The sequence below is a fragment of the Urocampus carinirostris genome, chromosome 11 (assembly GCF_059441175.1).
Source record: "Urocampus carinirostris isolate Australia breed hairy pipefish chromosome 11, RoL_Ucar_1.0, whole genome shotgun sequence".
Classification (NCBI taxonomy): domain Eukaryota; kingdom Metazoa; phylum Chordata; class Actinopteri; order Syngnathiformes; family Syngnathidae; genus Urocampus; species Urocampus carinirostris.
This window is the reverse complement of record NC_142359.1, coordinates 9,675,895-9,747,983: the sequence shown is the minus strand read 5'-3', so window position 1 is coordinate 9,747,983 and position 72,089 is coordinate 9,675,895. Positions and strand designations below refer to the sequence as shown.

At 41.8% G+C, this 72,089-nt stretch overlaps 2 protein-coding genes and 1 pseudogene across 2 annotated transcripts in view; 2 read left to right on the top strand and 1 right to left on the bottom strand.

The window, feature by feature from the left end:
* Positions 1-13,837: 13,837 nt before the first annotated feature.
* On the bottom strand, positions 13,838-49,947 carry dhx15 (DEAH (Asp-Glu-Ala-His) box helicase 15). The gene is given in 10 exon segments (XM_088347371.1): positions 13,838-13,910; positions 15,201-15,288; positions 15,350-15,472; positions 16,962-17,030; positions 17,033-17,143; positions 23,406-23,497; positions 23,563-23,610; positions 23,612-23,660; positions 23,729-23,860; positions 49,830-49,947. Coding segments are annotated over 10 exon segments (903 nt in total).
* A 20,754-nt stretch (positions 49,948-70,701) lies between these two features.
* Positions 70,702-72,089, top strand: part of cnpy4 (canopy FGF signaling regulator 4) — a 9,567-nt gene continuing 8,179 nt past the window's right edge. Inside the window, exons 1-2 of the mRNA XM_088348008.1 lie at positions 70,702-70,863; positions 70,984-71,110. Of these exons, the coding sequence (XP_088204134.1) occupies positions 70,773-70,863; positions 70,984-71,110 (218 nt within the window). The 5' untranslated portion in view covers positions 70,702-70,772. The remainder of the gene's footprint in view (positions 70,864-70,983; positions 71,111-72,089) is intronic.
* LOC148356368 (U2 spliceosomal RNA) lies at positions 71,627-71,757 on the top strand (annotated as a pseudogene).

Sequence of the window (72,089 nt, the reverse complement as noted above, 5' to 3'; positions counted from 1 at the left end):
TGTTTCTCACGCTATCTCCCCCTCTCTCTTTTTCTTTCTTTGTCCCGCCCTCTCTCCTTTTCCCTCCCTCTTGCTCTTCTTTCTTTATCTCTCTTTCTTTCTCTTTAATCTACTAGTCCGGCCCCCGACAGAATGTTTGTTCTATCGTGTGGCCCGCGAGTTAAAACGAGTTTGACACCCCTGATTAATAGGATCCAGCCCTACTGTGGACATAATTTGTGTTAAAATTGACCCCAAACTTTGAACTCTACAATTTTACCTCCAAGTGTTTCTAAAGATTACACATTGATTGTTTGTAGTTGCATGAAGAATAGGATATACAGTGGTTCCCTCATCCACTGTTGAGAAGTTTATTTTGTTTTGAATATTTGACACCTGTAAAGAAGATTACAGAGGATGCCAGATCATTAAAATACCTCACTGTTGTTTGTTGTTGAGTCTTAGGTTCTATTTAAATCATTGTCACTATTACCCAATCATGTTGCTGTTTTTTGACACCCACACGCTTTAGGGTGGATGTACTGTTAGTAATGTAAAGTATTTAATAAAAAGAAAGGGCTATGGGAGGACCTACTAGAACAGGCTGGAATGAGGGCTGGGTCCTCTCCTGTTCAAAAGCCAATGAGGTCTTCTCTTTATTTTGAGTGTCAACGAAACTATAAACTTACCAACGGTGCGTTATGCAGATTTTTGAACACGAGAACTGCCTTTTTCCTGGGCATTGATTAGAGCAATTAAAATGACATGTTTACATGAACCTTGGTCTCATGACAAATAACCACAGTACAAAAAGTATTTATTTTTATTTATTATTTATTTATTTATTTTTATTTATTTATTTATTTATGACGCAAACCCAGAGCAAACCAGCAGTTTATATGATGTCAATCAATAGCAGACAGGAATAGCAGACAGGAATCTGTAACCAAGTTTGAATTCGATTTATCTTTTGACAATGTGATATAAACTTGTTAAAGTGGAATAGCTATGGAAAACAGTGTTAAGAGGGACTGAAGAAAAACGAGTAATCCTAGAGCAAAAACAAAGGAATGCGGGTATACAAGGTCAGAGTGTATTATTAAGTGCAACCTACTGGTCAAAAATGTCAATAATTTAAAAATGCATAAAAATACTATCATGTAAATGTGGCTTTTTATCAAATATTTGTATGTTGAGAAATTAGTTTTTACTAATTTACATAAAAACCTCAACTAAAAGGAGCAAACATAATTTTACCAATAATATATTAGACATAATGTTGCTGCTTACGGGTATTAGAAACCACCAAACAAACACTGGAGAAAATAATGAGAACTACAATGGTGAGTTTTGTCTACTTTAAGTCTTAGTAATAAGTATTCATCCATCGAGTCAAGTCATGTTTATTGGTATAGCCCTTATTCACAAGGAGTCTCAAATGGCTGCACAGACCACAGATTATTACACCATCCCCTGATCCAAAACCTGCATGAGAGCAAGGAAAAACTCAAAAACCTCAACATTAGGAAAATGAAGAAACCTTGAAAAGGAACCACACATGAGGTAATCCTTTCTAGCACACATTATCAGTTGCACTACCACAAAATGACATATAGTGGCCAATTAATACACACTGTCCCATTAAGGAGTTATCACTTTGGCTCCATTTGAAATGATCAATGCTTTCTACATTTTACCTTGTGGCTTGAATTATAACTTTAAAAGGGGGAAAGGTAAAAGTTAGTATTTGCGAAAAAGTAGCTAAAGTCAAATTATTTATTTGCAAAGCCCTTAATCACAGAGTGTCTTGGCGTTGAAGAGACCGCCATTATAACATCCCCTGATCTGAAAGCAACATAAGGGCAAGACAAAAACTCAAAACAACACAAAAACTTGAGACAAAAAGTCCAATTGTTGGCAACGACAAGCTTCCAATTTCAACTATATGAGTCTGATAATGTTAGGAGTCCTTTCGCCTTACCTCACTCACAGGGTTGGGTAGGGTTACTTTAACTGGATTACTTCCAATTACTTTTGGATTACTCCAATACCGAATATGCTAATAAAAGACAAAAGAAACTAAATATGAATAAAATGAGTAAATTTTGTGCAGGCTTGTGGAGTAGCGGAATACAATGAACGGCAAAAATGATGTTGGCAAGCTGTTTGGATTGATTTTCATTTTGTTTCTGTTGCATGTTCGTTTTGCTGGAGATCAAAGAGATCAAAGCCGGGAGAGAAAGCTTACCACGTGTTGTGAGTCATCATTTTATTCCTATTTAGTTTATTTTGTCTTTTATTAGCATATTTGGTATTGGAGTAATCCAAAAGTAATTGAAAGTAATCCAGTTAAAGTAACCCTACCCAACCCTGCTCACTCAGAGAAATTATTTGGAAAAAAAGTGGTAAAATAATAAGGCAAGTTGCAAGTTGACATTTTAAGAATATTGTGTGTACGAGAGCGAAGGTGGCAAAGTCTCATTAAGTCTCCTACCTCAACGGCTTCCCCTAGTGAAGCTATCCGAAGTAGCGTCGCTTCGACAACCGAGGCGGGTCCTTTCACCAGAGAGCCCGTCGAACTCCGGTTCCTTTCGGGCAAGAGATTCTTCAACCCTCGGTTCTGGCACGGTGCTGCCGAGCGGTACCGCGCGGATGACAGCTACTAGCCCTGCTAGCTTACTTTGTCACATGGTTTCCCTCTTTTTTAAAAAACGTCAAATGTAAATTTATTTGGGGGATTATTTTATTTATTTATTATGTGTTTTTTTTATTCCTGGTATATTTTAACCGGAATGTAAAAAAAGAAAACCTTTAAAAATGAAAAATATAAAATAAAACTTTAGGGATTGTTTTTGTGTATTTAAAACTTTCTTTCATTTAAGTTTTGTTTCGAGATTTTCTTATATTTACTCTATTTCCAGAACAGTTTAAATGTAATAATAATAGTAAGTTCATTTTATTTAAAAAAAAGTTTCAATTATTATTTTTCATATAACATTATTTCATATTGATTTGACTTTGATTGTTTTCTGAAGATTTCCAGTACATTTTAGATGTAATAGTAATAATAATCACAATAATCATAATAATAATCATCACATCCATCCATCCATTATCGTCAGTAGGGTCGCGGGGGTGCTGGAGCCCAGCCCAGCTATCTTCAGGCAGTGGGCAGGGGGACACCCTGAACTGGTTGCCAGCCAGTAGAAGGGCACACAGAGACAGACAAACCACTCGCTCATTCACACCTAAAGACAATTTAGACCGGCCAATGAACCTGACATGCATGTTTTTGGAATTTGGGAGAAAACCGTAGTACCTGGAGGAAACCCACGCAAGCAAGAGGAGAACATGCAAACCCTGCACAGGAAGGCTGATAGCTGGGTTTGATCCCATGACCTCAGAACCGTAATGCTGTACTCATATCTTAGATGAATTCGCATGTGTTTTGTTTGTATTTTTATTGCGTTTTGAGGATTTTTTAATTTAGTATATTCCCAGTATGTTCTAACTGTCATAATTATTTAGAGTTGAAAATCTATTTGTTTAAGGGCTATTTTTCATGGTTAAATTAAAATCATCCATCCGTCCATTTTGTGCACTGCTTTTATCCTCACTAGGATGTTCAAATGTTTTATACCAACTCATGTTGGGTTTATTTGTTTTATATTAGTTTTGTTTTGATTTTTCTTTTCAATGAACTCCGTTGCCAGTATATTTTAACAGAAGTAAAATTAATGAAATAATTCTAAGGACTATATTCATATTCAAATACATCATATTAATTCACGTTTGTTTTATTTTTTACATACATTTTGTTTTTATTATTATATTCTTCTTTAATTTACTCTATTTCAAGTATATTGAATTGGGGTAAAAAAAACTGTAAAAAAGAAAGAATAGTATCATTTTAAAAAGAAATGTAAAGGAGCTGTACGTAATTTGGAACTTTTTTACTCACTGCTGCCATCTCATGGGTCATGTCATCATTGCAACCTCAATAAGCTCTATTATGCATTTCTTGGACGCAATAGGATAAAATCTTCTTCTTTTATCTGAGCATTTGGACTGTGCTTAAAGCAGGCCTTCTCTTACTTTCACCACTTTTAAGCTAGAGCAACAAAACTGGGGGAAAAAACGTGGGGTCATCGATATCCAGCACTCTCCCTATGACCCATTCCTCCTACCAAATATGTTCCTCCCCGAACAGCTTTGCTAAAAGTAAGCTAAAAGCAGATAGGGGCAATGGAAAATAAAGCATAAAGGCTCTTTGAACTTAGTCAGGCATTGTTGAAATCTACTTAATAGAGTCGATATTTAAATTTCAACTTCGTTAAGCAGACTTCAAATGAGGCACCCTCTTTCAATGACTGCTTTTGTAGATCCAAATAAAGAGAAAAAATTCCCCCTTCTCTGTCATGATTACAGTACTGATTTGCATCACCTGTGCCCATTCATTTGGCGCTAGCCAATGCGGACTATCTGATTGGTTCCCTGTCCCTTTTTAAGCCCAGTCCTTTCACTCTCCGGTTGTCAGTCCGTCAGCGAACCTCTGTTGTTACAAGGCAAGCATTTTTGACCCTGACTACCGCCTGTCCCATTTTTTCACCCGTTTCTCCACCTATCCGTTCCTGATCTTCGCGTTTGTCTCCGGCTAGGACCCGTTTTTGATCCTGACCACGTCTGCTCTCCCGTCCCGGCTTACGACCCATTTTTGATCCCGACCACGTTTTTGCTCTCCTGTACCGGCTATCGACCTGGTTTTCCGTCCCTGACATTGCCATCTCCCGCCACTTCCGTATTCGGATCATGAGAGCAACTTGCTTCCCGCATCCAGCGAGCACCAGATCGCTGGCACTGCCATTCCTATTTCTATTCAATAAACGTGTGGTTATCGCTACGCATTCGGGTCCTGATTCCGTTCTGTTCTTGACATTCTCAAATGTATTCAATATTGAGAATGCATTCAGATTGTGCAGTTTAATGCAGAAATAGTACTGTATATTCAACTTTTTTTGTAAAAAACAAAACAAAAGAACAGCTAAACAGAAACAACTTGAAGTACTGTAACCCTACATGGCCTTTAAAATAGCCACATACCAGAAGAAATACATACCCAAAATATTAACAAAACATGTTTTTAAACAACTATATTTATGTGTTCATCATGTAGATGGTTAAGATTATTATACCAGTAAAAAACTGTTACAGTACCTTCAACCAGCGCTTTAATGGCAGACACATCATTTTAATATTTTGTAATGATTTCATTCTTTTACTCACAGGTGTCAAACAGGCAGCCCGCGGGCAAGATCCGGCCCGCTAAGGGAATGAATCCGGCCCGCGAGACAACACTCAGAGAAGCGCAAGAGAAAAACAAGCTGCAGGTTGAAATATGTCAACTTGATGTTGCCAAAGCCAGGTCTCTCTCTCTCTCTCTCTCTCTCTCTCTCTCTCTCTCTCTCTCTCTCACACCCCTTTTCTCCCACTCTGTCTCTGTCTGTCTCATTCACTTTCTGTGTCTCTCTTTTTCTCTTTCTTTGTTGCTCTTTGTCTCTTTCTCTCTCTGTGTCTTTTAACCTGTTTTTGCTCTAACTTCCTTTTTTCCTTTTCTCTCTTTTCTCTTTCTCTCTTCACACCCTTCGCTCGTTCTTTTCTCTTTTCTCTCCTTCTATCTTTCTATTTGTCTTTGGATTTCTTTCTTCCTCTCCCTTTCTTTTCCCCCTCTCTCATGACTTTTTATCTCTTGTTTCTCACGCTCTCTCCCTCTCTTTTTCTTTCTTTGTCCTGCCCTCTCTCCTTTTCCCTCCCTCTTTCTCTTATTTCTTTATCTCTTTTTCTTTATTTTTAATCTACTAGTCCGGCCCCCGACAGAATGTTTGTTCTATCGTGTGGCCCCCGAGTTAAAATGAGTTTGACACCCCTGCTTTAACTCGATTGTTGTTGTCACTGTTTCCTTTTCCTTACCCCTCATCAATTACTTTTTTGGACCGATTATAATGGGCACGAAAAGTAAATAAAACAGACAAAATCTCATTAAAACGTGATGTGGTCCCTCTAAAACACAATGAAAGGCAATGATTGACTGAACAGTAAGGAGAGATCGAGCAGGGCATTATCGCCACCTTCTGTTAAGGAGTGTAAATGATCCTCGGTTTATTTTGCCAAGGGCACAGAAAAAGGGTCTGCGGGTCCTGACCCACCAGTTGAGAAACAATGCTTTAAAGCGTAGTATCTTTGTATCGGTTTGAAAATGAGAAAATTGAGCATCTCTAAAATGCTACGCTACGGTCAGGCATGTCAGTTGTGAAGCAAGGGAAGCGTCACCTCCACCTGCCGCAGTGAAACCTTATCTTTCTCACCGCCGCAGAGATTAATTTAAAGATAGCCGAGTCATGCCGCACGCTTTTCCACCGCGTCAGGGGAAGGGCCAAGGTGGCGAGTCAACCACACGGCTCAGCTCATTTGTGTTCTTTTTCCCCGAGCCGCTTCGGTTTCTGCCCGGTCGCGTGCCGAAGCATCTCCCCGAATAAAATCAATGGCCGTTAGTTGAAGCTGGGATGTGGGGTCGGAGTTCATCAGGGGAAAAAAATGTCGGTTACCGCTCGCTAAAGAAATGGGACATTGTTAAAGGGGCTATTATTTCAAATTACCGTAATTCCTGGACTACAGAGCGCACATGGGCGAAACAAATTCCACCCAAGCAACCCCAAAAACTATAGCATTTCTAAAACTCATCTCATCTCATCTCATTAGCTGCACCGCTTATCCTCAGTAGGGTCGCGGGGGTGCTGGAGCCCATCCCAGCAATCATCGGGCAGTGGGCAGGGGACACCGTGAACTGGTTGCCAGCCAATCGCAGGGCACACAGGGACAGACAACTCGCTCGCTCATTCACACCTAGGGACAATTTGGACCGGCCAATCCACCTGAAATGCATGTCTTTGGAATGTGGGAGGAAACCGGAGTGCCCGGAGCAAACCCACGCAAGCACGGGGAGAACATACAAACTCCACACAGGAAGTCCGGTAGCTGGATTTGAACCCACACAGGAGGTTCCCAAGACCTTAGAACCTGCCCCATTTCTAAAACTGTCTTTTATTTAAGAGTTGAGTGCTATTTAAGAGTCTGTGGTATCTTTATAAAGTTTAAAATTAAATATTTTCTCTATTAACAATGCCCACAGCGCTTTTTTTTTTTCTTTTTTTTTCACCGCACCTATCTGCTCTGATTTTACTTTTAGCTTTGGTGTTCCGGCCACAAAGCGCAATACCCTGAAGTGAAGGAGGGGAGGGTGGAGATCTGGGGTAGCAGTCGCCCAGGAGGAAGAGCACTCGTCTTGGGACCAAGAGGTTGCAGGTTTGATTCCTGGCATCAAATGTTGGGCAATGGGTAGGTAGGTACCCTTGCTATCGGTGTGTAAGTGTGAGTGTGAACGGGTATGTGTGAAACACATTGGGAGGTCTTTAGTCACTTGAAAAGCACTATATAAACTCAGACCATTTATCATATACCGTATTACAAGTGTGGCCATGGTTCTCTTTAATTGAAGGATGAAAATGGTGAAAATAAGAAAAGGACTTTTTCAAATACAGTTCATATGGCAACTAAAACAACAACAAAAATGAAAGGAAGTCTTGAGCGCTTCTAAGAATTGTAAATGCTTGCACAGCCAACAAAAGGAGCTGCACTACTGATTTCAGCCAGAAGATGGCGTCAGCAAGTAGAATATTTGTCAAGGTTAAAACTTGATATTGTAGTAGAAAAAGGAAAAGAAAACACTCTGAGTAGGAAATTTAGGTTTTTGATAGCCCCTTCCATCGGAGGTCCGTGCTTCCAGGATCGGCTCAAGAAGGAACACACCCTTCCTCTAGCAGAAGGCTCATTTATTGGAAAACACAAGAATGAATGAATGAAAACCTTATTTCGAACGTTATAAAATAAAAACAAGACAAAAACAATGAATCAACGACAAAAAAAAATGTGAACATAACATGTTCGAAAAGGGGCAGCACGGCAGCGCGTGTTCAGCACAGTTCTGAGGTCATAAGATCGAACCGCCTGTGTGGAGTTTGCATGTTCTCCTCGTGCTTGCGTGGGTTTTCCTCCCACATTCTAAAGACATGCATGTCAGGTTATTTGGCCGGTCCAAATTGTCCCTAAGTGTGAATTAGTGAGCGAATTGTCTGTCCCTTTGTGCCCTGCGACTGTCTGATAACCAGTTCAGGGTGTCCCCTGCCCACTGCCCGAAGATTACTGGGATGGGCTCCAGCACCCCCGCGACTTTATTGATTATAAGCGGTGCAGATAATGGATGGATGTTCGAAAAGGGGTAGTAAGAAGCAAACACTTAAGAATGAAACTACCCATCTGATTGCTTTATATGAACTGTTGGCTTTTTTTTTATTGGCGGTTTCTGCGATGATGGACCAAATTGCATTCACTTGTCATCGTTCCTCGTGGATTCAAGTACAGGACAATTCTAAGGTATTAACTGAGGACTGGAGTTGTAGGTGCAATTGTCCAAATGTTGCGAGCACGTTGTAAATATTGAATGAACAGGGTTGGGTAGAGTTACTTTAACTTGATTACTTTCAATTACTTTTGGATTACTCCAATACCAAATATGCTAATAAAAGACAAAAGAAACTAAATATGGATAAAATTACTAAATTGTATGCAGGCTTGGGGAGTAACGGAATACATGGAACGGCACAAATGATGTTGGCAAGCTGTTTGGATTTATTTTCATTTTGTTTCTGTCGCATTTTATGTTCGTTTTGACGGAGATCAAAGAGATCAAAGCCAGGAGAGAAAGCTTACCACGTGTTGTGAGTCATAATTTTATTCACATTTAGTTTCTTTTGTCTTTTATTAGCATATTTGGTATTGGAGTAATCCAAAAGTAATTGAAAGTGATCAAGTTAAAGTAACCTTACCCAACCCTGTGAATGGAGTACCTACTGTTAAACCTCCTGTTTTGCTCCTGTAACGCATTACCATATATGGATAACGTTGGCCAAAACATGGGCTGATTTATCATTAAAGAAATATTTCAGAGGTCACTGCAGTCTTTTGTATGCTTGCTGGTTTTTTTTAAGTATTGCTTAGCTATTTACACAAAAAGATCTTTCTGGTCCGCACCAGTTCTTAGCCAGTTGCTAGGCACCGGCCAAAGAAACCGGCTCGGATGTCCGAAATCGCCACCGACACCCCAACAAACAAAAATAAAGAATAAGTCGCATTGTAATGTAAGCCGCAGTGTTCATAAGCAGTGCCTTGTAATCTGGAATAGACAGCATTTCAAATTACCATACAAATTCAAACATGGCAATATTGGGGAGAGGAAGAACAGCAGGTGGGCGGATGCATGGACTTCCCAGCCCGCTGAGGGGTTCTGCAATTAAAGTTCCCTGCCCTCAGTCATCAAATGATGATGAAGCGCCGACCCTCCTGGATGGAACCTGGGGGTGGTGGCGGATTGGGAGGCGCCGTTTTTAAACACTTTGCAGGTCCAGATGGAGTAAACATCACAGAGCTTGGGCTGGTGGATTTCGATGTTGGCTGATAATACGAAACAATACAGAATACAGGGCCTGCAAGGACTATAAAGCACTGTGGGAAACCCTGACTCGATGGTTTATTGCTAGGAAAGAATAATATACAGGGTGTCAATAAAGCTGTGGGGAACAGTACATTTCACACCTAGGCCTTATTTTTAGAACTGGAGTAAACCGTGAATATATAGTCTGTAGTTTGCAATAGTCTTTTATCTGTGCAGCCCTTTGAGACTCTTTGTGATTAAGGGCTATACAAATAAACATTTCTGGATCTGAACAATACCTGTGTAAACATTTTTAAAACAAATCTCTCCCCATATAAGTGTCGCGTAATATGTAACATATTTTCAGTTGCAGGAAGTTTACCACGTTTTCAGCATGGTTCATAACAATTGAGGCAATTGAGACAAAATCTTTGCACCAATAGACATTTCATACAGCTATTTTTAGGTGTAGCATGCACCTGTCCTGTTGGGTAAGGCCTGTAGAAGACGTCCATAGGACAATTCCATACAAACTAATGCCAGCTGCTGTTAATCATGAGGGAGGAAATCGAATGGCAACGCAAAGCCACCAGAGAGTATGGTCATATTCAAGCAGACTTCTTGTGTAACATCGCAACAATTTCAAGCATTTGCAATCACTTTACCTAAAAAAAATCAACCAGTTCTCAAACCTTGAAAACACAGCATTAAAATGCAAGTATTTTTAAGGATTTCAAGCACTTTTAAAACTAATGCCAGCTGCTGTTAATCATGAGGGAGGAAATTGAATGGCAAGGCAAAGCCACCAGAGAGCAGGGTCATATTCAAGCAGACTTCTTGTGAAAAATCGCAACAATTTCAAGCATTTGCAATCACTTCACCTAAAAAAAATCAAGCAGTTTTCAAACCTTGAAAACACAGCATTAAAATGCGAGTATTTTTAAGGATTTCAAGCACTTTTAAGAACCAAAAATTTCCCACGGGCCGTAATTAGCCCTCCGGCTGCGAGTTTGGGACCCCTGATCTTGAGGTTTTGTATGCTTTTTAATACACGGAGAAGGAAAAACCTTTTGTGTGCATGACTCAGTTCAAAACACAAGTTGGCTGGGCAACGATTTTCATTTATAATTATAGCAGCCAGAATCAATGGGAAGAATCGAGCCTGAAAAAGTGTTCTTACCTCAGGATCAATTCCATATAATTTCCAGATCAGTGCCGACTAATGGCCTTTCTATTGGCTTCTCCCGAGGAGAGGGTGGCGCTGACCCTTTTTTTCTTGCTTTGTTGCAGTCAAAGCACCATCCAATTTTTTGGAATAAAGCAAACATTTTAAAAAAGAGCACACACTAAGCTCCGTAATTTGCACATTGAAAGGCTTTCATATGGTCATTTTGAGTCATGGAAACGGTTTTAGTGTGGACCCAAATGCAGGAACAAACAAAAGACTTACAAAAATGTCAAAACCAGAAACAGGAAACAAAGACCAAATCTGGAAATGTCAGTGGAACGGAAATGAACCAACCCACTGTACTGCCTGATATTTGGGGACTGTTGTAGGGAAATTGAACGATTTCTAATCAGTCATAATCAGGGTTGGGTAGAGTTACTTTAACTTGATTACTTTCAATGACTTTTGGATTACTCCAATACCAAATATGCTAATAAAAGAGGAAAGAAACTAAATATGAATAAAATGATGACTCACAACACGTGGTAAGCTTTCTTTCCAGGATTTGATCTCTTTGATCTCCGGCAAAACTAACATAAAATGCGACAGAAACAAAATGAAAATAAATGCAAACAGCTTGCCAACATCATTTTTGCCGTTCCATGTATTCCGTTACTCCCCAAGCCTGCACAAAATTGAGTAATTTTATACATATTTAATTTATTTTTTCTTTTATTAGCATATTTGGTATTGGAGTAATTTAAAAGTAATTGAAAGTAATCAAGTTAAAGTAATCCTACCCAACCCTGGTCATAATACAATGGACAAATATTTGAATCCAAAACTGTGTATTTAAAATGCTGTAATTTAGTTGTGATATGTATGATTATAACTTGAATGAAGATTTTTGTTTATAGTAACATTTTGTACAAAATTACATACTTCTATTTGAATTCTTATATGATACTGCCTGTGTTCTGCCTTTGAGAAACATATAGAGTGGAGCGCTCGTCTTGGGATCAAGAGGTCGCAGGTTCGATTCCCGGCTCCTCAGTGTTATATGTCGAAGTGTCCTTGGGCAAGACACTGAATCCCTAATGCCTCCAATAAGCAGGTAGGCTGACTCCCTATTGGTGTGTGAGTGTGTGTGCGAATGGGTAAGTGTGAGGCACATTGTAAAGTGCTTTAGGAGGTCTTCATTGACTTGAAAAGCGCTATATAAATGCAGACCATTTACCATTTTACCATTTTCAAGTGCCATCAAGTGGGTAACGTGTTAATTCAGGGTTCCTACAGGTTAAGGCAAGCTAAATTTAAGACTTTTTAAGACCAAGTCAACATAAAACCCACAATTGAATCATACATAACAAAAAAACACAAACATTTCAATACTTCGCGCCTCATACATATAACTCGGCACAGCTTTTAGCGAGGGCGACAGCCACTTCTCGTTAAATGTACATTTTCCCATGGTCCAATGTAAACGTCTCTGTCAAAAGTTACCATGTGTATTGTGGGTAGACCTAAGACATGCATCTGCTCTGAAAGGTCCGACTGAAACCACATCACCGTTTTGATAGTTCCGTTATTGTGGTCATACTTCGAATTTAAATTTGTGAATTATTAAAATAAACAATTCAGAAATGTTAGCTAATCTTTTTTAGTTCAAACAAATATATGTAACCGCGGTGTACCTGTCCCACCAAAGATCCACATTCACGCTGGACTGGATGATGAGGTTTTTATTACAGTTGCTGCAAATTAATGAGTCACAACACAACACGTGGTAAGCTTCTCTGCTGGCTTTGATCTCTATAAGGGGAATTAACATTTTTAGAAAATCAACCATCACAACACATGTTTACATCCATTTTAACAAGATACTTTTAACAAGAGATCGTATAGGGGCTTTTTTAATGTTTACAATGAATTCAACATATTTTTCTCTAGTCTGAATTTTAACCGACATCATCCTTTTTATATATATGAGAAAATAGAAATAATAACAATAATGAGTATAAAACGGGTACAATTTACCTGCAAATTAATGAGTCACAAAACAACACGCGGTAAGCTTCTCTGCTGGCTTTGATCTCTATAAGGGGAATTAGCATTTTAGCACAACATGCAACGTTCGGCTAAACTAACATAAAAGGTGACGGAAACAAAATGAAAATAAATCCAAACAGCTTGACAACATCAATCACATTACTGTGCATGTTGAGAGATTTGTCAGCTATGGTTTTAATGTTTAAAATCAACTTTTTTTGCGGAGCACCAAAAGATCTTACTGTTGGCAGCTCTTTGTAGATGCCAAAAACCCCCACATTCCTGTCGCAAAGTCTAAAGCCAAACCAAACTTTACCACATACCAGCAGGTGGCACTGTTGGACTCATCATTGCAGGACACTTATACAGAAACTATACAACATATTTCAGCAGGAATTTCAATAAAACAAAAGTTATTATTACACCCGTTACATATATATCTTATTAATGTGTTCACCATATTTTAAGGCTTTCAAAAATTGGATTCAAGACATTTTAATGCCAATTAAGGTCTTATTTTTAGATTAATGAATTAAATGCCTTTTAAGACTTTTCAACGACCTGCGGAAAGCCTGTTATTGTTTGTTGCTAAGATTAATTTCAGTGGTGAAACCAGATGCGATGTTAACTTATGTCGATGAAATACCTTATTTCTCTTATTTCCATTTCTCTTACTGTAGTTTCAATTCTGTGCACTTCGTAGTCCACTGCACCTTGCATACGAAAATTATATCACAAAATAATATTTTTCCTTGGGTGCGCCTTATAATCCAGTGCGCCTTATAATGTGGAGAATACAGTAATAAAAATTATGGAGAGCAAGTTATATGGTCTTTTTGCCTTTTGTCATCAGTATGCGTGTTCCCTCGGAGTGCCTCGCGACGTCTCGCAATTGAAAATACCAACAGCTACTTTTGTTTGACACCAAAATTTCTCGTAAAAGAGGTGAAAAGAAAAACAGGGGCGATGGTTTGACAGTCCTGCTTGATAAGGTAAAAACAGTTCTGGATGAAAAGCCAATCTGGGCGATGGGTTTTCTTGACTGGCAAATAACGGGTCCGCTTTTCTTTTCTTTACAACCTCTTGCCGTTGATGCATTACAACTGTCTTTTGGCTTCACATGCCGGGAACTTGCTCATCTTGTAATACCGAGGGGCCATTTCCATTAGCCTTCAAAAGAACCATGGGGTTAGTCCTAAAAGTAATGTTCATTCCACCAAATAAACAGATGGAATTACTGTGATTCATTGTTCATCATGGTTAGTGGGGACCAGAAGCCCCACAATATGTGAAAAGTTGACCTACCCACCATTTTTAACTTGTGTTCTAGTGGATCTCGCTTACAACCGGGGATAATGGATTGCAGCAACACGGACACTGTTTATTTTAGACGTAGAATATGTAAAAAAGGAACCACAACACATGACAAAAATACCTTTCTCAGCCCCCTCTCTCAGCAATACTCGACTGGGGATAATGGATTATGACCAAAACAGTGCAACTGATTTTAGTCAGAAAACAATGGCAGGATTAAGTCGCCGAAACAGAAAATAAAAGGTACTCTGTCAGCCCCTGCTCTCAGCAATACTCATCTAGGAAAAACGGATCGCAGATAAAGTTCCACCCGCGATGCACTGAGGCCACGAACGAAGAAGCCCGACATGGCAAAATGTTAGAGTACTATGTTCACTCCAGATTTTGTTCTGTTAACTGATAATTTAGCCAATTTTAAGTATTATTTTAATGGCTTTGTTGGTGATAGGAAGGAGTGGAGAGGTGTTGTGAAAGGAGAGTGGGATTGTGGACGCGTTCTTAAGGATGGGTTGGGCTACCCGTATGATGCGGCAGGGGTAAACCAGTGAAAGCTGTCGGGCCCTGCTGTTAAACAAAAGAGTGTGTTGTGTCACCCTAACCCGAGTGACATGGCCGCTTTCTGGTGTCCCATTTTATCTGGAGGGACGAAAGCATCACCAACTTAGGTGCTGAGGTGCCTAACTTGTTTGGGTGTTTGGGCAATTGGTTTGGCCATGGTCCCAAAAATTGTGTGTGTTTTTTTTCCCCCGTTTATTTTGTTTGTTATTGTATGTGTTTGTCTGGCTGTCGGTCACCCCTCTTGAGGGTTATGACCGAGGTAGATAGATAGATAGATAGATTTTAATGGTTAGCTTGTTTTTTCAAATTATTTTTTTCAGTTAACTGATCGTTTAAAATATAATCAGACATTACACTTGTCTTTGGTACTAAAACGATTGTGGAGCATTGATTTAGATCATTTATAGCAGTGGTTCCCAAAGTGGGCAATACCGCCCCCCTGGGGGGCAGTGGAAGAAGGCGGCGTTAGGAGGGCTGTAGGGGGGCGGCAGTCCTAAGTCGAAGTCAGAAGTTTGAACGTTCTGCGATTGTGACCGCAAAGCACTGCATTTTTTTCAAGGTTTTGTAGTGAGTGATAGAGTATGTTACCGTTTTGAGTTTTTAAAGCGCAAGCTGCAGGCGCAAGCTGTCCGATAGCTGAGAAAATTGTCGCAGTACCACCGCGACGACTGGTGGCCTGCCAAAGAAGGTGACAGGGTGAGAAGGCGGAATTGGACTAGGCGAGGGGGCTCACTCACCCTCTTGGAAGGCCTGGTCGACATTGAGAAGAGTCAGATGGTCTCCATCCAGGTGGCCTAGGCGCATTTTGGCATCATCTGCCGCTTTTTTGGCTTCAGGGGGTCGCATGAAGCACTGCAGAACTGAAAGCAGTATACAGCCCCCAACAAGCATTCTCCCCTGTCCTGAAATATTTTTGCACTCTTAAAACCGGTTGGTAAAAAATAAAACCATTTAGGCCATGAGTGGACTGATAAACGACTCCTCTTTTTCACCCTGGCCACCACCTCTTTGACCCTCTGACATACGCTCTAGATACAAAATCATAGACTAATAGGCTCATAGACAATTTCTTGCCCAGGGCTATTACTCTCCCAGACAAAAACACAAAACTGAAACAAATGTATAGCTTGCCTTTGTTTTGAAAAATATACATTCACATTTTATTTTTCAGCTCTTATTTTGGAAATATTTTCCTGCTAAAATCATGACACTATTTTTAATTGCACTATTGTTATGATGCACTTACATCTTAGGCAGGGTTGGGTAGGGTTACTTTAACTTGATTACTTTCAATTACTTTTGGATTACTCCAATACCAAATATACTAATAAAAGACGAAAAAAACTAAATATGAATACAATTATGACTCACAACACGTGGTAAGCTTTCTCTCCTGGCTTTGATCTCTTTGATCTCCGGCAAAACGAACATAAAATGCGACAGAAACAAAATGAAAATAAATCCAAACAGCTTGCCAACATCATTTTTGCCGTTCCATGTATTCCGTTACTCCCCAAGCCTGCACAAAATTTAGTCATTTTAATCATATTTAGTTTATTTTGTCTTTTATTAGCATATTTGGTATTGGAGTAATCCAAAAGTAATTGAAAGTAATCCAGTTAAAGTAACCCTACCCAACCCTGATCTTAGGTTAGTCTACAAGAACTACCTTGTAAACATTTACCTACCTGACATTCATATCATCTTTATCATGACACACATATGCTCTCTTGGACCCTGCTCTCAGCAAAACCCGACTGGGGATAATTGATTGTGGCCAAAACAGTGTAGTTAATTTTTGGCAGGCCACAATGGCATGCTTCAGCTACCCGAACCAAAAAAAGTACAATGCTGGCCCCGGTTCTCGGTTAAAATTGACTTGGGATATTGAATGGATCACAGCGATAACCTTGCATTTTCTTTGAGTGGGCTGAAACAACACCACCTCCGGAAAAGGGCCTGCTGCTGATTCACGCTGGCAGTTACATGGGGGTGAGTATAATGGATCGTGGCAGCTTGAGTGCAGTTAATTTTAGGCAGAAGTAACAGCAGCCAGGCCCGACAAATTCACTCGGCAGCTCCCCAATCACAGCAATGTGCAATCGGGGTAAATTCATCGCAGCCACAAATGTGCAGCAATAGTCGAGTGACTATATTGGATCGCGGCCCTACAGTGCAGTTCATTTTAATCAGACCTAAAGGGCACGCTTTGCAGTCCGAACCGGAAAAAAATCACTTTGCAATCGTGCATCCAGTACATAGGCAGCAAAGCTTGAATTTTGTTTGATATTTTGACAATTTTAAAGGAAACAAAGTTGTGAAGGATTACAGTAGTGAGCACGGACCAACTTGAGAGCATAGCGGTGATCGAGAGCGAATTGGCTGAGCAGCCCAAGTCGCAGCTTGCGACGAGCATCACGGATCCAGCGGGAACTTGGCCATCACAGCTCCAAGGCCCGTCAGCTCGCCGTTGTCATCCAGTGCCTCCAGGTGGTTGAGCAGCTCCAGGGCTTGCATCAAAGTCTCATGTGCTGCCGTGGGAAGGAAGATACAAGACGGGTGTTTCATTGGACCTTGATGCCGATTGCACAAGAGCTCCCTCGAGTGGTAGCCAATCACAAAAAAACCTTAAGTCAACTTAAAACATCTTGGTAACAAATTTAGGGAATCAACAGTAGTCAACTACCGAGATCCATGACAGTTTTAGCTGCCTAACTCAATTTGACTCAATTTGACTCTGTATGAATAGAAGTACAGTAGACACCAAAATACGGTGACCCTGACTTACAATGTTTTCCCTTTACGGTTTGGAATAAAGTATAAAATATCTGGTTTCTGTATCATCTTCAGACCTGGTTCCTCTACCGGAGGCCCAGGAGTTTGACGGTTCTGCCTTGGCCGTTCTTAGGACTGCACTCTTCTGGACTGAAGCTTCACATGTTGTTCCTGGGATTTGTTGGCGCCGCTTTTCCAGTTACAGCCCTGGGTGCTCCCACTACTATGGGGACAACGCTGGCCTTCACCTTTCTCATCTGTTCCGGAAGCCCTTTAGACCCTTGGTACTTCTACTATTTCTCGTGCTCCTTATTTCAGATGTTCCCTTTACCCGGGATGGCCACATATAATATTACCACCCCTTTTGCTCTGTGTCCACTAACATTATTTCCGGTTAGTTAGCCATGAGCTGTTTGTCAGTTTGAAAGCTGAAGTCTTACAGGATCTGGACCCGGTTGTTCTTAGCGACCTTCTATGGTATGGTATGCCCCCTTTGAACCCATACCACCTCGATACTATCCAAGCTACTTGTTTGTGCCTCTCCTTGTAGCCAGCATCTTACACCCTGCCACGATGTAGTGTTTTTTGCACAGTCTGCATCTTTTGTGTCCAACCTACTGTAGTAGATTCTAAACTCCATGGCACTTTTCTTGTGCAGCTACGATCACAGATTCTGTGCTGTGTCTTTGTCCTGAATTTTCCGGACACTGGTAGGACTTCTCGAGGTCAGCCACCTCCTCTATCTGACGGTACTACATTTCTTGTAGAATATCTGTTCCTCCTCCTCTACTCTCTCATCAGGGTTCTGCTGCCTGAGACATTCTTTCAGCTGGTCATATTTTGGGGCCATTTGTTTTATGTACTATTAAATTGTTCATGTTTCATCCTGGATTGTGGCATAGATGCTCCCTATCCCTCAGCCTTCCTCTTTCTGCTTGGTGTATTGCCTTAAGGTGCTGGACTTGGGGTGGAACCCTCCTTCAATAGTGAGGGGCTTTCTTGTATATACGGTATTTAAGAATAATACAAGAATATTAACAATACACACAGTGATTCCTCGTTTATTGCGAGGAATACATTCCAAAAGAACTTGTGATTGGCGAAATCCGTGAAGCAAATACCTTTATTATTTTACCATTATTATACAATTAAATACACTTTCATGCATTGAAACCAAATAACATATCCTTTTTTGAAGTCTGAAACATTTGATTAATTTAGAATGCAGAACACAGTGCACGATACAATTATGTGAATTAGCGAAACCATAAAATTTAAATCACATGATAGCGAGAGATCATTGTATATATAAGGAATATATGACATAGGAATGCACTATACTCACTAAAACCCAAGCAACAGTAAAAAGAGGTTGCATCTTTATAGAACTTTTGTTTGGAAATGTCACGGGGCAAATGAAACCATCGTCCGATAAGTCATCGGTGTTGAGGATGATTAGCCAGACAGCAGCAGCAAGAAAATCCCCCTCTAGCCAAAAGAAAAAAAGCACACACACAAGAGCAGCAACAGGCAAACAACCACACTGTTAAGTCTTTATATCATAGCGGGCCTTCTCTGGAGACACATCCCAGGCCGGCCCATTTACTCAGAGGCAGGCGCATAAAAATCGATCGGGAGCGACGACATATTATAAAGTCCGAGACTCAAAGCGCGCGCTGGCTTCCAGGAGCTTGTTAGGTGCTGGCGTCAATGCCAAGGATGCATCAAAGGAATAAAAAGTCATCCTTCCTCCCCGCTTCATCCCATGTGTTGACGCTTCTATTTTGTGAGGGATGCAGGTTGGGGCAACGGTGGAGGTCAGTCAATGGAAGAATATGAAGAGGCGATATCCTCGCTGTTGATGTAACCAATTTCCTTGACGAAATGGTGCTCGTCACGCCGGACGTGGAATGGGTTTCATCTCAGGAATGAGATCGAGGCTATTATGTTAAGGGGGGAAGCTCCTCTTGCTCCTCGGGGAGATGTTGTAACGCAAATGCTTGCAGGGGAATCTCGGTCGCCATAATAGTGATAACTGGGTACCTGAACGACTGTTGTATTCTAACAAGAGGTAAGGTCGGGACTAAAAGAATCCTGACCGACCGGACCCAGGTCTGTGGGTATTAAAGCCAGAGCCTGACCAATTAATTTCATTTGCAGGAAAGAGGCTAAAGCAAACCCGAAATGTCATATTTTATTTGTGAGGACTTGGGAGGAGGAGAGGTGATTTATGATGAGAAATTAAAGCCTTTCTCTTGTAACGAAATCAAACAAGCAACAAGACTGTATAAATATTTACATCTTTGGGGGTAGGAAGTAATAAGCATATACTTCTTCCTATTCCTTTTAGGACATGTATGTTAACATTTATTTTGTTTTTTGACTTGTTGTTGTTTTTTTTTTTGATCATGTACAAAATAAAGTTTCATTCATTCATATATTTCTGTGGGGCAGCACGGCGGCGCAGCAGATAGCACGTGTGCGGCACAGTTCTGAGGTTGTGAGATCGAACCTCCTGTGTGGAGTTTGCATGTTCTCCCCGTGCTTGCGTAGGTTTCCTCCGGGCACTCCAGTTTCCTCCCACATTCCAAAAACATGCATTTCAGGTGAATTGGCCGGTCCAAATTGTCCCAAGGTGTGAATGAGTGAGCGAATTGTCTTTCCCTGTGTGCCCTGCGACTGGCTGGCTAATAGTTCAGGGTGTCCCCTGACCACTGCCCGATTATAGCTGGGATGGGCTCCAGCACCCCCGCAACCCTATAAGCGGTGCAGAAAATGGATGGATGGATATATTTCGGTGTCTGTACAGGTTACAATAACAGACTATTCTCTAACATTGACGGATTTCATTTTGATGGGTTGAAAATTGGGCCACAAACCACAGCAGTAGTACGTCTCTGAGAATCTAGCTCGGCACTTTAAGAGAGAGAGAGGCAGAGAAACAAAGAAGAACAATGCCAGGTGAATAATCAAAAAGGCAGCGAGAGAGAAGAATGGCCTGAACTGAACGGAATGACTGACATTTTAGGCCTGGCCTGGCTGAAAACATGCATCCTTATATTTGTGGGGCCTTTTTTTAATAAACACTGTCCCTTTAAACTCTCATAAGGCGGGGCCTCAAACTGTCACCCTGTCGGCTGCAATTTCCCCCGGGGCTATGAGTTTAAGACCCCTAATATGCACATTTAAATAATATTGGTAGTTAAGGTACATGGTTTACAAATATTTTGAGTAATGTATGGTTGTTTAGGTAAATATTTAGGTAAATGCTTTTACTTTATATGAGAAAAAATGTTTCAGTACTTGAACAACTTGGTGGGCAAATGCTGATCCCAAAATGATTGTGGTCAAATACTGAGGTATCACTGTATATCCAAATTTTTACCTAACATATTAGGTGCTGCTCCTTCTTTTAAATAAATTGAGAAACATGTTAAAGATTTAGTTCATCTTGGAAGAGAAAAAAAATCATGATAACAATGGAAACAAAGCCTGCAATTTTCAAAAAATACGAAGAAGGCACACGAACCGCTACCCTTACTGAATTGCATGGCTATAACCAATCATAGTTCGGGACTATTAAAAGTGAAAGTTTTAAATTCTGTATCATTTTGAATTTGCCGTGCATTGCAAGAAATAAATATTGGCCAAATCTCATTTTACAACATTTTCATATTTGATCAAGTTTTTTAAAAGGGTGTTTTGTAGCTTCAATCACACCACATCAGCAAACCCAACAATAAAAACAAGAATCAGAGAGCAAAATGTGCACCAGATTGCATGACTGCAGGAGGTCCCCAAATTAAATTGCTATATTTAGAAACACAGCACAGAATAAATGTGGCGGTTTGCCATTACGATGTTCCTAATTAATGAAACCAAGGAAAGAAAGCCTTCCTTTGTTTTACACTTTATCGCAAATGTATTATGTAAAAGTGTTTTTGTCATCATTACTGATTTGAATCACCTGTGCTCATTTGGCGCCAGCCGCTGTGGGCTACCTGATTGGTTCTCTGTCCCTTTTTAAACCCTGTCCTGTCACTCTCCGTTTGTCAGTTCGTCTGCGAACCTCTTGTGATACAAGGCAAACCTTTTTGACCCTGACTCCCGCCTGTCCTGTTTTTGCACCCGTTTTTCCACCTGCTTGTTCCTGATCTCCCCGTTTGTCTCCAGCTCCGACCTGTTTTTTGATCCCAACCACGTCTGCTGTCCCGGCTTATGACCCGTTTCTGATCCCGACCACGTGTTTGCTCTCCTGTCCCGGCTATCGACCTGTTTTTACGACCCTGACACTGCCATCGCCCGCTACGGAAGATCCACTTCAGTATTCGGATCACAATCCGATTGCGAGAGCAACTTGCTTCCCGCGTCCAGCGAGCACCGGACTGTGGGCGCAGCATTTCCTCTTTCTTTCAATAAAGCTTGTGGTAAACGTTACGCAATTGGGTCCTGGTTCCGTTCTGGTTGTGACAGTTTTGTTTCTTGTTTTTACTCTTTTTCTGCATTTGTGAAATTATATTTGAAAATAACTATAATATTAATTGGTCAACAAAGAAAAATAACCTTTCCAAGTGAAATATTATGTTTCTTTTGCAGGAAAGGTCTTGGCAGGGAGTTGAAATATCATTTATTCTTTCATTTTGATATACTTCAGTTGTATTTTTTTTGTGAGTTTCTATGCTGGCAACTTCACACTTTAAAAAAACTCCAGTTTAATAAACTGGAAACAACATAAAATACAGTGAAATAGGAAATAAAGTTAAATATACCATCAAATAACAATTCTTGTAAATATAATATACAGAAATGGTTGATGGTAAATAATATCATTCCATTGGCAGGTATGTTTACTCATTGTAAGTTTTTAAAAATGTATATTTTACAATATTACTTTTGCTTCTATTGCACCTGTCACGGCCAGCACACAGGCTAAACCCAATCGCATAACGTTTCTGAAAAATGTATTGAGATATAGGAAGAGGAAGGGCACCGCCCACGATCCGATGCTCGCTGTATTCGGGAAGCAAGTCGCTCTCACAATCGGATCATGATCCGAATACGGTAGTGAATCTTCCGTAGCGGGCGATGTCAGAGACGGAAAAACAGGTCGATAGCCAGGACAGGAGAGCAAAAACGTGGTCGGGGCCAGAAACGGGTCCTAAGCCGGGAGGGGAGAGCAGACGTGGTCAGGATCAAAAACAGGTCGTACCCGGAAACAAACGGGGAGATCAGGAACGGGCAGGTGGAAAAACGGGAGCAAAAACAGAATAGAGTCAGGGTCAAAAAGGCTTGCCTTGTATCAACACAGGTTTGCAGACGGACTGACAGCTGGAGAGTGACAAGCCAGGGTTTAAAAAAGGACAGGGAGCCAATCAGATAGCCCGCAGCGGCTGGTGCCAAATGAGCAAGCACAGGTGATCCAAATTGGTAATCATGACAGCACCCTGGTCACCCAGGTAGAGGGATTACCACTTCTGTGGCCCCTTCTCAAGGTTCCCTTATTTTCTTAATGCTGAGGTTTTGAGTTTTTCCTTTTCCCGCATGTTGGTTTAAGATCAGGGGATGTTGTCATTGTAATCCTGTGCAGTCCTTTGAGTCATCTTGTGATTAAGGTCTTATACAAATAATGTCACTTGACTTGACTTGACTTGTTTTTTTGAACTTCTTTCCTAAATGCTTGCAGCTCCATACTGAGAAAAATAAATAAAAACACATTTTCCAATAAATATAGTCAAAGAAGAACGATAATTGACAAACTGTAACCAAATGTGAAAAATGTTTACAACAATTATAATGCATTGATACAGTATACTGCACATATATGTAGTGCTTTTAAGGACACTGAAAGGAACTTAGCAGTGAATACATTAAAAACTTTGATCTTAAATTCCATCGATAGATCACGAATTAGCTTGGAACTAATCTGTAGTTGTCTGTAACTGGGGAAGCTTACTATTTAAGCAACTTGTAATCTAATTTGATGTCTTTTAGAACCAACTCATCAACTTTTAAACCAACCTGGTGGATCCAGGTTGTCAATTCCCAATTTCTACAACTGCAGCGCCGTGGAGCCCAGATTGGACCTGAAGATCTCCGGGTAGGCGTTGTCCGACGCAAGTGCATACATAGACGTCAATTTCCGAGATGTTATCTTGTTATCTCCTTTTCTCTTACCCGCATCTCCTTCCTGAATGTCTTTTCCTGGTAGAGAAGGAAGCACTTCCTGGGCCGATGATTTGCTGAAAGCAGAGACCAGGAGGGTTGTACACCTGTCTGGGCAGGAAATCAGCACTAGTGCTAGGTATTCAACCCTAGGCCGTGTTCTGGATGGAGCTCGGTGCAAACCTTTTGCCTGGCGAATCTGGGATTGATTGCAAACACCACACCATCGATGGTGAGGGACGTCTCGGCAATGTTTGTTGACACGACAACCCGCAGGGTTCGTACAACAATTTCACGGCCAAATTCAAGCACTGTTTAAGGAATTTCAAAGCCAATTTCCCAATTCCTCTGGTAGCTATGAGAGGAGAAATCCAATGTGAATCATCTATTTTGCAGAGCCAGAAATATATATTTTATTTACATAAAGTGGCTTACAAAACTATTTGACACCCTTGAACTTTGTGAACCTTTGCCACACATCAGACTTCAAACATAAAGCTATAAACAAACAAAAAACGAAAAAGTGGGTGTGCAAAATGATTCAGCCCCATTGAGTTAATACTTTGTAGCGCCCCCTTTTGCTGCGATTACAGCTGCAAGTTGCTTGGGGTATGTCTCTAACAGTTTTGCACATCGAGAAACAGATATTTTGGCCCATTCCTTCTTGCAAAAAGCTCGAGCTCAGTGAGGTTGGATGGAAAGCGTTTGTGAACAGCAGTTTTCAGTTTTTTCTGTCAGAAGGACCAGAACAGAACAGGAAACCCCAGAGCGTTCGTTACATGGAGTGCGGTGGTCTAGCAGGTCAAGTTTACCGGGACTGGAGAGAAGATCGTAGCGTGGGACGGAAGCAGGTCGGATCGGAGGCAGGTAGAATCAGGTAAACAGATCAAAACGGAACAGGTAATCAGGAGAGTCATACAGGGTACAAACGTAATCCTCAGACCAAGAGGACTAGGCGTATCGTGCTTAAAAAGGGAGAATAGCCAATCAGAGGGCGTCCACGTGATTGCTCCAGGTGACTCAAGTTAGCAATCACGACACTTTCCACAGACTCTTAATTGGATTGAGGTCTGGACTTTGACTTGGCTATTCTAACACCTTGATATGCTTTTTTTGTGAACCATTCTTTTGTAGCTTTGCTCAACAGAGAAGGCCTTGTAGGCCCTGACCACTGTATATTCTTAATATTTTAGGGTATGCTTAGGAACGTATAAAAAATACCATTACTTCGTATGGATAAAAATGTTTTGGTACTCAAACAATTCTCTGTTCGAACACCGATCTTGAACGGATAAAGGTCCTGTACCAAAGTTTTTATTCAATGTGGGTTACTTGAGACTATTTGGGTTTTTGAGTGGGATGCCTGATGCACTTTTCGAATTGCATAAAACATATTGGGGCACAAAAACATCAGAAACAAGGGGGCAGAATCAACGACACATTCTGGTCCGGGATCTGCTTTGATTAAAATAACACCCGTAGCGAAGCCGAAGATGAGAAATGACAGTCAAATGAGTCATGGCGCCCGACGGGTCTGCGGCTCGTCAGCATCCACACAAACGAAACGTCACGCGAACGTTAAAGGCGTCCGCCGCTGGGTTGAGGTCTCCTTATATAACGCAGGGCCCTTTAAATTCATCACAGCACTCGGGAATGTGACGGCTGACTAATGGCCCACTCCAACTGGCAACTGCCTCTCTAGTGTCATAACTTAATCTGCGGGTGGGCGGCGGGGAGAAGAAAAAGAACGCTTCTCTGTGTTTACTTATATCCACCAACATGAGGCAAGCAAGCGTGAATAAGCGGGGAAACTTTCAACAATTATTTTGCAGTGTCTGTGTTCAGACTCGTGGTATGCTGAGAAGCACGGCTGCAGACAGGAACAAACTTACAGCAGGGGAGTCAAAGTCAAATGGTTAAAGGGCTTAATGATAAAGTCAGCGACAGGCTGGGGGACAGACTGATCAAATGTTGAAAAATGCTTGAGAAACAAACATAGTCTAGTGCAGTGGTTCCTTACTGCTCTGTATTTCCCCACTGACACAAATGGCACATTTTTTGATGAAAACATCCCCATAAAATTATCAGTAAATGAAAGAAGCCATTTTTTAGGCATCATCTAGTCAAATCAAGTCATGTCAGGTTTATTTGTATATCCCTTCATCACATAGCGTCTTAAAGGGCTGCACAGACTGCAGACTACACCATCCCCTGATCTAAAACCTCCATGAGGGCAAGGAAAAACTCAAAACCTCAACATCAGGTAAATGAAGAAACCGCATGAGGTCATCCCCTTTTTAGGATGACCAGGCTGTAAAGGATGTTGGAATAACAAATAATACACAAATATTGCCAACGTGAAATATTGGTCATTCATAAACTATAGAATAGAAGTGTGTTTTAAGCCTAGATTTAAACATTTCCACTGAGGTTGCAGATCAAATCTCAGGGGGAAGAGCATTCCACAGAACTGGGGCCCCAATGGAGAACGCTCTTGAACCTGCGGATCTCATCTTGGCTCTTGGGATGACTAGTAGATCAGCGTTTTCAGAGCGAAGGCTTCGGACCGGAACATAGGGGGAATTAAATCTGAAAGGTATAAGGGCATGATTTTGTGTACTACCAACAGAACCTTAAAATCAAATCTAAAGCATCAGTAGCCAATAGTTTCTCAAAAGTTGTCAAAATATTATAATAATAATAACAACCTTTGATCAGTTACTGAAATATTTTTAAAAAATAGAGTCATATTTGAATACAATGAAATAAAGTAAAAAACTCTATGAATGGAAAACAGTATTTTCTTCAAAGAGAAAAAATGTACGGTATGAAAAATTAACTGGTGTATGATACAGAAACGAGTAAAGATAATCTCAGCATCCATAAAAACCCTTTTTGCGTGTCCGATGCAGGCTAAACTTTGACATATGTGTCTTATAAAGTTATCATACTTCCAAGAAAATCATGGGCTGCTCTCTGCCCAATCTGGAGAACATCGACTACTACATTATAAAGGAATCCTCGAATGTGTAGGAACGCATACAACTAAATACCATGACTTTCTATGGAAAAAAAGGTTCCGTTTTTGAAAAATTCAGTGCTCGAACACCAATCAAGAACGGATTGTGCCCGAGAAACAAGCAAGAAAATCTCATGATATATCAGTTAAAACTCACCAGATGTCCACTTTTTCTCATTAAGAATTACTTCTGGAGCCATCCAGGCCACAAATCCAGCAAAAGACCTCTTTTTACTTTTGTCACGAAGTTCTTTTGATGATCCTAGATGATGAAGGTGTCATGATTACTGATGTGACTCAGCTGTGCCCACTCCTTTGGCGCCAACTATCTCGGACTCTGATTGGCTCCCGATCAGTACCTGTACCCACTCCTGTCAGTCCCCTTTTGTCAGTCCGTCTGCGAACCTCAGTTAACACTAGGCAAGCCTTTTTCGACCCTGACTCCTACCCGTCCGTTTTTTTGCTCCCGTCTGTTCCCCGGCTTCGACCCGTTTTTGATCCTGACCACGTCTACTTTCCCGTCCCGGCTTTCGATCTCTTTTTTGTTCCCGACCATGTCTTCTCTCCTTTTCTGGCTTTCGACTCGCTTCCAACCCCGACCACGTTTTTGCTCTCCTGTCCTGGCTACTCACCCATTTTTTCCGTCTCCGACTCCGCCATTGCTTGCCACGGAAGATCCACTTCCGCGTTCGGAACGCTATCCGAGTATCAGAGCGACCCTTTCTCTTTCTTCCGGTAAAACTTGTGAGAAAACGCAATGCAAGTGTCTCCGTTCTGGTCTTGACAGAAGGTGCTGCATCTTAATCCGATCAGGAGACTTATCTGTTTCATGTGGCGGAGAAAACCCCAACATAGGCTGTATTTGTCCTAAATGGTAAATGGTCTGCATTTTTATAGCTCTTTTCAAGTCACTGAAGACCTCCCAAAGCGTTCACAATGTCTTTCACACTTACTCTTTCACACACACACTCACACACCGATAGGAGTGTCAGCCATGCCAGGCACCTTCCTGCTTATTGGGGACATTAGGGGTTCAGTGTCCTGCCCAAGGACAATTTGATATTTAATCCGGAAATCGAGCCTGCGACCCCTCAGTCCAAAGACGAGCGCTGTACCAAGCAACTGCCACCCCACACCACAGAAACTGGTGGCCCTGCAACCCTAGATAGATAGATAGATAGATAGATAGATAGATAGATAGATAGATAGATAGATAGATAGATAGATAGATAGATAGATAGATAGATAGATAGATAGATAGATAGAAAGCAGGCGGTGTTGTATCCAGAGTCACGTGATTGAAGTCCCCAGAGATTAACAGGATGGCCTCGGGGTGCTGTGTTTATAGTTTAGCAACAGCGGAGTGGACGACATCACACGCTAGGCCAAAAGTTCGACGTCCCTGCAGCAGATGGAAATCTTCGTGTTTACATGCCCAGGGTTACACCACCTCGTGTTCACGTAGATGCGAGTCCGCCTCCTCTCCACTTCCCGCAGGCTTTTGTGTCTAAGTTTGCCCTAACAGCGCTGAAGCCAGGTAGCTCCACGTTAGCGTCCGGGATGCTGGACGGGAGCCACGTTTGTGTAAAACACAGCAAACTGCACTCCCTGTACACTTTGTTGTTTTTCACCAGCACAGCCAGTTCGTCAGTCTTATCGGTAGAGAGTTCACATTTCCCATGATTACAGACGGTACCGAAGGCTTCTATCGCCGCTAGCTGCTTAGCCTTCACCTTAGCTGTAAAAGCGGTAAATGGGGAATCACGCCGGCACGAGAATTCTTCAGGGCAAGGAGTTGATTCCTCGAATAAACGCATTTTTGTGCGTTAAAACCCATAACCATAGGATCGAGTAATCCAAAGTTTTTTTATCAAACGGGACGAAAAACACAGAAGATAGAAGCAACCAATAAAAACAATTAATCACAAAAAGAGCAAACACGGAGCTGCTGGAAAGGCTGCTAGGGAGGCTGCCGCTGGCGGTTAAGGGATCCCTAAACCGAGGTATCACTGTACAGAGAAATGGAACTCTTGATTCTTTTGACCTAAAACTGAGGGAAAAGATGGTGGAGCGCTTGCAAGTGAGGATTAAAAAGTCGAGGTTGTCTCCGGGACAGGAGCAACTGCCGCTCTCCCATTTCCTCATCATATAGTCGGCTCCATTGACTGCATTGATTGTGAAGGATTATCTGGTCCGGGGGCCATTACGCCCGACGCCTGCCGGCTCCTTCCAGTCTGTTGGCGCGCCGGATAATCCGTACCTTGCTTCATCAGTAATATCATTAAAGCCTCGTTTCTGCGTGTTATTTCTGGGTTATTACCTGCAGGAGCGAACTCTAAAGCTAACGCGGGCCATCGCTCACAGTTTAGCGCTTAGGACCCGAGCTTTGTTGACAAATAAAATTCGGGCATGGGGTGAAAGAAGCATTGAAGGAAAGTGGCCTGGTTGAAAAAGCCAGAGACATTGATGAAACACTATGGATAAACTCATTGTAGCATTTGTCCAAGTAGTGAGATTACAATCTTGGAAGGGGAAGAAGAAAAAAAATCAAGACAATCAGCGGCTCTCCCGGACAAATGGCGAATAAATGACGTGCGAGCGCTTTATGTTAATTGAGGGCTGCTTAATGTAGTCGTTAGCATGCGCAGCGGCGGGTGTGACAAGCCTTAATTCTTTTTCACGACTTCTTCTCGGTACGGCTCCGGTGACATCTCCGCATTTTTCACTCGACATGAGGCCGCCCAGGAGCAGAAGGCGTTACCTCCTTCTTCCGTTTGCTGGATCAAAAGTTGTTCCTTTTTCGATCTCTCTTTTTGCGTCGATTACTCGCAGAGTTAAAGACAAATTTTGAAATAGAATCTCTCACTAAGCCACACCCCTTAAAGGAACATCCTGCATCAGGGTTGACCTGTCAAGACCAGAACGGAGACAGGACCCACTTGTGTTGCGTTTCTCACAAGTTTTATTGGAAAAAAGCGAAAAGGTTGCGCCCACGATCCGGTGATCGCTGGACACGGGAAGCAGGTCGCTCTGAACTCGGAAGTGGATCTTCCGTGGCGAGCGATGGCGGTGTTGGGAATGGAAAAAGGGTCAGTAGCCAGGACAGGAGAGCAAAAACGTGGTCGGGGTCGGAAGTGAGTCATAAGCCTGGAAAGGAGAGTAGACGTGGTCGGGGACAAAAAGGGGTGGAAAGCCTGGACGGAAGACTAGACATGGTCGGGATCAAAAACGAGTCGAAGACGGGAGCAAAAAACATGTGGAAGTCAGGCTTGCCTAGTGTTAACTGAGGTTCGCAGACGGACTGACAACAGGGGATTGACAGGACTGAGTTCAAATAGTGACAGGGAGCCAATCAGAACCCGTGGAGGTTGTTGCCAATTGAGCAGGCACAGCTGAGTCACATCAGTACTCATGATTTCCCTTAGGGGATGAATAAAGTATCTATCTATCTATCTATCTATCTATGACCAACATGGTGCCTGGGGCACCTGAGGCGTGTTCAGGAGAGTGAGCGATTGCTATCGCTAGCTATCGCTAGCTTCTGAACGGCCAATGATTATTGAGCGCTCGCGTGCCCGAGTAATCACGGGAGAAAGACCGCTTACTTTGATTTCCAACATGGCGTCGACAGTGCTGAACATGGAGGATCTCACCCTGACGAGTGCTGTTGGCGATATAATTTATCGTCTTACATTGCCTGGTAATGTTTGTGAACAATGCAAGACAGGTGTGACCCTTCCACTGCGTTTAGGATAACCTTAACTGTAGAACGAAATCCATTGTACTGTCGTCGGCCATTTTGGATCAGTAAGGCAATCACAGTGAGCGATTACAACCGTTCAGCAGTGCGCGGCAAGCGATTAACAAGCGACTACATGTCTGATTACTCTCCTGAACACGCCTCTGTTACCCCCTAAGAACATCAGGGAATACTACTAAAACTAGCACACCATTGTGATTTCCCGGGAAATTTTATTTCTAACTGGCATGATGTTTTAGTAGTTGACGAAGCCTATTCCAGATCTACCTCTAATAGTTACAACCTGGCAATAGCATATGTTTGTTTTTGGCTTTTTAGGCATAGCACAAAAAATAGTATAAATCACTCTTTAATAAAAAGAAACAAAAAGATACTTGCACCAGAGTCCAATATCTGCAATTCTTAATCTTAAATCAAATCTAAAGTACAAAAAAACAGTTCATTGAGTATGAACTTGGGCAGCACGGCGGCGCAGTGGTTAGCGCGTGTGTGGCACAGTTCTGAGGTCATGAGATGGAACCTCCTGTGTGGAGTTTGCATGTTCTTCCTGTGCTTGCGTGGGTTTCCTCCGGGCACTCCGGTTTCCTCCCACATTCCAAAAACATGCATGTCAGGTTAATTGGCCGGTCCAAATTGTCCCTACGTGTGAATGTGCGACTGGCTGGCAACAAGTTCAGGGGGTCCCCTGCACAATGCCCAAAGATAGCTGGGATGGGCTCCAGCAACCCCGCTACCCTACTGAGGATAAGCAGTGCAGATAATGGTATGTATGTACTGTAGACATGAAGTTGTGCAGATCCTCATTATACCCCAAATTACACTGATAAAGCATTTGTGTTTTTCAACCAATACATGCTGGAAAAGGGCGTACATTTGGCATGGACGAAGGTGAAGTGTTACCACCAATATCGAGGAATCATTGTTCTGTCCTCTGCGATATTATGTGATTACTCAGGAGGTTTTCTTCTTCGTTTAAGTGTATTCCAAGTCTAGATTTGAACACTTCCACTGAAGCTGCAGATCTTATCTCAGAGGGCAGAGCATTCCACAGCACCGAGGCCTGCAGAACCTGCAGATTTCTTCTTAGCTCTTGGAATCACCACTACACCAGTGTTTTCCGAGCGAAGACTCAGAGCAGGAATTCTTTGCACTAACCGCCACAAGTTGTCGCCACTTCCTTTTTTTGTGCCCCAAACCATGGCAAGTGTGGCTGTGATTCCAAACCACAGTGACTTTTTAGCCAGGCGAGATCGCAAATAACAGAAGGCTGAGGCGCAGTCAAGATTCTGGAACAGGGAACTGTCTAGTGGACATTTTGTTATTGCTCACAGTATATGTCATGATGATGATGTCTGTGTATGTCCTGTTGATGCCCTTGCAACATCCATTGTAGCCTGGCCATCCTTGAAGAGGTGTTACCTCATGTGTGGCACCTACTCAAGGTTTAGTCATTTTACTCATCCTGACGTTTTTGAGTTAATCCTTGCCCTTATGTAGGTTTCAGGTCAGGGGCTACTGTAACGGTAGTCTGTAGCTTATACAGTCTTATCAGACTCCTTGTGATTAAGGTCTATACAAAACATGACTTTACAGTTTGACTTTGTTTTCTATGCTAGAGTTTATATACTGCTTTCTTTCTGTGCCAATTAAATGAAGAGTAAGACAACAGTTACCGTAAATTCTGGACTATAGAGCGCACCTGATTATAAGCCGCACCGACCACATTTCGGGAGGAAAACCGAATTTGTACATACACAAGCCGCACCTGTATATTAGCCGCATGCGCCCATATTGAAAAAACGCAATATAAACACGAAATTAACCCATACCCGATACAGTCCAAAAAACACAGCTGACAAAATGAACGGCAAATGATACCGGTACTTAAGATTTAATGCAGACCTGCAGAGTCCGGGTGCCCGTTGAAAGTAATCCAAGGAAAAAAAGTGTATATTTCCAAAGGTAAGGGTGGGAAAAATATATATCCACTATTGTCGGCCGCGTCCACAAACACGTCTCACCTTTACTCCACTTCCTGTCAGCCCGCAATTGCCCCGCCCCTTCTTTCTCAATTGCTCGTACAAAACATATCAGAATAATTTTCTAAAATAAATACATTACAAAAATATACAGTTGCAAATACATATTATACATGGTTACACATATTTACAAAGAAAGACAGTACACCGAGAGAGTTTTCAAAGCTTTAACAATAATATTATAACTTTCATCCCAAACCGTGCCTGTGAAGGGTAGCTAAACGCTACTAGCAACACGCTCGCAACACAGTAAACAGCTCTGTTAAAAAACATACCGTACTTGTAGTAAGCACTGTAAACCGTCCTCATCCTCCTCCTTATAATTGACGTCATCAAAGTCGTCTTTCTTCAGTATGGGAAAGAGACTTTATCAGATAGATGTTGTCCCACGCTCCCTTTTTCTAAAACACGCCAGCATCACGCTCGCAAAGTAAAGCTTGCGTGCAGTAGCGCTGTTTCCTTCTATATCGGACTGCTCGATTGCGTTTAGCTTGAAAGTTGCGTCATGTGCCTTTCTTTTTGCACTTTGCATGATGAGAATATGTCTACTCTAATTTAATTTGTGCACAAGCTTAGAAGTTGCAGTCTAAATCTTACCTTTCGTACTCGAGCGCCGCTGGCGGCCGTTAGAAAAATTACATAAATTGGCCGCATCACTGAATAAGCCGCAGGGTTGAAAGTTTGGGAAAAAAGTAGCGGCTTATAGTCCGGAATTTACGGTAATTTACATGTAAGTCCGACTGCCTTTTTTCTCCTTCCCCTTCCACTACTTGAATGGTTCCATGATCAGAAACATCGGCGGCTGGTGTGTGGTAGACATCGCCGTAGGAGTTCTTCAGCCAACAGCATCGATCGCCAAATTTTCTACGCTAATAGCATGAAATGCGCGCGAGGCTTTAAGCGAACGCCCTCTGGCTCGGCCGTGGAAGAAGACGACCATAAAGAACGTGGCGTGCAACGCATAAAGACACAGACACGCTTCATGATTCCACATCCAAGCTTCGCAAAGCGGAATACGCCTAGCCGGCGGCAAACGGCTCGAGTCAAGCCAGAAATTCTGCCGGAGCCAGACAGAAGGGAGGCTTGAGTGGTGGCAGGAGTTAGAGAACATGACAGCGCCAACGAAAGGCGACACGTGCGCTTGCAGTTGACAGGCTGGACGTCTTCATTTGTTGCGCTCACGTACACAGAGAAGCGTCTCAAAAGCGCACGGATATTCAGGGTTTTTTCTTCCTCCTTTTTCTTTTTCTCTTTTTTTTTCAACTGTCAATGGTGTAGCTTTTGTCAAGCTTTGACAGTACTACCACCCACTGGCTACTAAGGATGTTGCATGGCCATCCAGAGGAAAAATACATTAAATAACTAGATTTAAAAAGACACAGACACTCGGATATTGTTGCTAGAAGTATAGATGGAATGACAGACGCAAACCCATGCAAAAAACATGTGGAAAGGGAGACAGACAGACATATGATGACACACACAGACTAGAAACCTCAGGGACAGGCCTTCTGCTGGTGCTCAGAGCCAAGACTAAACAGGGTGAAGCTGCGTTTCAGTTCCATGCAGCTAAACTACTGTCTTGTACTACAGACAGACTGAAGAGATCTTTTCTTCCTCATGCCATGAGGCTCTTTAACTCTACCCGGCAGAGTAAAAGCCCACAGTAAACCACACCACCTACATTGCATATTACCGAATCTTATTGCAATATGTATTCTGTGTAGCACTATTTAGTTATTCTATATAACACGCTACAGTGGGCATTTGCACGTCACACTGGGTATCTGTATATTGTATTCTTTTGGCTTTATTATTGTATTGTTCTCAGCGAAGGGATGCTGCTGGAAATGTGAATTTCCCTTCGGGGATGAATAAAGTATCTATCTATCTATCTATTTATCTAAACTAGAATAGTCTTCCTGATGACGTCCGACAGGCGTCTACTCTGACAATGTTTAAGTCCAGGCTGAAAACAGCTCTGTTCAACTGTGCATACAACTGAAAAGGTTCTATCTGCACTCTTCACTTTTACCTTTATTTAATTCATTGAGATTTATTATGTTTTATCTGTGGTTTTAATGCATTTTAAAAACCACATTTTAAATTTTCAATGTCTTTTATTGTGTGTTTTTAACCTGTTTGCCATTTCTGTAAAGCACTTTGAATTGCCTTGTGTATGAATTGTGCTATACAAATAAACTTGCCTTGCCTTGCCTTGCCTAGAAAAAAGGTGTAGGCAGACAAATAGACAGACTGCTGCTAAAAGGACGGACAACATATTAAAAGGTGAGGAAATGATGGAAGTGCGGAAGGACAGACAAACAGACACCATAGCTTAGAAGGGGTGGATAGAAAGGGAAAAAAATGTATGCAAGTGGAGGGACAGACAAACACTGTGGATAATATGATAGAATAGAAAGAAGTGAAGACAGACACTGGATGGAAGGATATAAGAATTCAAAGGAAAACAAATACATAGACATCTGGAAGGAGAAATAGACACCATAGCTAGAGGAATGGATAGAAGGATGGAAAGTAAAGAAATAAAACAAGAGAAGTGTGGAGGGGCAGACAGGCACTTTGGATAGAATGTTATAATAGAAAGTGTTAAAAGACCAACACTGTAGCTGAAACACAGAAAAGAAACACTGTAACTAAGTTAGAGAGAATAACAGAAAGGAAAAATATAGAAGTGTGGAATGACAGACAGACGGACACACGGACGGAAACAAAGAGAATAGAATGATAGATTGAATGTAAAGAAGTGTTGAAGGACAGAAAGAGATGTTTATGGGGCGGCAGTAGCTCAGGAGGTAGAGCGCTCGGCCTGGGATCAAGGGATCCCTGTTCGAATCCCGGCTTGTCCGTGTTAAATGTCGAAGTGTTCTTGGGTAAGACACTGCACCCCTAATACCCCCAATAAGCAGGTTAGCGTCTTACATGGCTGCAATACAAGGCCGCTATTGGGAAATGTGGAGCACATTGTAAAGCTCTTTGGGAAATCATTGACTAAAGCGCTATATAAATGCAGATCATTTCATTTCATTTGAAATAGAACAGAACTAAATAGGTTATGACAGTGTGTATAGAAGGATAAAAGTCAAGTCGCGTTTATTTGTATAGCCCTTAATCACAAAGAGACTCAAAGGACTGCACAGACTACAGATTATTGCAAACTACAGACTATTATTACCCCATCCCTGGATCTAAAACCCACATGAGGGCAAGGAAAAACTCAAAAACCTCAACATGAGGAAAATGAAGAAACTTTGAGAAGGGAGGTGAGGTCATCCCTCTTCCAGCATGACCAGCCTGCAACGGATGCTGCAAAAACAAATAACACAGATATTGTCAACGTGAAATATAAGTCATTCATAAACTATAGAATTGTGTTATAAGCCTAGATTCAAAGAATAGAAAGAAACGTCGACTGGCGGGTCGAAGTGTCTGAATGCCCCCAATAAGCAGGTAGTTGCTTTACAACGGTGTGTAAGTGTGTGTGTAAATGGGTCAGTGTGAACCACATTGCAAAGCACTTTTGGATATCTTCAGTGACTTGAAATCTCTATATAAATGCAGACAATTAACCATTTAATATACCACTTATTGCTAAACAGATGAAAAGGAAAAAAAATCCATAGAAGTGTGTAGAGACGGACGGACACTGGATATAATTGTTGATGAACAGACAGACACTGTACCCATTGAGATAAAAGGTAAAGTGTCATGTCCTGCACGGTTGTCATGGCGCCCAGCTGGCCCCGCCCCTTGACACCGGCTGAGACGCATTGGACTGGCTGCTCTTGGAGTACTTAAGCGTGCTAGTTTGTACTGTGCGTTAATGGAACGTTTGTTAAACCTGGTTAAACTCTGTGAGACTTCTGTTAGAACCTGTTAAATGCCTTCTTCTGTGAATCTGTATCTGTATCCGTATTTGATCCTGTTTTGTTTTTGGTCTGATCTGTTTGTTTATTTTTGACAAAACTTGTCTTGTTTGGATTTCTAATCCACTCCGCGACCATCGATCCCTGGATCGAGTGTGCGCACCCTCCTCATCCTTCCCCCCAGTAAATTGTGAGTACGTCTACGCGAATGGGTCCTTTTTCCATGTCTCCCGCTCCGCTACGTGACAGTAAAGAATACAAACTGAGGACAGAGCGACAGAAATAATAATTGGGCACTTTATAAGGCAAATGTAGATCCACAAAACTCGACGCCATCCTTTGTTCTACTGTAAATCCAAAATGAACAAGAGAGCATCTCGGTGGTCCTTTCCCCTCGTACATCACATGAAGTCAAACCCGGCCGATGGCCGCCTGCCTCTTAATCAGCGGGCTGACAAGTGAGGAAACGGCAAATCGGAATGGATCGCTCCAATTAGCCGGCATATTAATAGCCAATCAAGCCTCGGGACGCAGCAGATGCCGCTGAGAGAAAAAAAGATATGGCGCTCTTTGCCAAAGTGCCGGGACCGAGCTGGGCCCGGCTTCCCGGAGGAATACGGCCCACGTGTCGGCAACGCTTCCCTAAACCAGGACACAGTTTTCCTGGATTTCTGTAGCCGACACTCGCAGCTAATGCTTAAATATTCGGATTTATTTTTGCTCCACAGAGGGGGTGCGTTTGATATTGACAGCAGGTGCTCCATGCAGCGACTCAAACAGATCAAAACAAATATGGTGTTACCTAGGTACTTGTGTAACATTTGTGTAATAATAACTTTTGTTTATTGAAATTCCTGCTGAAATATGTTGTATAGTTTTGGTGTGAGTGTCCTGCAATGATGAGTCCAACAGTGCCACCTGCTGGTATGTGGTAAGGTTTGGTTTGGCTTTAGACTTTGCGACAGGAAGGTGGGGGTTTTTGGCAGTCTACAACGAGCTGCCAACGGTAAGACACGATCTTTTGGTGCTACGCAAAAAGTTAATTTAAACATTAAAACCACAGCTGACAAATCTCTCATCATGCGCATTAATGTGATTGATGTTGTCAAGCTGTTTGCATTTATTTTCGTTTTGTTCCTGTCGCCTTTTTTGTTAGTTTTGCCGGACGTTGCATGTTGTGCTAAAATGCTAATTCCCCTTATAGAGATCAAAGCCAGCAGAGAAGCTTACCACGTGTTGTGTTGTGACTCATTCATTTGCAGGCAAATTGTACCCGTTTTTATACTCGTTATTGTTATTATTTCGATGTTCTCATATATATAACAAGGATGATGTTGGTTAAACTTTGGACTAAAGAAAAATATGTTGAATTCATTGTAAACGTTAAAAAGCCACTATACGATCTCTTGTTAAAAGTATCTTGTTAAAATGGATGTAAACATGTATTGTGATGGTTGATATTCTAAAAATGTAACTGAAAAGAAAGCTCTTTGATATTTTTTTGGCAGTCTACAACGAGCTGCCAAAGAGATGGAAGCCAGCAGAGAAGCTTACCACGTGTTGTGTTGTGACTCATTCATTTGCAGCAACTGTAATAAAAACTTCATCATACAGTCCAGCGTGAATGTGGATCTTTGGTGGGACAGGTACACCACGGTTACACTTGAATGATGTTGTACTCTAAAAAATCCCAATTCGACCTAAAAATCTGAGTAATCAGAACTACAACACAGCCAAAGCTGGATGAGCGGCCATCTTCGCTATTCTGGTAGTATTCTTTCAAGCGAGATCATCAGTCCAAAAACAGATCTTTAGAACTAATTGTTAATTCAAGATAAGTCATGTTTGTTTGTATAGCTCTTAATAACAGTAAGTCTCAAAGGGATATAAAGACTACCCTTACACAATCCCCTGATCTAAAACCTGCATGAGGGAAAGGAAAAACTCAAAAACGAAAAAAGACGGTGGTTGAGAAGGACCACACATGAGGTAGTCCTCACAAATAAAATATGAAAATGTGGATTTTCTTCAGGCAGGGTCCCTCAAATCAAATTAATTTGTCAGGTTTGGGCCGGGCAGGGCCGGGCTGCGCTGGATATTTTGGGACCCGATCTTAAACATTGATTTAAATACTAAGCAAAGATACATAAACTATCATACCTATGTTAATTTTCATAAAAATATCATGGGTCGAGAAATGTGTAATTCTTTTACTTTTTGTAAACCACAGCTAGAAGTCGCCGCTACAGGCACCCAAAGCGATTGATGTCACGAGCCAGGACAGGAAACAGGAATGAGAACCCAATCGCGTAACGTTATTCACAATTTATTGGGGAGAGGAGGAATGCGCGCACACTCAATCCAGGGATCGATGGTCGCGGAAGTGGATTGAAATCAGAACCAAGGAGTGGGCAAAATAAAACAGGATCAAAACACAGGCAAGTTCACAGGACTTGGTATATCACAGAGTCTCGCAGGAGTTTCGCAGACCCTCTGACACCAGGCAACTCGCAAGACCGCGTTTAAGTAGTCCGGCAGCAATCTGTCAACCCGCTTCAGCTGGTGTCAGTGGGCGGGGCCAATTGGGCGCCGTGGCAACCGTGACAGAACCTGGCACCAAACGGCGGGGACCAATTGGGCGCCATGGCAACCATGACGGTCTGAAACTTCTAAGAGTTTGGCGAAGTTCCGTTTCGTCTGCAACATAGAGATACTACTACGGAGAAATATTTTGGGTCCTTGCTCAACGCCTGTATTAATAGCCAAAAACACCACTTTCTGGAATGGTCGCTAACAGCAATAGGTGTTTCTTTATACAGTAAAACTGGTCCAAATTCATGTTGCTCACTTTCTCTAAGGATGAATGAGAACTGAATAAATGTGTAACACATGTGATAGACTTATTTCAATACTTGAGGGAATACTGGAAGTCGTGTGCGACATTATAATAGTGTGATGGAGAACATTCCGACACAGCTAGGCTAACTAGGCTGGCCTGCTAAAGGAAAATGCAACCCTCCGCAGTTAGTTCTTCTTTCTTGAGCATTTCTGGTCGCATTATACGATAAAGAGACACCAAGTGGTCAAATATTACATACTAGAACTTGAAATTACCGATAAAGGAATGGAAAATAAGAAAATGATAAGAGCAACAATCAAGGTAAAGAAGGAAATTATTGCCAAAACTGGTGTTGGCCATTGAACCTTTACACAGAGGTACCATATATGGTTTCAATGTGTTCATATATCTATCTTTATTATATTTCATCCTTATTATCTACACATTTAGTGAAGTACTGAGGTATAACTTTATAAAATAAAGCAGAGACACGGATGGACTCCCCCATCATTAGACCACTTCAAAGGTTCTCCCGGGTCGGAGAGGTGAAGAAGAAGAGCTGGGAGGAAAGTGCAACTGCACCCTTTGAACGTTATGCTCATTCAATCCAATTAGATTGCGCCGCAATAAACACCCCCAAAAAAGATACAAAAAAAGCAGAGGATGACCTAAAAACATCCAAGATGGTTGGGGCATGTGCAAAACATTGGTTTGGAATTCAGACGTTTGATGTTGCGAACTAACATTTGACATATTTTTGGGTCTACAGATGCAAGCAAAATTGAACATACACGTTTTTTTTCCTTAACACTAGAGGGCGCTAAATAATACACACTGTCTTTTTACTGCAGGGATGTAAAACACAGTTTGGCTTTGAGGCCGGATATAGACTTTTTGTTCTCGGGCGGGCCAGAACAGTATAAAACTGTCAACCCCAAATGTCTAGCTTTTTTTTCAGTATTATGCTTTATCAATAATCCTACGGTCAGGATTGCTGATTCAGGGCACCTGTGACTGCCCAATTGGCGCCAACAGCCCTGAGCGCTGATTGGTTCAAAGACTCTTTTCAAACCCCGGCTTCCAAGAGGAAGGTGTCAGACAGTTTGCGAACCTATGCTCCCAGCTAGGCAAGCTCCATGCCTTCCGACATTTTCCTGTCCTGTTTTCTCCTGCCTGATACCTGTTGCCGACCTGTTTCTGGACCCGTTTCTGCCCTGCTCTTGCATCCCGACCATCGACCTGTTTTGCCTTGTTTCCTCCCTGATACCTGTTGCCTACCTCTTTTCTGGACTCGATACCGCCCTTGCTCTCCCGTCCCGGCTATCGACCAGTATTCCTGCTGCCGACGATTATCCTCGCTCAACACGGAAGTGCCACTTCCACGTTCCTGCCACCTGCTACCCGTGTCCGTCGATCATCGGATCGTGGAGGCAAGCACTGCTCTGTCCTTATCAATAAAACTGAGTAAACGAACGGTACTGGGTCCGGTCTCCATTTCTGGCTTGTGACACCTACATTAGTAACCTATCCTACATATATTAATCACGAATGACAAGGGATCTTTTCTAAGCACGACACATTTATTTACTAACAATGGGGGGGAAACGATTTTAATATTTGGCATTGAACATGGTTTATTTTCACAGTTAAGTGAATGTAGTTTTACATCTGAACCAACATACCACGCTATACAAACTCAAATGGGAGCAACGAAAAATATTCTTCTGCCTTAATTGTCATACTGATTTGAAACAAATACAAAATAAATATGAAATCTAAGTATTAGCAGTGCATGGGCGATAAGATTAGACGACATCAGGTCAGAATACTAGCCTGGGCTTAATAAAGCTGGGAGTATATTACCCATGTTCGGCCTGTCCGGCGCAACGAAGAGGGGCTTCTTTGATGCATGGCGAAGCTTTAAAGTCCACGTCAAATTTTTAGATGGACACATCAAGTTGCAAATGTCAGTCCGCATGCCGGACATCAGCGCTTTTAAACGTTTACTGCCCTCTAGAGGCCGGAGAAAGCAATTGGTATGCATTTATTTTAAAAAGTCATAACCTTCGATAGAAAAAAACAGGGTTGGGTAGGGTTACTTTAACTTGATTACTTTCAATTACTTTTGGATTACTCCAATACCAAATATGCTATAAAAGCCAAAAGAAACTAAATATGAATACAATTATGACTCACAACACGTGGTAAGCTTTCTCTCCTGGCTTTGATCTCTTTGATCTCCGGCAAAACTAACATAAAATGCGACAGAAACAAAATGAAAATAAATCCAAACAGCTTTCCAACATCATTTTTGCCGTTCCATGTATTCCGTTACCAAGCCTGCACAAAATTTAGTAATTTTATTCATATTTAGTTTCCTTTGTCTTTTATTAGCATATTTGGTATTGGAGTAATCCAAAAGTAATTGAAAGTAATCAAGTTAAAATAACCCTACCCAACCCTGGAAATAACCTAGAGACTCGCTTTTTTTTTACATACTCAGAAATGTACGGCAGACCGGACTGAATCATTAAAAAGACCAGATCCATCCTCTAGTTTGTATGTTTGACATGCCTGCCTTGACGTAATTAAAATACATGGTTCGTACACCTTTTTCATGGCCAAAGAGGGGCAATCTGTGTGAATCATGTATTCGCAGAGCCACAAATATACCTGCGATTTACATATACCATTTTTAATAATTTGCATGCATATATTAGGACATGTGATTTTTAGATCTTGAGTAAATATAGAATATATTTGTTTTTGAGACAAATCTCTCCCCAAATAAGTGTTAAGGGTAAAATGAAAGTGATATGTAGCTTTACATTTTTAGTTGCAATAAATTTTTCCCATTACAATTCAACACTGGGAAACACTACCTTTTTTGCACGGCCATTAGTGAATGTCTGAAACTGATACGTAATCCTCGCTTCTAATATACATTTTAAAGTGCCTTATTTAGGTGTAGCATGCTCCTGTCTTCTGTGGCACGACCTTAGGGGACGATAACGCTTCATAGGACAATGCCAAACAAACTAATGACAGATGCAGTTAATCATGAGGGAAAAAGAAATGCAATGGGATAGCCAAACAAATAGAGAGCAGTGTCAGCGTCATTTTTAAGTGTCTAAAAACATGGCAAAAATGTCAAAAAACTACAAGCAATCCACCAAAAAAAACACAGCATTAAAATTCAATAATTTTTCTAGGATTTCCAGCACCCGTACGAACCCCGAAAAAAACAAAATGTTAAACATCCTGTATTCACTACAAATCAACTGAAATATTGTAAGTCTTTTATAGCAGAACTCAAATATCGCATCTCAAGGTATTACAAATCATATAAAGGTATACTAGGGTGTCGCGGTTGCCACGGCACCCAATTGGCCCCGCCTGCGTGACGCCAGCTTCGGCTCGTTGACAGATTTGCTTCCCTTCTATTTAAGCTCAGTGCTCTCATTCACCCTTTGTCAGTCCGTCAAGGAACCTCTGCCTTGCAAGAGGTGGGTTTTGACTCTGTCCGGTTCCCTGCCTGTGTTTCCTTTCCGGTATTGTTCCTGTCTAATTTCTCCTGTTTAATATCGATCTCCAGTTTCGTTCCCGTCTAGTTTGTCCTCTTTAATTTATCCAGTTTTGTTATCAATCCTTTCTGTCCCGTCATGTCCGGTATCTGCTCGAGCAATTGGTATCAATCTCGTCGGCCTCTGGCTTCCTGTCATTCCACGCCAGACTGCTGCCTTACGTCTTCCACCCAACGATCGCCGAATCACTGGCGTTTGGGTTAACGTGCACGACTGTCCCATTTCCCGTAAAATAATTAGCTTGTGTGAAAAACGTCACACATTTGGGTTCTCCTCCTGTTCCGGTTCTTGACATAGGGGGTTTTAAGACATACTCAACGATATTAAAACCCATAGAAGGGTAGTACTATCATAATGGATTTATAACCAATCCAGAATGTAATAAATGTTATCATTTTCAATGCATTCCAGAAAACAAATAACTATCTCAATATTTTAATTATCTGAGACAGTCCAGTATGAATATGAATAACCCTTAAGTCCAAATGCATGTTTTTATTTCCTGCAGTGATAGCGGTAAATTGGAAAAGAAATGTCATTAATATTTCCAAAGCAACACCTAGTCCTTGTTTATCAAGCCCGGGCTGGCAATCTGGAGACCTTTGTGGAGCTTTTCCGTGCATGTGTGTGTGTGCTCAGCCAGCTATAACCAAATTCATCATTCGAAAAGTGAACCCTGCCCTCCATTACACATCAATAGCCGAGCGTGCGCAAGGGAAAGAAATGACTTAATTTCAGGAGATGGTGCAGAGGAGGGCCCGATGGGTCGGTCACTCCTCCCCGCCGTATTTAACAGTACCATTTTCAGAAGCGTTCTTAAATATTCTCCTCAAAAATTGTCCTTGGTATGGTATGTTGCATCCTGTTGACTCTATGGAATTTTATATTATAAAGTGATTGGAATTTCAGGTGGGCAGCATGGTGGATGAGTGGTTGGCGCATCCACGGCACAGTTCTGAGGTCATGGGATCAAATTCAGCTGCTAGTCTTTCTGTGCGGAGTTTGCATGTTCTCCCCGAGCTTGCGTGGGTTTTCTTCCAGGCACTCCGGTTTCCTCCCATATCCCAAAAACATGCATGTCAGGTTAATTGGCCGGTCCAAATTGTCCCTAGGTGTGAATGAACGAGTGGTTTGTCTATTTCTGTGTGCCCAGCGACTTGATGGCAACCAGTTCAGAGTGTCCCCTGCCCACTGCCCGAAGATAGCTGGGATGGGCTCCAGCACCCCCGTGACCCTACTGAGGATAAGTGGTGCAGATAATGGATGGACAGACGAATTTCAATGATTGACGGGTAGGTGAGCAATGACATATCATTTCGGGTAAAAAACCTTTTTTTTTTCTTTTTCCATTGTAAAAACAAAAGTTTCTACCACTAAATGGGTCGTTTTCCTGAAATTTTGTAAACCTAAAATATGATTGGGGATTTAGTTTGGCCTTTAATTTCTTCAATCATATGCAAACAAGTGAACAACTTAGGCTAGTGTCTAACCACTACCTTGTAATTAATTTTGCTAATATTATTTTCATATGGAAGCAATGCTCATTACCTAGTTATCAATGACCACAAACACAATTTCAATTCCAATATTTATTGTTCTCTTACCTCCAAAATAGACCCTCCTCTGGAGTCAAACAAATGTGATGGAACAATGATTGAGCTTTTTTTCTGTTGCAATTAGAATTTCGGCCAGTCTACAAGCACTACCATGTAAATATTTGCCTATTCATCAGACCATTCTATATACCATATGTTTCTTTTAAAGTTGAATACAGACAAAAAATAGAAATTGTCATCAATCAACAGTATGTGGCTGTTCATCATAACGATGAACATAGATTGTTTTTATGAGCTTCCAGATGAAAAAACTGAAAACTCATGCCAACACTACCTCATACGAATATAATGGTACCCATGTCTATGTTCTTGCACATGTCGACTGCACTATGTTTACTGCTCACCTTGCACAATGTCTGACCATTTCTTTTTTCTGCACTATGATGTCTATGTTTGCACCAATGCATATGCTGACTATTTTTTTGCACTATGATGACTTTGCACCAAATGCAATATTGCACAACCCTTACGATACCAACGGTATCACGATAACACTGTATGTAACTGTCAGGAGGACCAGAACAGAGCAGGAGACCCCAGAGCGTTCGTTACAAGTCTTTTATTTGGGGAAGCGTACAGGGTTAGCGGGAGACGCGATGACCGTCGAACGTCAGCAGCAACGCCGTGAAGACAACTTCGGGACACGTAGCCAATCGTAGCGTGGGACGGAAGCAGGTCGAGTTTACCGGGACTGGAGAGAAGATCGTAGCGTGGAACGGAAGCAGGTCGGATCGGAGGCAGGCAGAATCAGGTAAACAAGTCAAAAAGACACAGGAAAATCAGGCGAGTCAAACGGGGTAAAAAGTAATCCTCTGACGAAGAGGTCTCCACGTAACGTGCTTAAAAAGGGAACATAAACCAATCAGGAAGCGCATTCCAGCGCGCCAGATGATTACCCCAGGTGGCTCCACTTGGGTAATCATGACAGTAACATCCCACATACCGACATTTCTTGTGTAAATACCATGTAAATTATAACTATAGCCTTATCCCCGTTGTTTTATAACCTTATCTTCTCCGTTCCTTTATCTTCTTGGCTCATACCTCACTGTGAATGTGTAAAACTGGAGTGTCATGCCCAATTTCGTTGTCACAATATGTTAACCCATTTTGTAACAATGACAATTAAGGTATATTCTATTCTATTCTATTCTATGAAGGATTATTTCGCGATTAACAGCCAAAATTGGGTCTGTTTGAGTGACATCTTGACTTTGGTTAAAATCGTGTTCTATATATGTTTGACTGAACCCTGTAAATAGTTGTTACCGTCTAGGCTTCGCATGTGCAACACTTGGCTCCATATGTAACAATACATTAAGTAAATGCGAAATTCTATTTTATCTCCGAGCCATATGTACTCTTATTTTTCTATTTTACACTGAAGTCTTTTATTACCGTAAGTTCCGGACTATAAGCCGCTACTTTTTCCCTAACTTTCAACCCTGCGGCTTATTCAGTGATGCGGCCAATTTATGTAATTTTTCTAGCGGCCGCTAGCGGCGCTCGAGTGTTGCTACCATTAACTGCCCTGTCAAACCTATATCATTATTATTAAAGCTTTGAAAACTCTCTCGGTGTACCGTCTTTCTTTGTAAATATGTGTAACCTGTGTATAATATGTATTTGCAACTTTATATTTTTGTAATTTTTTTGTTTGTATTTTTTTTAGACACTTGTTATGATATGTTTTGCACGGGTGAACGAAAAATGAGGGGCGGAACAAACGCGGGGTGCCGAGTTTAAGTGGGGACCGCTAAAGGTGAGGGACAGACGATGAAAGAAGAGTGGGTAAAAAGTTGGTCAAAGAAAAAGGAATTGCGTGAGTAAATGTGTTCATCTGATATTTTTTTCCACCCTTACCTTTGGAAATATACACTTTTTTCCTTGGATTACTTTCAACGGGACCCGGACTCTGCAGGTGTGCATCAAACCTTAACTACCGGTATAATTTTCCGTTCATTTTGCCGGCTGTGATTATTGGACTGTGGACTTTAATGAAGGACATTTAGTTTCAATCGCGGGACTTGAAGTCGGGTTTGGGTTAATTTTGCGTTTGTGTTACATGTTTAAATGTGGGCGCATGCGGCTTATATACAGGTGCGGCTTGTGTATGTACAAAATCGGTTTTCCTCTTAAAATGCAGTGGGTGCGGCTTATAATCAGGTGCACTCTATAGTCCGGAATTTACGGTAGATGTTTATCCTGGAGTGCCACCTCCAATCTCAAAAAACAATGTTCTCTATGTTGTTATCAATGACAATTCTGTTTTATTCTATGAGGCAAGAAGGTAAAATGCCGCAATTAATGAGGCGGTCCATTGGCTTGTAGGAAGCGATTTGCCCCTTCCTTTTCAATTTTTATTTGTTTTCCGGGGCAGGCGTCACAGTGTTTCAGCGTTTCACTCGACGGGGCATCTTAATTGCTCTTAATCAAAGCAAAATAAACAGCCTGCATTCTGGATGATGGAGAACAGGGAGGGTGAGTTATAGAGGGTGTTTTCAGCAACCTTCGATTCCACAATGACAAACAACTGAGAAGTTAGCCATCTGCCTTATGATTATTTTGGATCAGACCGCAACAAGGACATCACCTTTGCTTTTGAAGAACAAAATTTCAGGCATATGTCTTGAGCAAGGCCTGTTTCCGGAAACATGTTCCAGTTTTTTAGTTACCGTATTTTCCGCACTATAAGGCGCACCTAAAAGCCTTTATTTTTTTCAAAAGCTGACCATGCGCCTTATAATACAGTGCGCCTTATTTATGGATCAATATTAATTCGCAAAGTCTTGCAACTAACTTGCAGCCGCCGACTCGATTTTCCCCCGAACGCCAAGTAGTCCGCGGTGTATGCTGGGATTTATTTACCGGCGTTTCATTGGCTAACCAATGTGTCAATCATCATTTGAATGGATCACTATTGGCTAAAGTTATTCGGAGGTCAAGGGGAGGATCCTTTTTATCATTTACAGGCTGGCATTGGCTTGAACGGCAAAACAAAGCCTGCAATTGGCCAAAAAAGACGTGTCAATCATCAGTTGAATCGATCACTATTGGCTAAAGTTATTCGGAGGTCAAGGGGCGGATCCTTTTTATCATGTACAGGCTGGCATTGGCTTAAACGGCAAAACAAAGCCTGCAATTGGCCGAAAAAGATGAATGCGTATAGCACGTGGCTGACGGCATACAGAAAGCATTTTTTTACTATTTTGTATTTGTAAATATTTTATTCTTCTGGATTTACTAAACTCACGGATATAAGAGGACCACAGCTGCACATTATTATGAACACGACTTCGGTGAGCTACTCTGGCTATATATATTATCCCTGTATCTTGTTTCAGACTGAACTTGATGTTTCTGTGATAAGCGGTGCAGATAATGGATGGAATGGAGTGTCTATTTTTAAATTAAACTCAATTCCAAGTGTTTATTGTCAGATATACAGTAAAGTTGCGAGCGAAAAAGAAAATAGAAACTAAGGGATGGTTGGCATTTCTTGAATCCCAAGACTTTAACCTTCCGAATGATGGAACGATGCATTTGAGTGACATCGTAAAAACTATTTTTTCGGGGTGCGCCCTATAACCCGGTGCGCCTTATAGTGCGGAAAATACGGTACTTTCTCCAGAAGGAGCTCAGTGTTAATGGTCTGTGCATCAAAAGAAATACAGTATATTTTCTTTTAGGCTGCATTGAATATGGAAGAAAATAGATTACTTCGTTTTTGCACATGTTGCATATTAAGATGTTTGCATTTTAGAATAGAATACAATAGAATAGAATATACCTTTATTGTCATTGTTACAAAATGGGTTAACATATTGTGACAACGAAATTGGGCATGACACTCCAGAACAGGCAATGTCCTCCAGACTGGGTAGAGAGCAACTGACGATTTTCTGGGCTGTTTTGATGACCCTTGGAGCGTTTTCCTGTCTGCTGCTGTGCACCCAGCATACCACACCGTAATGCAGTATGTTAGAATGCTATCCACTGTGGCTTTGTAAAAGGACACTTACAGCTGCTGTTTTAGATGATTTTTCCTGAGCACTCTCAGGAAATGCAGTCGCTGCTGGGCCTTCCCTACCACCGTTCTGGTGTTTGCAGACCAGGAGAGGTCGTCGGAGATGTGCACACCCAGAAATTTGAAGGAGTGGACGATCTCTACACAGTTTCCTTTTATGATGAGCGGTGCTGGATTCGTGCCATTCCTTCTGAAGTCCAGCATCAGTTCTTTTGTTTTTGTGTAATTAATCACTTAATATAAGATTACATAGTAGAAAACATATAGTATTCATTTAGGGAACTAGTACAGTCTATTCTGTTATCCCTTACTACTTTGCAGTCTCAATGCATTGCAGGTTGGAAAATATTACATGATCCAGTATCCCCAATCACATAGTTCTGCAAGCAGGGCTCCACATTTGTACGTCCTGGCGGCTTTTCTTTGCTATTCCTTCCACCATGTGAACTGCACTGGTGTGGCCGCAATTCATTATCCCCAATCAGAAATTTCTTTGACTGCGACCCACAGAGCAGAATTTTGTCGGGCTCTTTTTTGCCATTATTTCCGCCTAAATCGAACTACCCTCATGCAGCTGCAAGCCATTATCCCCGATCGCATATTGCTGCAAGTGGGGACCGTCAGAGGGCTCCTCTGTCTGTTCTGTCTAAAATTAAATGCAGGGTTGTCGCCGAGACAGATTGTACCCTGTCAACTATTGGCGAGAACGTGGGCCAGAAGAGAAGTTTTACGTTCGGGCCGCTGAAACCTGCTTCTTTGGCCCACCTAAAATGTATTGTACTGCTTTGGCTGCAATCCATTATCCCCAGACGACTGTTTCTGAGTGCATGAACAGACCGGATCGATACTGGATACTGGATACTGGAGCAAGATACCGGACAGGACGAGACAGACGCGATCGATACTGGATACTGGAGACTGGAGCAAGATACTGGACAGGACGAGACAGGCGGGATCAATACCGGATACTGGAGACTGGAGTAAGATACCGGACAGGACGAGACTGACGGGATTGATACCGGATACCGGAGACTGGAGCAAGATACCGGACAGGACGAGACAGACGGGATCGATACCGGATACTGGAGACTGGAGCAAGATACCAGACAGGACAAGACAGACGGGATCAATACTGGATACTGGAGACTGGAGCAAGATACCGGACAGGACAAGACAGACGGGATCAATACTGAATACTGGATACACGAGCAGGACACCGGACAGGACGATACAGACGGGATCAATACTGGATTCTGGATACACGAGCAGGATACAAGACAGAGTCAAAATACATGTCTTTCAAGTGCAGAGGTTCGTTGACGGACTGACCAGGAGTAAATGAGAGCACTGAGTTTAAATACGAGGGAAGCCAATCAGGCAACGAGCAGCAGCTTGCACCAGATGGGCGGGCCCAAGTTAGGGCAATGGGCAACCGTGACACATATTTAATTCTAATTCTATCATGCTTAAAGCATTCCTGCAGCCTATGCGGGCATCAATCACATCTACTTTGAGTTCCGACCTTCACTGGAGTAGCCGTTTGAGGATGCCCATTAGGATATTGGTGGCGTTCATGAGCCTCGTCAAGCAAAATGACGGCATACTGCTCCGAGCGAGGGTCGCTCATGGCCTAACGCAACAGCATCCCGTCCGTCAAGTCTCTGCAGAAACAGCATTTGGAGAAGATTTTTGGGTCGAGCCTCGGCAGGGTACCCCTGGTGAAGTGTTCTCACTTGAGCACGGTTTTAGGAGAGCCGCAATCCTCAACGCCGATGGAGTAGCCCACTTCTCGGCCCAGCATGTCGTCCATCTCCTCGCCCACCCTGCAGGCCAGGCTGATGGCTGCCTTCCGCCTGGGCTGGGTCCAAGCCATGGGTTGCTTGGATCCTGTGATGAATTGAAACATTTCCACACACCACTGGGGCATCTGACGCAAAAGGAAATTAGGGTTTTTTGCTGTCAGAGCATTTAACAGATTCAAATGCTATACCTGTGGAGTAGTTTAGACGGGTAAATTACAGAGGTCTCCAACATTTGTGAAGCTGAGAGCTACCTTTTTCAACTTGTACAAAGCGCTACCAGTCTGATATACATTTCTAAAATACCTACTTATCATGTTATTTCTATGTTGTTGCTATGCTGTTACCAGGTTTATAATTGGAAGAAAGGGTTAAATAGACAGTCAACCACAAAAAAAAAAAGACATTTTACAAGAAAATCGCAATGGCCAAGCACAACACCAACTAGTTAATCCGTCCACGTCCAGTGAGCCATTTAAAAAAAAAAAAAAAAGGTATTACAGTGGAACCTCGGTTTTCGAACGCCTCTCAGTTCGAACAAATCGGAGTCCGACCAAATATTTTGAGAAATTCTTGCTTCGCTGTTCGGTCAAAAAATCGGAGTTCGAACGCCGGTAATGCCTGAGTGCGTACGCTATGGTGCGATGCTGAGCGGCGTACGGGTGTAGATTGCTCTTTTCGTGACCAACTGTTATCGCGTGTTGACGTGCTTCGTTTTGCTTTCGCTTTTAATATAGGTGTATGAAGTGTTTGAGCCCCTAATTATGCCTCCGAAGAAAGTCAGTGCAAGCAGCAAAGTTGCTACAGGTGAAAAAAGAAAAGTAGTGCGTACAACTATTGCATTTAAGAAAGAAATAATAGCAAAATATGAAGGAGGTGTGTGAGTGTCTGATCTTGCTAGGGAATACAGCATGGCTTCTGCTGACCACCACAAAGGTAAGAAATCCTATTCATAATTATTTTCTTTATCCTTTTTTTTTTTTTTTTTTACACGTTCATGTTAGCGTAATCTTTCGTACGGAAGATTACGATAACGCGAACGTACGATTAGCCTGGGTTAGCTTCATGTTTACGTTAAACATTCAAGGTACACATTCAGGGTGTTGGAACGGAGCCTAACATTCAGGGTGTTGGAACGCAGCCCCCTGTCCAATGAACCGCTCACCACTTGTTGTGGAGACCCGGGTGCTAAATGACTTGTAAACGACCTGATTTTATTATTTTTACACGTTCATGTTAGCGTAATCTTTCGTACGGAAGATTACGATAACGCGAACGTACGATTAGCCTGGGTTAGCTTCACGTTTACGTTAAACATTCAAGGTAAACATTCAGGGTGTTGGAACGGTTTAAAACGTTTTACATTATTTTTAATGGGAAAAATGATTTCGGTGATCGAACAAATCGGTTTTCGAACAGGGTTCTGGAACGGATTATGATCGAGAACCGAGGTTCCACTGTACCTTATTGGGATCGTTCACTACTTTCCGCTTCATGGCCTTAAAATAATCAGCAATCCTGTAGTGAATATGGGTGGTAAATTAATTATTCTAACGAACAATTTATTGACCAATTTACTTAAAGAGCCAAGTTTATTCTTTTTAAATTGGTCTCACCTTTTTGGAGCACCACATACCTTTTTAGATCATTATGTCAGGAAAACTGCAGAACTAGCATCACTGGCCATGATAACTTTGCATCCGTAGTCACAACTTAACAAAAGTCCTCACCTCATCTTGATTTTCCTTGTGCACTTCAGCGCTTCGCATGTTTGCCAAAGATGCCGGTTGCCCAAATCTGATGAAGATGACGAGAGAGGTGCTGATCGATGTGCTGAGCAGCTGCCCTTTTTGCTTCCAAGCGCTTCTGCAGCTGCAGCTGCATGGGCAGCATTTAGTACTTGTGGGATCATTAGATAGTCAATGGAGGGGAGAAATACTTGCAAAAACAATCAAATGTAAAATTAGAATAGTCTTTTTTATCATTGATAGCAACATAGTATGCATTGTTTACAACAAGATCCTTGATAAGACGTAAAAGAGAAAAGATAAGATACATGGATATATATATATATATATATATATATATATATATATATATATATTGCAGTTTTGTGTGCTTGTTTAGGGTGGTGATGGCCCTTGGGAAGAAACTGTGCACCTGTTAGTCCTTGTTTTAAGGGACCTATAGCACCTGCAAAAGGGCATCAAGTCAAAAAGCTGGTGGTCAGCAGGGGTAATGTCAGCAATGTCCGCCGGACTGGGTAAAGAGCAGCCGATGGTTTTCTGGGCGGTGTTGATGATGCACATACGGATTTCCGGTCTGCAGCCGTGCTCCCAGCATACCACGCCATTGTAAGTGCATCAGAACATTATTGCAATGGGAGAAGAAAAGACAAAAGTGCAACGACATTAACATCGACGTTTTTCTCAACAGTCAGGTGCACTTGTTTAGGGTGGTGATGGCCCTGGGGAAGAAACTGGCTCTGAGCCTGTTAGTCCTCGTCTTAAGGGATCTGTAGCGTCTGCCATATGTGCTGTTTGTTCTGCTTTGGTATTGCAAGCCAGCAATATCCCCCAGAATGAACAGAGAGCAGCTGATGATTTTCTAGACTGTGTTGATGACTCAAAAGTTTTCCTGTCTGCATCCATGGTCCCAGCACACCACAACCTGATTATTTGATGTGTTGAATAAGTAGAAGATAGTTGATGATCTTTATCTTCGCTAACCAGTAACAATATATAAAATATTTTATCAGCCGATATAGAAGAGTCATGTCAAGTTATATTTACTGTATATAATAATATGGTAATGCAAAGTTCATACTCAGGTAAAAAACTAAATGGGAGCTACATAGCTAGCTAAAATAATAAAAGCCATATCAATAGCCAGACCCAAAATGAGATGGTTAGCTAATAAGGAGGCCAAAATTTAGCTTGATAACTAGCAAAAAATATGTAAAAAGCTAGGTAGATAGCTTGCGAAATAGCTAAAAATGTAGTAAAAAAAACTGCTCTCATTTTGAAACTGGGTAGTAATGAGTTTCATTTACTTCGTTACATTCATATGAGCAAGTTTTGGGAAATTTTGTACTTCTGTGGGTTTTTTTTTTTACTTCTACTTAAGTGAATTGTTAAGAAGAAACGGTACTCTTACTCCGCTACATTAGGTGACAATAAACCCGTTACTTAGGTAAGTGCAGTGCTACTTCTACCTACAAATTTAATTTGCTATGGGAGTTGCTTTGTAACCTGAAACATGTGTAAGTAAAGAAGCCTTGTCAGGCGGGACAGAAGGAAAACTGAGATCATTTGTACTCGTTTCTTGGTTTTTATTGGAAGGAAGGAATGACAAGACGTGAATCTTCGATCCGTTGTTTGACGGATTGTCGAGACTTGACAGACGGGTGAAGGCTTGGCGGGAATGGTCGTGGACAGGCGTAGTAGTCGTGTTGTTGGTTGGGGCTGGAGAAGAAGGGCGTCGTTGTGTTCGGAAGAGAGATCAGGAGTCAGGCGGGCAGGGCAGGTCGTAGGCAAATTCGGAAACGGGTCGGCAACGGAGATCAGGTAGAAAAACAGGAGGCAGGCAAAGAGTCGGAGGTACGGGCTTTCTGAGCAGATGGCAACAGATCGCATAGTACAATCGGACAAAGTGTTACCGGAAGCTGGGAATTTAAATGTACAGGGTGCGCCAATCAGCTGTCCTGGCTGTTGGCACCAAATCCTTAACACAGGTGTTCCTGATCCGGGTGATTGTGACACGCCTTTTGAATGTAATCTGTTTCAAGCCCCGCAAAAGTATATATTTTTTAAGTAAAACATTAAAGAGCATCAGAACATGAAACAAATACATAGTAAAATTAGATAAGAGACTATCTGATACAATATAATCATTAGTTTTTGCCATTATTTAAAACAAACCTGTATTAATTCACTCTTGATGACTAATATAAGTGCACAAGAAGCATTTATGCTTACCCAGATGTACTGATATTACATTTCATCATATTTTCTCTCTTAAGTCTTTGTTACAGGTTTTTCCTCAAGTGCCATGTTTAATCTCCTTGTAAACAATATTCATCACGTTTTTATCAATGACCATAAAGACAATTCTAATCTCTTTCAGTCCCTCACAAATCCTGGAACAGCAATAAACGCATCGTTTTGATTCACTTACAACTTCAGTCTCCAAGAACTACCTTGTAAAAATTTAAATATTTGTTTTTGAGTTTTTCCTTACCCTAATTGAGGTTTTATATCAGGGGATGGTGTAATAATAGTCTGTAGTTTGCAATCATCTGTAAACAATGTGAAATGACAAAAAAAGACGATTCTGATTTCTCCCTTTTCAACTGTGCTACAAATATTAGAGCAGAAAGCTTTTTGTTCACCTACTTTAAAGATGAGTGACAAGCTTTGCCTGTTTCTCTCCCTGGCGAACCGTTTGCCCTACCCTGGCAGCTAATAACAAGGCCTGTCAGCGGCAGAGCAGAAAGTTACACTTGTCAAATCGTCCCAAAAGCTGCGGGCATTCAGGCGTCTCTCCAGACACCCCAACGCTCGGGTGAGCTTGCTCAAAAACGAAAAAAGGCTCAGTCGCTCGTGAGAGGCATTAACCCCGTTTAGGAAAGGGCGGTGTCCCAAAAGTCCATCTTGACCCTTCCACTTTAGACGAGATGATGAGGACGGTCACACTAAGAGGTGTCATGAAATTGTGCTGAGAAGGCTGGAAAAGAACTGCCAGGCTTTGAGGAAAATATATCAAAGGGAATTTTTTTATTTGAAGATTGAATAGAAAAACTTCTAATGGGCGGACTAACAGGTCTTTCAGGGTCAGAATTCTAGATGATACACAGGTGTTCAAATACTTGTTTGCAGTTTTATAACTCAAATAAAACATTTAAAAAATCATGCATTGTGATTTCTGGATTTTTCTTTTTAGTTTATCTCTCTCACAGTGGACATGCACCTACGATGAAAATTTCAGACCCCTCCATGATTTCTAAGTGGGAGAAACAGCAAAATAGCAGGGTCTTCAAATACCGTATTTTCCGCACTATAAGGCGCACATAAAATCGAGCAAGACTATGCGCCTTATAATCCGGTGCGCCTTATATATGGATCAATATTGAATTACAAGGTCTCGCAACTTACGGTAAGCAGCCACCGACTCAATTTTTCGCGTAGAAGAAGAAGTGAGCTGTGCATACTGGGAAATATTAAACAACGATTCTCTTTTATTTTTGCGTTTGTATAAAGATCCTGAAATGGCTCCTATTAAGAGACACGCTTACAATGCAGAGTTTAAACTCAAGGCGATCAGTCACGCAGTAGAACACGGGAATAGAGCAGCAGCGAGAGAGTTCAACATTAATGAATCGAACACGAGAGTGGCTCGAGCCGGCAGAATTAAGAGTCCCCCTAGGAACTCGCTAACTGAACAATGGTTCTATGGGTGAATTATGTAAAACCCACTGCAACGTTTTACATTTTACAGTTATTATGTTATTGCTTTACTGTTATTGTTTTGCACTTGTTGTTTTTGCACATTACGAGTGTCACTATATTGCGATTGCACTAAAGTTTAATTTACCATAACAGTATCAGACGTTTTTTTGCGTGTTGACTAAATGGAGGAAAAGTAAAATGTTATGCCTTGCTGTTGTTCAAAGATGTTAAAGATGTGTCACGAAAATGCTTTACCTCAGAGAAAATAATAAAACGACTGTTTATTCATTTTGGGAGTGAATGGAGTTGTCGAAAGTTTGTTTGTTATCTATGAATAAAGTTTGACTGACCTTGCGGCACCATCTAACGGTTGCATAACGTAACTACATCCTCTACTGTAGCCAAGTCAAGTTAAGTCACATTTATTTTTGACGCCCTTAATCACAAAAATGTCTCGAAGGACTGCACAGGATTACAATTACAAAATTGCACAATTACCTGATCTTAAACCATCATGCACTTATAGCGCCTTATAATGGGGTGCGCCTTATGTATGGAAAAAGTTTAAAAATATATTCATTGAAGGTGCGCCTTATAACTCGGTGTGCCTTATAGTGCAGAAAATACGGTACTTGTTTTCTTCACTGTATACCAGCTGTCGGCATGCTTTGAAGCTTGTCGTGGTCAGCGTACGGATTGACTTGTGCGCCAGGCTTTTTGGCTAACAGAATACAGTCACGCCTACCCAGCACAAACACACAGCCCGCGACGACCTGCCACCGTAATAGCGTTTGCTTTGTGGTGTCTGCTGCAGAACAACATGCAGGGTGAAAATCAATGAAGAATCGAAACCGCCAATAGCAAACCGCGATACAGCAAGGGGTTTATGTATTCCATTTTCAAACATAGTCAGTGACAACTCTTATTTTAATTTCGGGCTATCCAAACAAATGTGACTTGACTTGACTTGATTAGACTCTATGTCAGGGGTAGCCAACCCGGTCCTCGAGAGCCGCATGTCCTGCATGTTTTGGAGGTTTCTCTGATCCAGCACAAGTGATGCCAATTTTCAGCTTGTTAACAGGCTTTGTGAGAGCTTGATAATGATCCAGGTGACCTGAATCACCTGTATTGGAGCAGAGAAACTCCCAACACATGCAGGACATGCGGCTCTCGAGGATCAGGTTAGCCACCCCAGCTCTGTATGCTTTTAACTGGAACACCAAAGTCAATCTCTCAACGAGCCGAGAATATAATAAAATGCTCCTTGGCATAATAGTTTATTTATTTTTGCTTATTTTCCGAATCAATAGTGTTTTTTCCCATGTATAGAAGAGGCGCTAAATAATACTGTCACGAAACGGACCAGGAACTCATTTGCGTAGACGATCTGTCGCTTTAATTAAGAAATAAAAGTTGTCCAACACACAAACGGACTAAAGACAAAACAAAACAGGTTTAAAGGCAATCAAAATTACAAACTAGGTATTACTCAGATCAAACAAGCATGAACTGGTCTTTAACAAGGTAAAGCAATGGTCTGGCAACGGGCAGTCCCAAAAGGAGCGTTTAAGTACTCCACAAGCAATCAGTTCAATGCGTCTCAGCCGGTGTCAAGGGGCGGACCAGCTGGTCGCCATGACATCCGTGCAGGACATGACAAATACACACTGTCCCTTTAGATTAGTCAAGTGAAAAAAACTTCAGATTATTTTTATTATAAAATGTGGGTCATTGTTTTTCATTTGGTAAAAATTATCGGCATACTTGATACACAAGCTACTGTAGTTAAGCTCCATAAAATGCACCAAAAAAGCATTTGCGTAAAAGTTCCCTGCCCAGCCATAAAGTTGCCTGCCCCATTTTTTACAACTTGAAACACAATAAGACGACTACTCGCCAAAGAACCCGTTGTTGCAAAGTATTAAGGATTGATAATCCGAACATATAACAGAACAACACTTTAAAATTAAGTTTATGATAAATCTACTTATTGCCCTAAGATTGGCTGGCAACCAGTTCAGGGTGTCCCCTGCCCACAGCCCGATGATTGCTGGGATGGGCTCCAGCACCCCCGCGACCCTACTGAGGATAAGCAGTGCAGCTAATGAGATGAGATGAGATGAGAAAAATCTACTTATAACATTCATTGCATGTACAGTGGAACCTCGGTTTTCGAACGCCTCTCAGTTCGAACAAATCAGTTCTCGACCAAAAATGTCGAGAAATCCTTGCTTCGCTTTTCATTCAAAAAATCGGGGTTCGAACGCCGGTACGCTAGGGTGCGATGCTGAGCGGCGTACGGGTGTAGATCGTGTAGATTGCCCCCACCCCTCGTGAAGAACTGTTATGACGTGCGCGCGCAGTTCTTTTTGCTTTCGCTTTAGATATCGGTGAACGGAGTGTTTCAGCCCCTAATTATGCCTCCGAAGAAGGTCGGTGCAAGCAGCAAAGTTGCTACAGGTGAAAAAAGAAGAGTAGTGCGTACAACTATTGCAATTAAGAAAGAAATAATAGCAAAATGAAGAAGGTGTGCGAGTTTCCCTTCTTTTGAGGGAATAGAGCATGGCTTCTGCAGACCACCACAAAGGCAAGAAATCCTATTCATAATTCTTTTCTTTATTCTTTAACCGCTCACCACTTTTTGTGGAGTCTCGGGTGCTAAATGACGTATAAACGACCTGATTTTTTTATTTTTACACGTTCATGTTAGCTTAATCTTTCGTACGGAAGATTACGCTAAGGCGAATGTACGATTAGCCTGGGTTAGCTTCATGTTTACGTTCATGGTAAACATTCAGGGTGTTGGAACGGATGAAAACGATTTTACATTACTTTTGATGGGAAAAACAATTTTCGGTGATCGAACAAATCGGTTTTCGAACAGGGTACTGGAACGGATTATGGTCAAGAACCGAGGTTCCACTGTATATGACATCGCTGTTTTCTATCAGTATGTACCTGTATTTACTCATCTGTTTGCGTTGCGTCGTGTGCTACAAGCCACGATGCTTTTAATGTACGTTTACGTTTTCTAGCGTCATCAATTTTGTTAGCTTCTTTTGAATCTTTCTTCTGGGGCTGAGGTTTTGGTTTGATTCCTAACCACTTATCCATTTTTCTTGTGCTCTCTGTGCGTCTACTTTGGAAAACGATCTTATAACGCTCGGGAAAGTCCGGAGGCACGAAGTTATTCGATGCAGGCTTCTGATTGTCTTCCGAGTATGAAAATTGCCAAACGAACCGAAATTCTGAAATTTCCAAACCGAACAAAAATTTTGAAATCGGAATAATGCAAAGGTTTGATTTGAAAAAAAAACTTTCGTTTTTGTTTTTTTTTCTCTTGGAAAAGTTGTCGGCCACCCGGGCGGAGACGTTTTGTAAGTTGTACGCCCGACCTAAAAGATGCACGCCCCGGGCGTCCGGGCAGACGTTGTTTCAGACACTGCATATAACATTGTAACTACTAATAGTTTCACCACTTGTGCAGGCCTTTTTTTAAAAAACGATATTTGTCATCTCATCATGAAACTCACACTCGGAGCTCAATTTTTGAAATTCACATGCAAGGAATGTATGTCACACAAGCCCACAGGAGCTCCAGAATCTTCTTGGCAAAAGAATCTGTTTTCTCCCACAAACATTTTCTCTTCTGCAAATCTCGCTGTGTCGGAGGCGTGCAAAGATTCCTGATGAGGAATCCAAAAAGCAAGCTGCTATCATCTTACAACTTGATTATTTCGCACTCCCATCTGCTTGGGAAAGTTGTGCTTCTCGCTCAGGGAGGAAAGCGGCGTGCCAAATCAGCTGGCTGGCGAGGGGTTCACGCTGCCGCCCGCCCACCGCTCCAATTTATTTAGTGGCGTGGGGATTAAAAATAGCAAGTTGGGCCCGAGTAAGCGCTTCCGGCGTCTTGCGTGGAGAGGCCAGCTGTCACCTGAGCGTGGGGGAGGACGAGGGCTTCGGTGGGCGTCGGCTTGGAACAGGTGGGATTTATGCACGCTTGGGCTGGAGAACATTTGTTCCACGTAGATTGCAAAAGTAACAATGAATCGATTTATCGACACTTAATCGATTCACTGGGCGAAAAAAAAACCACAACTTTTCTCATAAACACAACAGACGATTATTTCAGCATCGACAGTGGAACCTCGGTTTTCGAACGCCTCAGACCGCTCAGGAGGTAGAGCGCTCGTCTTGGGATCAAAAGATCGCAGTTTGAATCCCGGCTTCTCCGTGTTACATATCGAAGTGTCCTTGGGTAAGACACTGAACCCCTAATACCCCCAATAAGCAGGTTAGCGCCTTACATGGCTGCACGGCCGCTATTGGGAAATGTGAAGCACACTGTAAAGCGCTTTGGGAAGTCTTGACTTGAAAAGCGCTATATAAATGCAGATTATTTCATTTCATTTCATTTCATTTTAATAAAACTTGTGGTAAATGTCATGCAAGTGGGTCCTGTTTCCATCCTGCTCCTATATGCAAACAACTTTTGCCATGCATTGCAATACACTACAACATGTTAAAAGTCAGACAGCGGCGTGTGATTTTACTGACCATGTTCGGGTACTCGGCCTTAAAAATGGAAATTCGATAGTACCAACAATGCACACTTGTGCACTCACGCATTAAAAACTACATCAAATTAATCTTTGGAGTGTAATGGACCTCAAAATTGTATCTCTTTGACGAGTCATAGGAATGCATCGACTATATTTCCTGAAACCTGAAAACCAGCTCAGTGGCCTTGGGGGTATGGCGCCCGCCCCGAGACTGGGAGGTTGTGGTTCAAGCCTCGGCCGAGTCATACCTAAGACTTAAACATTGGTACCCGTTGCCTCCCTGCTTGGCGTTCAGCATTAGGGGTTGGAATTGGGGGGTTTGGTCACCTAATGACTCCCAACACCTCAGTTGGGTTGAGCGAGGGGGCTGGGAATCCCCTCCTCTGAATCAATCTCCCAAAAAGAGTCAGAAATGACTCTAGCCAGCTCCCACTAGGGGAATATGGCTGTGGTATATACATATATATATTTTCTGAAGGGCCAGTCTTTGCATAGTCAACAGCAGAAGTCAGTTAAAAAGCCCAAATGATGGAGTACAGTCCAATTTCAGTCAGAAGTCAATTGGCGCTCGTGTAAAGAACTCAACTAGCATCTTAAACAAAGACGCTGCATAGAGACCTAATTTGAATTTCTAATTCGATCATTAAAATTTCTAATGGTCAACCTTGAGGTTGAGGCTGAGAATGTTTTGCAAAATATGTATTACTATTTTTAACTACTGTGAGCATGGAAAAGATACTGTTAAATTTTCCTAAGTCCTTCGTGAATCTGATGGCGGGATCTTTATACCAAGCCACCGTCCCCTCTTTGCCTTCTTCTGCCTCGTCTTCCTTTCTGGCCTTCCATCCTGCCTCCTCCAAGGGATTGTGTCCGTCTTTTTTCGTCGGTGTTGCCGGATTTTCTCCTTTCCCGTATAACCCCTGAGTCCGCAGAGCACCATCTGTGCCAAGGTCGCCGGCAAACGTGTGGCACTCCCACAATGACTCATGAGAAGATGTCGATTTCATTTCCATCATAATTTTTCACCCACATTTTAGTTCCTGTAGTACTTTTGTGATGCAGACTGAAATTTTTCTTCCGTCAGATTTCACCACTAAAGTCAAAAATAATGTCAAAGATGTTCGTAGAAAGAAATATTGTGGGTAGAGTTTAAACATATAAATTCACGATATAATTGACTGGGGATAATAGATCACGGCTGCACAGGGCCAGTTCAATTCAAGCAGAAAAAAAAGGAAAAAAGAACCAACAAACATGACACAACTTTGCTCTTTTTGGCTCCCACTCTAAATCAATAGTCGTCTGGGGATAATGGATCACGGCCAAAACTGAGAAATTCCTTTTCGGTGGGCCAAAATAGCAAGCATCAGCGTCCCAAACCAAAAAAAAACAAAACAAGCTGTCTTCACCTGCTCGCCGCATAGCCCGACCAAGGAGAATGGATTTCACCCACAATCACACATTTCATTGCCACACCTTCTGACAATGGGTTTGAGGATAATGTATCGCGGCTGTAGGAATGCAGTTCATTTTAAGCCCAAATACAGTTATGGCAGAGAATGAACAACTATGCCTGACAAAACTGCTCTCTGCATGTGCCTGTTTGCAGTGATATGTAATCTGGGATAATGGATTGCAGCCATACGCAACAGTTCACTTTTTGGTGGATAGAACAGCAAAGGCGGATAGCAAAGTAGAGTGCGATCGAGGATAATGGATCGTGGAATATGTTTCAATCGCGATGCACTGAGGCCGCATAGCACAAAGCGCTGAGTAGTGAGGGATTACAGTATTTCAATTATGTGTTCAATTGTGCTTCCATAGCAACAGTCTAAATATAGACAGGGGACAGTTACAAGGGGATGTGTGACAGCTAAAGCTTAGTTCTGATTCTTGGCCAAATCGCGGCCACACTTTGAGGGATTACTGTTTCGTATTTGTTGAGTGTCGAAACACATTTTTTTTTAAAAAAAGAAAGGTCAAATACTGCAAATGAGGATATGAGAATGACCTTACATGAGTGTCTCACCCACAAATTTTGGGCACCCCTGATCATTTTCAAGATTTTCCTTTATAAATCAGCTATTGGCATCAGCCAGTTCAGTTCAATATGTCACATGGCAGACAAACACACCTATTTTTAAGAGGTGAAATTAAGTTCATAGAATGTACAGAAAATCTTCAATAATGATTCAAACAAAAGTGCGCTGACAGGTTGAATGATATTCAGTGACACAATTTGTAATCAAATCATGTTGTGGGTTTTTGGGTGGAATTTTGATTTTTCTTAGCTTGCCACTCTAGGCCTTAGCTAGAACCGCGCCTGTGCCCTTTTATTTCCTCACTATGTTTCTAAATTATCTGATCTTCTTTAGGGGTACTTGCGTTGTTTCCTTTATATAAAGGCTCCATCGACTAACTCATGAATGATTCTAATACTACTCTGGCTAGTGTCCTGGATTCTGTAGCGCCCTTACGACCCAAAAGACGCTGATTGCGGCACAAAAGATGACCCCGAAATCCTCTTTGATTCAGTACCCTCGCTAACGAGGCATCAGTTTATTCCAGATAGTTCAGCCCATGACTTTATGGTCTTCCTTTAATAAGAAGATTCAACACATACGGGAAGAGATTTCTAAAGACCATGTAAATACGTCTCATGTCAAAGGTCTGAAAATTATAGATGCGATAGATGGTGGCTGTCCAGGGATTTTTTTTCCCGATTTAGTGATCTGTCACTTGATAATTGACACAGGTGGTGTGTATAGCCAAACCGACTACTTGCCTGTTTGACCCGGTTCCGGGTTCGCTAATTAAAGGTCTTTTTGGATGTCCTTGGACCTTCAGTTCTAAATATTATAAACATAGCACTCGCCTCAAGAGCTTCAGCAAAACAAAATGCTACAGCAAGACTTTTAACTAAAACAAGAAAGTTTGATCACATTACCCCGGTTTTAGCTAACCTGCAATAGCTCCCTGTCAGCTTAAGATGTGATTTTAAGGTTCTGTTGGTAGTATACAAAATCAGGCATGGACTTGCTTCCTCATATCTTTCAGATTTTAATTTCCCCCTATGTTTCAGTCCGGAGCCTTTGCTCTGAAAATGCTAGTCTACTAGTGATCCCAGGAGCCAAGAAGAGCTCCACAGGTTCGAGAGCGTTTTCCATCCGGGCCCCGGTGCTGTGGAATGCTCTTCCCCCTGAGATTCTAACTTCAACCTCAGTGGGAATGTTTAAATCTAAGCTTAAAACACACTTCTATTCTATAGCATATGAATAACCTATATTTTGTGTTGACAATATCTGTGCATTATTTGTTATTGCAACATCCGTTGCAGCCTGGTCATCTTGGAAGGGGGGTTACATCATGTACAGTCCCTTCCCAAGGTGTCACGAAACGGACCGGGAAGCAGGAAGTCGGAACTCATATGCGTAGACGATCTGTCGCTTTAATTAGGAAAGAAAAGTTGTCCAACACACAAACAGACCAAAAACAAAACAAAACAGGTTCAAAGGCAATCAAAGTTACAAACTAGGCACTACTCTGATCAAACAGGCATGAACTGGTCTTCAACAAGGTAAAGCAATGGTCTGGCAACGGGCAGTCCCAAAATTACTCCAAAAGCAATCAGTCCAATGCGTCTCAGCCGGTCAAGGGGCGGGGCCAGCTGACAACCGTGCAGGACATGACACAAGGTTTCTTCATTTTCCTCATGTTGAGGTTTTGTGTTTTTTCTTGCCCTCATGTAAGATTTAGATCAGGGGATTGTGTAATAATAGGCTGTAGTTTGCAATAGTCTGTGATCTGTGCAGCCCTTTGAGACTCTTTGTGATTAAGGGCTATACAAATGAACATGACTTGACTTGACAAAATGGAAACTGACAGCTGAAACATCTGAATTAGCTTTTACTATCCTTCCCCAAAACCGGATAATGACCTGGAACTTGTTGTGATAATTGTAGAAAGGAGTATCATGAAAATGATCAGGGGTCCGCAAACTTTTTGATACGACTGTTTTTACTGCGTCCCTACCACTCGCATTTCACACTCTGTCGTCTTTCCAGAGAAGTTGGTGAATGTCAGCGGGCGAAGATTTCTCTTCACATTTATCAAATGCCACGGCATTTGGGCACCACGAGGCGGCGGGATAACGGTGCCGTCTCGGCGGCGGGGTCGCTTTCACGCGCCATTACTTGCCTTACCTGTGAGCGGACGGTGATGAGAGCTTGCGCTGAATGGCGTTGGATGGACGCCGAAGAAGTATTGTGTAAAATTTCACGAAAATCGATTGAGCTGTTTGTCGCCTATAAGTCACACACAAACACACACACCCCAAAACACGCACACACACATCGGGAATTATAATATAGTTTAGAAATAGATGCGGTAAACCCCCCGGAAACGACATTAATCCAATATGGGATGGAGATCGCAAAGTGAAATTTCTATATACCAGGGGAAGGAAACTTGCGCTCTGAACCCCTAATCCCCCGATAAAAACATTAAAATAACAAAAGAGCATATGGTGAATATTACCTATAAGTGTAATATACATGTACATGTTTAAATAACATCAATACATCTACATAAAAAGAAAAAAATGAAATTGTATCTGGCTTTAAATGACATGACTTCAGCTGGTTCAGTGGAGTAGCAGGTAGATGCAAGGGGGGAAGGAGACAGCGACTGCGGATTAAAAAGTAACCTGATTTTAGAAATTCCTTTTGGGAGGGTTTTCATGTTCTTATAATATCTCCTTCTTTAATCACCTATTTATTGATTATAATAGTATAATAATCGTCCGATCGTCAATTGGTTATGGCCATGCAACTTAGTGAGCGTACCCATTCGTGTACTTTCTTCTTGATAATCGTACGATTAGTTTCCATACTTATTTTGCTTTGTATATATTATAATGATAATTTCAACAATGATTCAATAATAATCATTATTAACAAAATAATGTATTATTGGTAGCATTGTTAGAAAACACTTAGCATTTCCACAACACTTTTCTTACTTACACTTAAAATGGCAAAAAAATATTGGAAAAGAGAGTTTTAGAAATGCTAGTATCTTTAGGGGTGCTTGAGCACCCCCCAAAAACAGGCTGGTTACGAACATGAGTCGGCTATATCCTCATCACATTTTGATGGATTGTCTATAAACTATATTCTGTGAAACAATCTCGGAAAAGATATGGGGGTCCTTGAGAACCCCCCAGAAAGGCCTAGCTACGCCCATGAGTTGACCACATTATCATCACATTTTGATTGATTATTTATAAAACCATTTACTTCTAAAGAAAATATAGAAAAATAGAGTTTTAAAAATGCTATAATCTTTGGGTGTCATGAACCGGAACAGGAGTAAAACCCAAATCCGTGACGTTCCTAATTGTATGGGAAATGGGGCAGTCATTTACATTAGGCAGCAGTCTGGTGTGGAATGACAAGAAGCCAGAGGCCGACAAGATTGATACCAATTGCCCAAGCAGATATTGGACGGATGGGGTCGATACCGGACAGGACAGGACAGGACAGACAGGATTGATATCAAAACTGGATATTGAAATTAAACAGGACAAACAAGACGGGAACGAAACTGGAGATCAATAATAAACAGGACAAAAATAGACGGGAAAAATACTGGACAGGAAACACAGGCAGGAAACCAGACAGAGTCAAAACCCACGTCTTGCGGGGCATAGGTTCGTTGACGGACTGCCAAAGGGTGAGTGAGAGCACTGAGCTTAATTAGACGGAAAGCCAATCTGTCAACGAGCCGCAGCTGGCGCCACACAGGCGGGGCCAATTGGGCGCCATGGCAACAGTGACATTGGGGGTGCTTGGGTTAAATTTGGGGGTGCTTGGGTCTAAAAAAGGCCTGGATACGCCCATGACCATTTACTTTTAAAGAATAATCTTTCATAAGGAAAAGAGAGTTTTGAAATTGCTATAATCTTCGGGGGTGCTGGGGTTGAAATTGGGGGTGCCTGAGTACCCTCCAAAACGGGCGAGTTAACATTATCTGTCATGGTTGCCATGGCGCCCAATTGGTCCCCGCCGTGTGGCGCTAGGTTCTGTCACGGTTGCTACGGCGCCCAATTGGCCCCGCCCACTGACACCAGCTGAAACGTGTTGACAGATTGCTGCCAGACTACTTAAACGCGGTCTTGCGAGTAGCCTGGTGTCAGAGGGTCTGCGAAACTAGACTCTGTGTGATATGCCAAGTCCTGTGAATTTGCCTGTGTTTTGATTCTGTTTTATTTTTGGCCCAATCTGTTTGATTTCAATCTACTTCCGCGACCGTCGATCCCCGGATGGAGTGTGCGCGCATTGCTCTTCTCCCCAATAAATTGTGAGTAACGATACGCGATTGGGTTCTCATGCCTGTTTCCTGTCCTGGTTCGTGACATTATCATCTCATTTTAATGGATTATCTTTAAACCGATTGAAAAAGAAAGAACTTATTCACTTGTATTGATTTTAAAGATACAAAATTCCTATCTTTTTCGAAATAAAACAACTTAGGAGTGAACCTAAAATCGCCCATGACCTCAAAACAATTCAATGTTCGAACAAACTGATTACAGTCTGGTACCAAGGTATCACTGTCTGGTTTTAAAGATCAGTCTGCTTCGGTGACGCGTGCGTAAAACCAGCGTAAAAATCGGCCTGGTCTTGGCCGTCATCCGTCTTCATTAGTGATGCTTGCGCGCCTCTCGCCCTGCCACCATATGCCACTTTCAGCGTCACAAACGCAACCAAAAAGAAGAAAAAAAAACCGTGCCAAATGCGCACATCAACCTTTACGCACAACCATTGTAGTGTGAAACACCGCCTCCAAATGGATGCGCAAAAGCGCTTTGGTTTCGGGGTGATTGGGCGCCGAGCGGGTGGGAATGTCAATCACTCGCGTTTGACTCCAAACAAATAGTTTTCCCGTTTTCATTCCGTCCTGTTTAATACACATCAGGCCCCACACCTCTCTTTTGGGCGCCCACAAATCCCCTAATAACGCTGCATTGCCCCTAAATGTGTTTGTAATGTGGGCAATCATTTTCCATAATGGACGCTTGTCAGTTTTATGGCGGGGAATGATGGTGGTGACAGGCCGGCGACCCTCCCGCACCCCCTCACTGCTTTAAACGCGAAACAACACTGCTCCCGAGTGGTAAAAAGGAAAATAACACTTTATTATTTGTTATTATTATTTGAAGAAACAGTAAAGTAGGGGTGGGCAGTTATTTTATCAAGGGGGCCCACATGAGAAACAGAAAATCGTGTGGAGGGCTGGACTAGAACACTCACTCACTCCATTTTGCATGATATTCATTCCATTTCTCTATAAAAATGAAAAAGGGAGCATTGATTTAACAAGTTGATACAACTGATAAGCAGGGGCTTGACCAAAGGAGGCGGTGCCCACCCACGGACGTGCTCGGCCCACCCAAAGAAAAGTGGATGTAGTACCAACGGCAGTCAGGGCAGTGCATATGCTATCACATTCATATACTATTGTGTATGTCAGTGGACACTAGTGTGGACTCTCCTGCCTCCTAGTGCACACAGTGTGTGCGTCAATCCCCACGGAGGGAGCATTATATTTTCCTAATGATGGGAAATGTTTCCTCTTTTGAGAGAATCGGCTCATTCGGCTCAGCTGACTAGAAACAGGCGGCTCTTTTGTCTCCCAAGTGGCTTTTCAGATTATTTCTGTGGCTCTTATCCATATATAACAATTGTTTCCGTAACATTCAGCACAAAATAACTTAAACAGGGGAAACATACACCAAAAAAGACAACCATGAAAAAAATTAAAGGAGAGAAAGAAAAGAAGAAAAACAATAAAGCAAGAAAAATAAGTAAAAAGCTTGGAAAAAATAAACAAAAAAGCAGGAAATGAAAAGGAAAAAGAAAAATGCAAGAAAAAAAAGTAAATAAAAGTCTAGGAAACAATAATCAATAGAGGAAAAAATAATAGGGGAAAATAAAGGACAAAATTTAAAAAAAATCAAGAAAAAAAAGTAAAAAGCTTGGGAAAAACAAGAGAAAAAAAACGAAAATGGAGGGAAAAAAACTAAAGCCAGAAAAATAATTATAAAGCTAGGAAAACACAAAACAAAAGAAAAAGAACAAAAAAAGAATACAAAATCAAGGAATAAGAAGGAAAAAAATTGGAATAAACACTCATGCAAAACCAAAATAGGTCCAAACAAGTGATGTAGTGCCCTTCTTCGGTGCAAGCGTTGTTTCCTTTTCGATTGTTGACTCTGGGGCTATGTTTACGGAGTCCGCCATGACAATCAATGAGCTCACACGGTGGGTGTGGCTTAGTGTGGTGCTTACAAACTTTGAATAGCGTTTATTGGCTTGTGCTATTATCAAAACTTGCCTGTGATTGGTCGACGCTTTTCAAACACGAACAGTAACAATCGTGGTTGACCAAAACTCCATCACTCACTGCAAAACCTTGAAAAAAAACGCAGTTTGCGATTTCACAACCGCACTACGTTCAGACTTCTGACTTCGACTTCAGACTGCCGCCCCCCTGCTGCCCCCTACTGCCCGTCTACCACTTTCTTCTTCCTTACCGCCCCCCCAGATCTTTCCACCCACTTTGGGAACTACTGTTTTAGGGGATATGCTAATCTAATTGGGTATAAGGAGCGTAACGTTCAAAGACTTTACTTCCAACTCATTTTCTTCACATCGCCGGTCCGGTAAAACCTTTGAAGTGGACTAATGATGGGGGAGTCTTCTGTAAACCATAAATCTTTTGGATCAGTTGTAGGAGTACCGAAACATTTTCTTCCCATCCCAAGTCATTCCTATGCATTCCAAAACACTCAAATAATAATACAACAAGTATATAAACCACTATAAATATTTAAAATATAAACCAAAACCTGTACCTGCACAAGGATACCACATAAAGGACAAGATAGTCTTCAATATGATGAAAATTAGATTATATATATCTTTAAATATGAATAAATATGAACAATGATTAGTAAAAATACAGCGTAGACATATTCTCATCATGAGGGCAGCACGGCGATTAGCTGGCAACCAGTTCAGGGTGTCCCCTGCCCACTGCCCGATGGTTGCTGTGATGGGCTCCAGCACCCCCGCGACCCTACTGAGGATAAGCGGTGCAGCTAATGAGATGAGATGAGAGATGAGATTAACAATACACTGACAGAAATACTCCACTGCCTTAATAATGGTTCAGTCCATTTGATTCCTGGCACATCTTTTGATATTTAGTTTTGTTGTATTACTGTAGTATTACTGTACTTTCTTAGTATTTTGGTGGAATTTCTGCGGTCACATATTTGTAATATTTATGTAGTGTTACTGTAGTTGTATTTTTGTCGCATTTCTGTCGTAATACTTTGGTACAAGTATTTTTGCAGTATTTCTGTTTTAATATTTATGTTGCAGTATTTTTGTATTATAGTTTTACTGTAGTTGTTTTGTATAATTTCTGTAGAAGTACTTTGAAGTATTTCCATACTAGTATCTATGTAGTTATTCTTTAGTATCCTTTTAACATTTTCATAGGATTTCTGTTGTAATATTCCTGTAATAGTATTTCATTGTATATTAGTATTACTTTAGTAGTATTTCTATAGTATTTGTTATCATCAGAATGAAGACAAAAATATATATTAATTCCCAGTTTTCAAGCACTAAATTTGACATTTAGTTTTGTAGTTATGTGTCATATTTTTTGTAGTATTTCTGGAATATACAGTATATCTGAAGTAGTATTTTTGTTGCAGACACATAAAGGATATACCCGGAGCTACCCAGCTTCAGCGCTGTTAGGACGGACAGAGACACAAAAGCCTGCGGGAAGCGGAGAGGAGGTGGACTCGCTATCTACGTGAACACGAGGTGGTGTAACCCTGGGCACAAAGATTTCCATCTGCTGCAGGGACGTCAATCTTTTGGCCTAGCGTATGACGTCATCCACTCCGCTGTTGCTAAACTACAACACAGCACCCCGAGGCCATCCTGTTAATAAACAACAAAAGGATACTGCTGGAAGTGTGAATTTCCCTACGGGGATGAATAAAGTATCTATCTATCTATCTATCTATCTATCTATCTATCTAAAGGGACAGTGGGGACAAAAAATATATTATGGTGGCTAGCAGGCTGTATGGGAAATAGTGCACTTACGACCTTATTGGTTAAGGGATCCCAACAAACAAAAACTATATAATTTCACTGTATTCCGACCATTTTCGTTTGGCGGGCCGGATGAAAAAGCCTGATGGGCTGCATGAGGCCTGCGGGCCGTAGTTTGCCCACCCATGCTCTGGGTGCTCAGCACCCTCAAAGCACTGAACCTAAACTTCTACTTTCAACTTTTTAAGGACACCTCAAGAATCGCACGTCAATTTTAACGAGCGTTTTGTTGGATTGAAAAGCTCACCATGGGTTATTCGTCAACAGCAGGCGGCAGTAGTGCGTTAGTACAGTCTGCAAACAGCACAAAAAGAAACCGGAAGAAAAACTCAAGCCTTTCTTGTTTTTGTTTTATTGCGCATGCGCGGCCTCATCCTTGCCGATGTGGCTATGGGATAAGTAGTCCACTCGTTTCTTCTTTCCTTTTTAACTCACCACCATGAAACTTATGATCGTTGCAGCGTTTTATTCTCTTTATTTCTTTGTTTTTGTTCACGCAGACGAGATGAGACTGCCGAATCAATGCGAAGGTAAAAAAAGTTGCAGGATCTTTACCCCGCCGCCGCTAAGTGGCGCTATTATCCGCGACATCATTATTCATTTAATTTCGCAGGATTTGTCATTAAAATGTTTTATTTTGCGTGTTATAGTGTGCAAGTTTCTTACCGTGGAGCTCCAGGAAGCCCTGCAGAGGAGCAGCCTCTCCAAAGAAGTGCTGGAGGTGGGGCAAGTACTGGATTCTGGCAAGAGGAAAAAAGCTATCAAGTACAACACCTCGTACGTGAAATAATGCACTTTTAAAAGAGACTGATTCATATATCATTTAAATGCTTTTTGTGCATAATTTAGAGTCACTAGTCACAGGAATTCTGGCTCTTTTTAAAGTTCTGTATTTCTGCCGTATTTTCCTGCTGATTCGACGATAACAGTAATACAGTGGAACCTCGGTTCTCGACCATAATCCGTTCCAGAACCCTGTTCGAAAACCGATTTGGTCGATCACCGAAAATCGTTTTTCCCATTAAAAGTAATGTAAAATTGTTTTAATCCGTCCCAACACCCTGAATGTTTAACATGAACGTAAACATGAAGCTAACCCAGGCTAAGCGCCAGCGTTATCGTAATCTTTCGTACGTTTCATAACATGAACGTGTAAAAATAAAAAAAGGATTATGAATAGGATTTCTTACCTTTGTGGTGGACGGTAAGGGAGAGAAAAATCATCAAAAGTTTTTCAACCTCTTCCAAAACTTGCGGCAGTTGCTTGCTTATAGCGCTAACTTCCTTAGCCGCATCACTCGATTTCACAGCCTCCTTGTTCTTTACTATTGATTTTTGCAATCCGGAGATGGAATAAGAGCTTGCTCTGTCCACTCCACGCATCGGCCCGGTATTGCAGTACCTCCGGGAACGGTGCATTCGCAATGATCGCAGCAAGGCTTTAGGGCTAGGACCTTAGCTTGGCCTTTTGGCTGAGAGTAAGTGTCCCGGCTCCTAGGCTTTGTTGCGTATTATGAACTGACCGATAACGGATAATGGATAATGAATAACGAAGATAGAACAATAACCCTTAAAAACCCCCGTACTGATAGTAGATTTAGCTATGCTGTATTCACTAGCAAGATCGGAAATTCGTACACCTCTTTCATATTTAGCTATTATGTCTTTCTTAAAGGCAATAGTTGTACGAACAACTTGTCTTTTTTTCACCTGTCCTGCTTGCACCGACCTTCTTCGACACCCGTACGCCGCTCAG